The sequence below is a fragment of the Takifugu rubripes genome, chromosome 22 (genome assembly GCF_901000725.2).
Source record: "Takifugu rubripes chromosome 22, fTakRub1.2, whole genome shotgun sequence".
NCBI lineage: Eukaryota > Metazoa > Chordata > Actinopteri > Tetraodontiformes > Tetraodontidae > Takifugu > Takifugu rubripes.
Window position 1 is genome coordinate 4,017,731 of NC_042306.1, and position 72,089 is coordinate 4,089,819.

The window sequence follows — 72,089 nt, forward strand, 5'->3', positions numbered from 1 at the left end:
AACTTACTGTATGCATAAAATCCAAACAAAGGCTATACAATGCTGGAAGGTGGAAAAAAAATTAAATGCTAGCTGGGACCTTGAATTGTCTTGGGGAACAGTCTACGCTCTGCAGACATGCCTGGAATCTCCACAAAACCCTAAATCTACTTTCAGATGCAGTATTTTCATGTCGTAAGGTGGGCCTCATCAACGCTAAAGGAGAGACATTGAAGCTGTAGCAACCCTGAGCATCAGGCCAGGTCGATAATATTTCTCGAAAACCATTACTGTTGTGTACTCCCCTGAGGATGGTCCTCCAGCAGAGAAAATAGAAGCAGCGGAATGACGATATCGAGTGATCTAATCACTTCTGGAGCAAAACCAGATAATGGAAAGTGATTTCTTGTTCTTAATGTGTCAGTATGCCAGATACACGATGGAACAAAGATAGTACTAATGAATTCCTGACATTCAAAAAAAATTGTAATTTCAGTTTCGGAATGCTGCTGGTTACGTGTGGCCCTGGTTTCTTTATCTGTGAACAAAATAATCGGCAAGTGCTTGGGCACATTCAGTACAACCGGAGCGCGGCGTGAAGAAGTAATCAAATGCTACTTATCTTCATCCTCATTATAATAAACAGACATCACACTCGCATATGTTTCTGGTAGACAATAGCCACAGATGGGTGATTAGATGAAGTGTTCTGAAGGCCATGCTGTTCTTCCATCAATTGATGCTGAAGCTCCCAGAATAAAATGAGGACTGTAATCACAGATCCTTCAGAGCCGTAGCTCACAACTGGGGAACAGCCTCTTTGGTTGAAGAAGAAAATGTAATGCATCTAAAATGGAAGATTTGCATCTATCAAAACTTATGTGACTACCCGGGTTTCTTCTATGCTATTAATGAATTCATGTAACTTCAGAGAGGCTCCAAAGATGTCTTTAAGATTGAGAATCCATCACCTTCGATGTAGCAGCTGTGTTCTTAATGAATCACTTTGCTTGATAGCATTCCTTCCATGTTAATATAGAGTGCAAGCTTATCTGTATCAGATATCATAAAATGCAACTTAAGGTTGCTTTCCCATGCTGCGCCTGGAGGGGTATTAATGGTTGTGTGACTTTTGTGATGATTAGGTCTAGGTGGAATGGACAGCAAGCATTAATCATATGTTTTGATGGTGTGGGCTTGAAGAGCCTCTCAGCCCTCTGCTCAGAAAACCCCGCCAAGGGCACTAATTGGAGAAGGTGGGGGGTCGGTGGGACGTGTGATCTGCTAACCTGAATATATGGGATGCGTTGATGAATGCTGAGATATGTGTTGCTTATGAGCACCCCTGCAAAAGACCTCACTCTGACCTTAAACAGTATTCTGAAGTTCAGACTAAAGTTGAAGAATCTAATAAAAATGTATTAAATCCTCAACAGTGTTTGGACTTTTGTCGTATAAAGGATGTACTGGTGAGCGCTCCTTCACATCCATCCATCTGGATTAATGTGGCTCATCTAAAACAAATACAGACTGAATGTGCTGCCATACTGAGATTTACAATTAAGTGTAGGATGGCTGAACTGAGTACCTTCAACTCTGTTGCTGTCTCATCGAGACCATATTTTTGAATAACGTTAAAGAAAAGGCTGACGCTATCAGTATGCAGTTGATGCATCCACAGTACAAATCTGGATATGTCCAATGTAGATATTTGTGCCAGGGAGATGCTTCTGTTCATTCTGCCCAGCCTGAGTGAGGTATTCTGTCTGTTTAACAATTCTAAATAAAGTCAGTGCACTTCCTGCAGTGTCTAATCTATAACTGTCTGCATGGGACAATGATTCATGGGTCTTGTTAAAGCCTGCACCACTTTAATAATAACTCCACTAAATACACCTAATTGCCTAATTGCTTTGACCTCGCTTCTCACACCAAGAAGCGTGTCTGAAGATAGACATGTTTAATGCATACATGTGTAGCATACACCCTAAGCTTTTATATGCTACATATCATCCTGACGTACCACCCTGCAACCCTGTACACATGCAGTGAATTATGATTCAGATTCTTTCCATGAGTTATCTGGCAGTATTTATGATGAGTGGTACTGACATTCAAATTTGCAGACCTGTTCAATCAATCTTTTTACCCACAAGAAACAGGCAGTACACTTGAACGTACAATCATTAAATGTCATATCCATAGAACGACCTCCCACTACACAGCCCCCTGACTCTCCATTTTTAAAACTCCTCTTAAAAAACTCCTCATTTTTATTCCTCGGATTTCATCCCAGCATTAGACTTGTTTTAGTGGTTTATTGTTTTGACATTGTCATTGTGTTTTTGCCTTCTATTCTTTATGTGCAGCACTCTGTTCCAGCGGTGTCATTTTAAAGTACTTTATAAATAAGGGTGTTGATGATGATAATAAAGAGTAAGCAACTCTTGACAGGCACTTTGAGCAGTTGGGTTGTTGATATGTTGCTGAAGGGGACCTCAACAGGGCTCTAAATTAAGTCCAATTCTTTTCCTCCTACCAGGCCAGCTTCAAATTTCTGTTTGGTCTGCAACCTGGATTTCGACTAAAATCCTCTGACCCCCTGCAGAGTGAACTACTGCTGCCCCAAGAAATGCTTGGCGTCCCTGGGTGATCTTGAACCACCAAACTTTCAGTTAACAGCTGAAAGTGCTAACCTATTGCACCATAGAGACATAAAGTTTAAGTACTGCTCTAAATAAACTGTCTACCGGGCCTTGTTGGACTGGGTCGATGACTACTCGTGAAGCGAGGTCTGCTTAGGGCCACCATCTACATCCTAGGTATGGACATAAAAGATCAAGATTACCATCTCTTGTACAAGTGACAATCATAACTCAAAGGTTCATTAAGAGCTAAATCAAACTGTTGTGGAGGCAGGAGGGGTAACCTCTGCTCTTCTGATGTACAAAGTATTATAGCATCATGGCCAACTAATGGACCATTAACCGTCCCTAGACCTGGGGTCTTTTCCAGGACACGACCTTTATGCCACCCTCACTTCCTGGTCAAGGTCACCCTACAGGTCAATTTTCTGTATTACTCGTTTTGAATGTGAGATATAGGCAATGCTCTTTCTGTAGGGTGATGCTCAAACAAGACAAGCACGGAAGTAAATCCTGGTGGCAAATACAGAGTGACAGCAATAAACCAGCAGGAGATGCATACCCAGAGGGAGCTGATGGAATCACATAGGATTAGTACTGCTAACACCAGAAGATGACTTTAAAATCCCAAAAATGGCAAAATCTGAAATCCGCTACAACAAACAGAAAACGTCAGCAAAATATATGTAAAGTACTACATACTAGCTGGCAGTATACTTCTCATAATTCGGAAAAAATTGCCCCGATGACTGCTACACTGTCAATAGAATTAATATAACTCATACATTAATGCACTGAACCAGAAACCTTTGGTCTGTGCTATCCTGCTGAATCGATTTGTCAGCTTTTATCTACATAGTCTGTCATTATTATTGCAAATAAAATAAAAATAAAAACTTTTCCCATAACAACCTTTGAAGGATCAGACAGAAAAATATCTCACATCCCCCCAAAATCCAGTCAACTTTCAGAAAAGTTGCAGGAGAATAGATGCAGTTGAAATCAACCCTTTCTGTTAATAATACTGGCCTGAACAGACAACACTTCCTCATCCCAAAGTCCTCATACCAAATAATTTCTGGATGAAAACAATATTACACATCTTTGAGAGTGGGGATGACTATTTTTGTGCGGCATGTGAGAACATTACAGGAGAATGGACTTTAGGACCTTGGCTCAGGGGCACCTCAACAGTGCAGACTCAGCTAGAGCCAAAAGCACACCATGCATCCCTGGGTGGGCTTGAACCACCAACCTTTCAGTTAACAGCAGGCTGCACTGACCGATTGCGCCACAGAGACATACATAGGAGTGGGCTGAGGGTCAAAATATACACCATAAGTACAGAAGGTGGCTTACTTGCTGCTTAAATCAAAGTTTTCTGGAGGCAGCTGGGGTATCCTCTGCTCCTCCTCAGCCCCGCTAAAGCACAGAAAAAATCCTTCAATGAGTTTGATAGCACATTTCTCTGTAACACAAATAGAATCAATTGACAATGTAGGATGTGACTTTTTGAAGTGCGGCAACTGATCTTGAGAAAAAATATAAAGCAGCTGAATGATCATGACTTTTTTGAGCATGACAGCTAACTGTAATCTAGTATTTATTTAAAATCATAGTGGTTCCACCTTAACTGTGATGGGATGAACCATATCGACTTTTTGTGTCCAAAAAAAGGGCTGTGATCTCACCTCCTGATATGAATGTCTTTGTTTGTATCCTGTATCCTTGCCACTGTTGCTTTTTGGGGGACAGGCCCTGGGATTCGGGAAAGCACCTCGAAACAATCTTGATTGTAACAGACGCGATATAAATAAATAAAGATTTGATTTGATTTGATTGAACCTTGGGTATCTTAGTTTTTAATTGTGTTAGGATCTGTCTGTTGTGACTGCTCATTTTTTCATTTTCTCAGTGTGGTCACCATCTTGTCCTTCCTACCTCCTGCAACCCTCACATGACTCAGTGTGTCTAATTATCCCCACTTTCATCCTGCTTCCAAGCCTTTCCTGGACCAGACAGTCTTTTGTAAGAGCATTCAGGATTGTGTCTTGTTTGAATTATTTCATTTTTTGGCATTATGCTGCTTAGATTTCTGACCTGATTCTGTCGTCTGCCGTGATTTACCACACTAACTTGTATGTAAACATTTGAAGTCCCAGAATTGTCCGTTATTTATTCCTTATCTCTTTGTAGTCCTGGCTAACATGGTCTTTCACAATTTGCCTCTCACCAATGATGGTTTTTACTGCTGTCAAAAATTTCATTTTGATGGTTCTAACATGTCCATATTGGCTTTGTGTGTCCTATGCGACAATTTATGACTGATATTAACGGCCCGCATCATCGTTGAGCACTTTAATCTCCTTTTTTAAAATCCACCATTGCAGAACTGTCCCCAAGGTCCCGGTCTGGCACCTGTCAGAAGAGTGTTGATTAATGTTGTCAGAGATGGACATGAAAGCAAAACCTGATGATCAACATCAATGTCCAATTAGCTCCTCCTCTTCTCTTTCTTATATTTCCAGGTCTGACTCAAAAAAGAGTGCTTGAAATGTTTGAGCACACCTTTTCTGTAGCGCAGCAGATTATTTTCACTGTCAGTTCATAGGAAAAAGAGACATGGTAAGCCTCAGCAGAATGAGGCCAGGTAAGGACAAGTTTTAGAAATAAATAAATGAAATAAGGTATTATGTTATTATGTATTATGTTGTAAAATAAATAAAAGTTGTATTTATTAACTGATTAATAAATCACCTGATCTGGACTTTAAAGTTGTATTACTGAAGACCTACAAAAGTGACCTAATTAATGATAAAGGAATGGAAACTCTGCCACTACTTCTGTCCCTGGGTGAAAAATAATGCATCAACACAGTTTATAAGCTTGGCTCTTTTTTTATCTTTCTTTCACAAAATCGTTTCCATCTTCCATGCACTATTTGTCTCATATCGGAAAGTTTTAGTTGTCTTCTGCAATAAAGCCCTTTCTCTAAAAATAATATCAAAATATCCTCCTTAGTCGGGACTAGTGAGGTATGACTTCATCTCTCAATGCAAAAAACTGCCTCTGAGAAATGGCTCCAAGCAGTGTGAAGCACAGGAGAGAGTTATCTTGGAGAGTTTCTGCAAACACTGTGAGACTGGACCTGGTCTTCAGAGTCCAGAACAGCAGCCTATAAGAAAGAGTGTCGCCATGTCATTTGCACTGCCGTGTCCATCATTACAGCCACTAAAGATGCCAGGGACAGGTTTGTTGTCATGTCTGGCAGCACCTTAGTCAGCAGTTTAGTGGTTTTCTCAGGTGACCACACAGCCAATGGCCTCTTCAGTTCTACTGTCAGCATATAGACTCCCAATAATCTAATCATAAACTGGATGTTGGAGGCTTGTCTGTCTGTAATCTACCTAATCTACTGTGTAGTCAATATGAGACATAGCTACACACTATATAATGTGTTATCATCAAAAGAACCTGCTTTCCCTAACCTTAACTACCCTAACCTTAATCTTAACAGAAGTCTATTTCTACCCTTAACCATAAAACCGGTTCTAAACCCTTAACCTCCCATTTTGGGTGATCTAATGTCACAAAGATCCAAAAATGTCCCCACTTTGGTAATGAAATATATATTGGGGTCCTCACTATGTAAGGACACACAATGCAAACTCTCAGTCTACAGTTACAGTAACATATTTCATTTTCAGTTCATTTTAAAAATCAAACACACGCAAGCGGCAAGATCACTATTAAAATCTCTCAAGAGGATTTTTCTTTATTATTATTATTTTATCATAGTATTTGCCTCAATTGTGCTTTTCAAGTCCAGCCTTATTCCTGCTCGCTGAAGCCAGATTGGGTTGAGCCATTCTGATCTCACCATCAGCTTTAATGAGGGGATTTTAATTGAAAGGGCAGTTAAACCCTTGAAAGCGGTAGGAGGCATGGTACATCCCTGCAAGACGCTGGGCCAGAATTACCTTCAAGTTTCGAAGTAATAAATACTTTAATGTGGATTACATCCTTTCTGTCTAAAACGCCAATTAAATTAGAGTCCGATTTTAGTTTCTTCCTGGGCTGATCCTCTGATTGGACCAGATAGCTTTCCAGCAACAACAATGTGTCTCATCTGGGCAACTATGTAAGGATTAACCCACATGATAGGATAATTACGTTGACAGTGGCAGCCAGATGAAGTCTCAGTTGTGCCTCCATAATGACATTGATTTTGGACAGTATAGAATAAAGGACAGTTTGTCCAATTTTATTATGCAGTTTATTATTGTGTATGGGTGATGGATGTAATGCAAACGTGTGTGTGTGTGTCTGTGTGTGTTACTAAGAGAGTTAAAAAGAGAACATTGAAGAACAGTTGTTAGACTGAAAGCAGGAGTTTGTCTCATATTTCAACTGCAGTTTTAAGCAAAGCCTTGTAACCTTGCTGGAAAGAGAAAGAGAAAAGTGACTAAGTGATGGTGGCAGATAGACAGATTCCATTCTGTTGGACACCCATCCAATTTGGAGTGAGAAAAAGGTTCTAATACAGTGTCTCTTGCCACATTTAACTCTGCCTTTTTATTCATTGTATTATTCTGTGTCTTGCTTCCTTGGTTACTGTAATTAAACGTCATCTTCGTATTTAGCTTCATCATTTTGCACCTTAAGAATTAATTAATACAGTCGTTCATTGAATAAAATTCTGTGATGTCGATTTCAAACTTTCACAGAAGCAGCTGCTCTGCAGGAAAGGTGACCATTTATTTTTCCTGCTACTACATTTACCAGACCATCACCAGTTAGTCTATTCTAAACTGAGAGTGCTGCGTGAGCAAATGGTACCATCATGGATCTAGATGAAGATCAAGAGCTAGCTTGGAACCAGTATCTTCCCAGTATCTATAGCTCCTGAAACAAAACATACAACAGTAAGAGACCAAGACTGCTCAGTTCAGTTCAACTTCCTTTATATAATGTGTCTTACAATCAGGGTTGCTGTAGAGAAGTCCTTAACAGGAGGAGAGGAGAGGAGAGGAGAGGAGAGGAGAGGAGAGGAGAGGAGAGGAGAGGAGAGGAGAGGAGAGGAGAGGAGAGGAGAGGAGAGGAGAGAAGAGGGCCTGTTCTAACTCTGAGCATCAGTCTGACTAGAATGATGATTGTAGAATTACATTTCTTGACTGTAAGCTTTATCAAAGAAGAAGGATTTCATTGTAATCTTAAAAGTGGAGAAGGAGACAGCTTCCCATACCTGGAGCCGGTAGCACAGCAGGGGAGCCTGGCTGCTAAAGACTCAGCTGGCTATTCTACTATTAAAGATTCTGGGAACTGCAAGTGAACCAGCACTTGGAGAGCAGACTGTTAAACATAAACTTTCATTTGGGACACTGTAAAGTTCAAATTCAGCACAAACCTGCAGCAGTTGGGTCATTTCTCAACACCAGGCCTGGTATTCCACGTGAGCTGGTCCAACCTGCAATCTAGTGGCAGTTTACAGTTGGAACAACAAAAATCATTCTGACATTATTCTCTCAATATCTTCTCCAAGTAAGATCTCTACATCGACTGGACTTGTTAGGGTTTTTCAAGTCCAGTCGACGTAGAGATGTTACTTGGAAAACTATTACCTGGATGATTGAGAATCTACACATATATCTCGATATTTTATGTTATAATAGTATATTATTCTTCCTGCTTTAGTAAAAGAATTGTCAGCCATGGATGGAGAGCATCGAGTTAATGAACACAACAATAATCCTGTATAAGAGAGCCTTTGTGTGTCTTTGTGGCTCTAGAGTGTGCCCACAGTAGAGGGCTTAGCACTGGAAGTACAATGGCTATACAAACAGACGTAGGGCTTGACCTGTTGGCCCATCCTTCAGCCAGGAGCCGGATGAAAGTGTCCCGTGACATTGAGAGAGTGTGAACGTCTAAGTGGCGCCGGACACCTCAGTAATACACCACATTGAGGATTTTTCACTTCTAACACAGTGTGATGCTGAAGCGGACTCGGGTCAGTGAGAGGTGAAAGGAAGATGTGTGAGTGTGTGAAAACTGTTGAGGAAGACAACCGTTTTACACTCCGCAACTTGGTGAATGATGAATGAGTGGCAACTGCGTCATTTGCAGCCTGACATTCAGAGTCTGTCGATAAGAGGGAAACTTTTTCTACCTCATCCTTTTAAAACAACAGAAACCTTCTGCTAAGCAGAAGAATGTATTCGCTAGATTTCTCTCCGAGCACTGTCAGTTTCTTTTCTTTATTGCGCCAGACTCAGCTCCTATATTTGACAAAGGCTGCAAAAGTACAAAAATTGCTGATGTCAGTAATCTCAGTGAGTTCTCTCCCTTCAACCGAAGCACCGGCATTAAAGTTAACCCCCCCTCCTTTTCCCTGAAAGATTAATTACCCAGCGAGGGAACCCTTTATGTGTGAGGTTTATCACAGGGCCGAAAGTCCTGCCTGGGATTCTTTTATTTCACCGAGAGGGCATTATTGGAAAAGAGAGATTGTTGTTCATGATTTCCACCACTTATCCAATCAGTGGCCAATCCAGGCAAAGATCTTAGAAGGCCAGAGGAAATTGGTGATAGTTATCAGTCATCTCAGCCAAACAAGACACAGAGGCGCCAAGAGAGATTTTCTGGGCGGTTCTATGAGGGCAAGCAAAATAAAGGACCATTTGTGCACGTTTGGTGGCCATCTACAGTTATGAGACAGGTGTCTGGTTTAAGGTTACGCTCCAGCGCTTCTTCCAGCCTACTTCTCTGGTGTTTATTTCATTAGCGGACAAAAGTGGCAGAGAAGCGCAGCTTCACATCAATGGATTGCATCCATGAGCCACTTTGGGGACATTTTCATTGATGTAATGTGAGTGACACCAGTTATCCGGGAGGTTTTCAGCACACCTCTTAAACTGATACCTGAGAAAATCATTGATGGACAACAGATTTGACTCTAGGAAGACCCAGGACCATCCTGTCATAGAGTTGTGTACACACTTTTTTCAATGAGAGTTAAGGTAACATGTTTCAGTTTTACCCCCCTCCCCCATCAAAATTCCAGGGAAAACAATTCCATTTCAGAATGGAACATTAAAACTTTTTTTTGTCATTCTCATTGATACAATGTGAGATTATTATATCAGAAAAAAAGCAATTAATAATTGCTTTGATCCACAAAGAATTGCTTCTCAACCAACAGGATCAGAGGAAAAAATGATTTGGTAACCATTAGAGTTGCAAAGTTCCTTCCGTTGTTTGCTATCAAAATCCACGCTGAGCTTACGACGTTAAACATTTAACCAGTACAATACAATGATGTTTTCCGAGTCAACTTTAATTTATGAGTTCCACAGTAGTCTGTCCTTGAAGTTCAGCTTTATTTTTTTAATTATTGCTTCAAGGCTTAAAAGTAATAATTAGAGTCTCAAATCCACTAGAGGAAGTGAGTTGTGGTGCTTTTATGACAGGTCAAACAGGGTTTTCTGCTGTCTTTTCCTGACACACTGCAGAACTCAGCAAGAGGCCATTTTCTTTAATATGTTGCAAAGCAAAGAGGTTAACAGCTTTGATTCCAGGCACACTTCTGGGTTGATATTTGTTCAGCATTAGCATATTATGAGATAGATATTGATTCTTCTCCACGGGAGGATTCCACGAGCCCAGGTATCCCACCAATAACTCATAAAAATATGACTCTGCCTGGAGCTGCGTGATATGAAGTCATTTAAAACCTTTCAAAAGTCAAAACTTTGAAATATTCAATTAAAATAATTAATCAGCAGGTGGCCGGTGGCTTCGGAAAAAATGGGAATCTGCGGAACAAATGGTGATGCTGTTCAGTCTCACAAATAAAAGTCTGTCAATTCCCATGAAGAAAGGTCAGGAGCTAAATAAGCTCCATCTGCGTCTTCTAGGTAAGATATCTTTTATTTCAATTACAACATAAAGCGATGGTCAGGTTTGGGGTGTAATTAAGTCAAAATGGGTAAAAAGAAAAAGCCATATATTTCAGTGGTATCTTCATGATAATATTAAAATAATTTTGACGCTTTGACAGACATTCATCTGTACCTGAGTGCAGCAAGAATCTCATTTTATTTCGGCTGCCAGCTTGTTAGATAATTGATGTAGTTTTGCATAATTTGAGATAGATTACTTTTTCTTCAGTAAATGCATATGTGCACCAAGGTGTCATTCAGAGATGAAAATTCAGACTCATTTAAGATCCGACCATAGGATGGATACGATGCTGTGCCATGTTTTTTTTTTCTTTTTTGGGGAATTTTTGGGAAGCGAGAATCACAGCATCTGCTAAAGAATGAGCCCAGCTCTTGTGAAAAAACAAAACTTCTTATTGCGTGTGTACGTACATACATTTATAATGTGTCAGTGAATAAAGAAAGAAAAAAAATAGAATACCCTTGATATTTTCTGCTTTGGCCATGCTTCCCCCACCGAGATTCTCTGCTAAAACCCCTGAAGGTTGTTAAGTCTAATAATGGAAATATATAAAAAAATAAAAATGTGCATAATTGGACATTCGCATTCAGGCAACTAATTACGAGGGTTTGTTTTCACATTTGTTTAATTCATGAAGGATGATTTGTTCAATTAATGCTACAATGAAATGGGGAGTGTTGTCTTTGTTGGTAATCCGGAAACACGAAAGAGTTTATTTGTTCCAATCATGCCACGAGGAATCATGAGGAATCTCAAGCCTAGCGCAAAGCATTTAGGTCACCATTTTAAAAAAAGAAAATAACTAGTCATTTGAAAACAAACACATCCACCCCCTGACCCCCCCCCAAAAAAAAATTTTTACCATGCATGCTGCACTTCAGGCATCAATCACAGCAAAAAAAGGTTCTGGGTTAGGATCTCCTGGGGCAGGGGGCTTTTTGTGTGTGCATGTTCTCCCAATGTGGGTCCTTTCCAGGTCCTGCACTGTCCAGAAACATGCATTTGCAGGTGAATTGACGATTCAGAATTGACCTTTGGTGTGAGTTTAAGTGTGAATGGTTGTCAGTTTCTATATGTTAGCCCTACAACAAGCTGAGGACTCTCGCCCTGAGGCTGATGGGATGGACTCCCACTCTCTCCAAGACCCCACTGAGGGATAAAGCAGTAGATGATGGATGAGCACTGCACTTCTGAGACTAATTCCTCGCAGCACTGCGACAATAAACCCTCTCCATGAGATTAGCATCATCAGCCCTCTGCTCACTTCAGTGTCTCAACAAATTCAAACAACACATATCCTGATGACTATTCATAAGTTTTCTCACCGTAGATTTAGTACAGCTGATGGATTATGGTGTTGAATTTGATTTTAAACATTAATATATTTATGCACTCCCACACATTACACCGAGGCGTTTGCGGGAAGATTGTTTTCCCATTTTTCATTGGACTGTGGCACCACAGTTTACTCTCTCACAGTAATTAATTAACTTTAATGGGCCATCGCTTGTGAATTGTACCTCCCCAACAACAATTAAGAGCAGCGGAAGCAAACACAGGGCGGCCATCACCAGGTAGGTGAGAAATGTTTTCGGCTTTTATTCCGCAGTCAATTATCGTGTGTGCCTGAAGCAGAGCAACAGAGAGAGCGAAAATCGGCACGCGAGGTCATGGAGGTGCCATGCGAAGGAAAATGGGAAGAACAGTACCATTAGCTCACACTTTAATGTTTGCCCTTGTCCTCCCAGGCATCGCTGTCATTTACAGGCTGCTCATTTTCTGCTTTAACCTGAATCGCACACGATTTCCCAACGATTCACTTCCTGTCTGTTCAAAAGACATTCAACGTCTTTTTAAAGATGTATAAAACGTCAGGGAACCAGCCTACGTGGCTTTAAGGAGGTGTCACGTGTTTGTGATTCTTGTGAGATTCTTTAACGTCACCAGACAAAAGGCTGTTGGATCAATCGAAGTTGTTCAGCGGCAAAAAAACGCTTTTGTGATTCCATCGTCTGAAGAATACTCTCTTTGGCTGTTGTGGATAACTACACGGTACATTTGCTAAGCAGCGCAGAACAAACGGAGTGCTCTCTATCGCTCAGCAGCGCGTCCATTTCGAGGTAAGCCCCATGCGGCCAAGCCAATTCCGCTTGCCTGACCTCAGGGACAAGTTGATCCACCAACATTAACAATACGAAGTTCTCCGGCCCGTGCATGTTCCGGCCTTTTGATCCTCACCATGAGGTCCATCTCCGTTTTCGGGAGCATGCACACTCAGATGTGCACTTACAGAAAATGACTTTGCGACTGGGGAGGGTCTCCAGTTCATGGCACTTCCACAGCGGGATCAGTTGACAAGTGAGGGCACGTTTTCCCTCTCAGTATCTCCTAAAATATTTATAAATGCAACCCACCATCCCTTGATCAATTACACACCTGCCATAGGTGCATCATTAATTATTAATGTGTTCCCAATAAGCACCTAACCCATTGATTTTTGTCACTCCAACATGGAATTACTAGATGTGCTTTCTCCCCATTGTCTTTCAATCTCTCTTAAAAAGAAAAAAAAAATCAGCATATGAATACAACAGAAACATTGGGGGGGGGGGGGGGGGGGGGGGGGTGTTGCTGGGTTACATTCAAAGTCACCTAGAAACAAGCTCTGGTTGGATGCACATTAAGTGCTCAACCTGAAAGCAAAAGAGGCAGAAGCAATCTTTGACACCATCTGACAACGTGCTTTTATTAAAATTATGCATTCATGTGTTATGTAATATCCCTTTTGAAGAGTTTAGCATAATTACTGTCAGGTGATAGCTGAGAGGATCTGACACATCTAATTAGACTGTAACCTATAACTGAAGCATGTTTCACATTTGAAATCAGCTGAAATCCTTTAAATGACAACAGTTGACCCAGAGGGTAAATCAATAAAAGTGTTAAAAGCGCAGGGCTTAGCGCCAACTGCAACAGCCAACTGTGTGAGGACGACTGCTATTTAGAGTACACTATAGATTGTACAGTGTACTGCCAAAACAAAGATGTTAACTGGCACCGATTAGACTAAAAGCTGTATTTTATAGTGGCAAGTATGGGGTGTTTTCACAAGAGTTTCTGAATATTTCTAATAATTGAGATATAGTTTATGTCAAAAACCATCAGTTTATTCATGTAAATTAATTTTATTAACCCTTTAAGTCCTTAATTTTTCAAAAGAAAAATAATCCTTTGCTATCCTTTGATTCAGTAGATTCTCAACTGTCATAAGACTACAATCATAACTGAATTAATTTGGTCTTTTTTTCTTCTTTTTGACTTGATTTGTGACCATTGAAGTCTAATTTTCAAGCGTCAGTTAAAAGTAAACACTGCTGTGCTCTTTTATTGTCTTTTTATGGTGAATTATTATGCATGTATTTTTTTTTTTAAATATAGGGGTTAAACTGTGAATATTACAAACATTAATATTTAACTTATTCAATACTGACAGTGAAGGCTGTAGCACCTTTTGACCTTCACTCCATTTGGAAGGAAATGTCACCAGTCAACCCGAGTACAAACAACACATGCACACGCATGTGATGCCCACGGCAACTGCATTTGCACTTGAGGGAAGCCACGGAAGCAAAAGTCTCTTGTGCATCAAGGTGCCAGCCACAAGCACCGGAGGGGACATTAATAGGCCATGAGCTGCTGTGACAAAAGATCCTGCGCTGGGTTCACACTAGGTCCAAATGTAACATTAATGAGCCAGGCCAAGTCACGGCAGTTTATATGTTGTCACTATTGAATATGTTAAGCCCAAGGATCTGCCTAGTCACACCTCTGACACAGATTACAAACAGTCAATGTGGACAAGCCTCGTGCACATTTGTAGTGCTCATCATTTGACTGGATTTGTACACATGGGTCAGTTTCCACAGGAGGTGCCCCCCCCAATCACAGGTAAAGGCTATGAACAGAGATTTGCTGCTCTGCCTAAGGGCTGCAACAAAAGGATGACATAATTTTGTTCTAAAATGACAAGTACTGGTTGTCTAAGGCACATTAAGACATGTAAATGGATAATAATTCATGGAAAGCGAGAGCCTGAATGTTGTGCACACACGAGAGCAGTCAAGCGTGCAGCAGTGGATCGGCCCTACCACGAGTTATGCATTTGAATGCCTCACGAAGTATGAAATGCTACAACAAACTTTGTTCTTGTTCTTACTATCTTAAGAATGCAAACTAACAAATTAGGATGTAAGAGTCTTTAGCCTAGTCCAAGTATGAAGATAGAAAATTGGAATTTTAGTCTCCTAATTGTACCTTCTTTTGACCTATATTGTTTGGCCACCACTATTTATACATAAAGAGACAGAACTAGTGTTTGCATGATCTTATTGTTGTTATGTTATGATCCACGTTGTGTACATTATAACTGCTGTAATTACATGCTAATAGGCTAAGAAGCCTGAGAGTGTCTATGCAAAAATCATAGTATGTTGCCTCAAATGACCTGTTTATTTCTTTTGGTTGGTACTGTGAAACAAGTCAGGAAACTACGTAGTAGTTTTGGCCTAAAATAAATGACAGGCTAGTTTAGACACAAATGTCAATCACCTTTCATCATGAGTCATACTCACACCTTTGCAAATTTCTGGAAAGTATAGGTGGTTAAATTGTGCATCCCTTGAACTGTAGTGAAAGCAAGAGGCCCCAGATTTTAACTTAATTTGCATGTTCACATAATGTACATATTATGGTGGTAAAGCCCATAAATATCCAAAAGGAGAAAATCACTTTCTGTTAAGCCCAAAAACTATAAACCTGTGAGAAATAACATATTTGAAGTCATTTATTCCAACATTAATTTGTCTAAGTGTTGCAGCAAATTGATCGCATACTTTTTTTTACTTTGTGGCACCTGTGACTTTTTCTGGCATTTCCTTTCTCTCTTTCCTCCTTCACAAACACCTCGTCACTTACTTACAATGACCCATACAGTGCCAAGCCTAACATATGCTGGGTGCCACTCAAAGCTGAAGAGAGAAATTGAAATGTTCCCTCCTTCAATGCCAAAGCTTTCAGTCTTCGAAAGACTTCCCTTGCCAACGGAAGATTGATTGCGGGCGAGATTGAGTATGAAAGTCGGTTTTTACTGTGGATAAGGAACTCAAGATTACTTTTCAAAATTGTGTGTAGATGTTTCCAGATGTGGCAGGAGAAAGGTTTGGATGGAGACCAACCTAATTTGTGTGCTGTTCCCTCTTCTCTCAACTGTGAAACACCTCGCAGAAGATCTCAATTTTTGATGAATTCCACGGTCTAATGATTTTGTTTCGTAAATACCATTTCACAGTCAAATGCTGCAGCTCTTTCTGCTGACTTCAAAGAGTTCTAAACATGCCGACCAGTCTTGTGCTTCCTCCCCCACAACATGCACATGATAATTTATTTCCCTCCCATGTCTAATCCATCAACATGGGGAAAAAAAATAAGACGTTGGACTTCCGACCAACTCTAGATGTCAAGGCTTGTCCACAAGGCATACTGAAAAGATCAAAGACTAAGAGATTAATAGATATGCCAGGATGGGAAAAACAGAGTCATTAATGAGGAGCTTAAGTGCAAATTAAATAATCGGCAATGCAATTATACAAGTGAGGTTTGATCAATAACCTTGAGTAGCAGCCTCTGTGAAGCTGCATCATACAATTTTTGGTCCATCAGCAGAGGAACATCCCTGTCCCTGCAAGAAAGCAAGTGGATTAATTGTTTGTGTGAGTTAGCCACACATGTTGCTGTTAATTTCAAAACACACCATATTCCAGGACAAACTGCAGCCAGCAAATCAGTGACATGCGATGAAGTTATTTTTCCTGCATTCATGTGATTAATGCAGATCATTGATTAGCTTTCCCACTGGTATTTATATTCATTATAAGATCAGTGGAGTTGGCCTCATGACCCCATAAAAATGATCATTAAGCTGGTTAATGAGAGTGTGTTTTAAATTTGCATTCCACAGCAGCAGGTGAGCCTAATTGGGTTCAGAAATATCCTTTAACAAAGGCTGTATCAGACTTTTGGGGGTATTTCAAGAACATATTTGAAAGAAGTTTCTCATTCTGGTTATTTTTGCTGTGAAAAACAAATAGTGATTATATACCCAGCTGAGACTAAGAAAAAAAGCACAATATGGGTTTATTTTAATCGTAAAGCTCCCAGTGGCACACACTTCAAAGGGATTTCTTGTTTTATTTTTAAAAAGGTTCCCCACCAACAAACATGAACATTGGAAGCATCTCTCCAACATGGCTTCTACGCATCCTACCGGCTCAGGAAGACACTGTGTCTTTCTGCTGAATAAAACATTTGCAGTGCAGTTTTAATGTGTCGAACACTGACACTAAAGGGCTTCACATTTCCCTCCACTGGCTGAGAACCATTAGAGCAAATTAGCACCACTGGCACTGTAAGTATGTCTATCGTGAATGGATGGGCTGGATTTTAAGATGGTGTTCAGTCATTTGAATGGAAATAGCTTGCTGAGCACATAAGCCAAACAAGACTGCTTGCTCTTTGCTGCCACGTTGGCTGCATCTCATTAGTCACCGCTGGCCTTTGGGGGATTCCCCCACTGCCGCCATCATCACCGCTGCCATTCTAGAATAAAATAATGAAGTAGATGAAACCAACCCACGCACAAGCTGAGCAACCAAATCTACAAGATTTCTAAGGGACAAGGATTTCTAAGACTTCTAGGGAATATTTCACCCATAATGCTGTGCACAAAATGCTTTCTTATTGATTGCTCTGGAAACCCATGTTATCAATATTTTTATCTATCTTTGACCACTTTTTCCCACAGTGAGGTGATCACGGTGAAAATTACCATTTGCACTCACACCTAACTTCAACAGCTGTATTCAATGAAATGGCTTGATTGAAGATTAGAAAGAGGAAAAACTTGTTAGTGGTGGAATTCGCTCCCACATAATTGAAATCACGACTGCTCAGCTGCCAAAGAGAAACATTGGAGCAATTTTGGACCAATCGCAATTGTAGCAACAACAATTGGCAGCCAATCACCATCGGGATCCTTCCTCCAGCTCCACCACTTCCTACATTAGACCAATCACGAATCACATGAAATCATCCATCCATCCTCCACCGCTTATCCGGGGTCGGGTCGCGGGGGCAGCAAAAGAGGAGCAGAGCTCCCGGATCGCAGAGCTTCTCAACCTATCTCTACGGGAGAGCCCAGCCACCCTACGGAGGAAGCTCATTTCGGCCGCTTGTACCCGTGATCTTGTTCTTTCGGTCTTTACCCAAAGCTCATGACCATAGGTGAGGGTAGGAACGAAGATCGACCGATAAATTGAGAGCTTCGCCTTTCGGCTCAGCTCTCTCTTCACCACTACAGACCGGTGCAGAGTCCGCATTACTGCGGACGCCGCACCGATCCGCCTGTCGATCTCCCGCTCCATTCTTCCCTCACTCGTGAACAAGACCCCGAGGTACTTGAACTGCTCCACTTGGGGCAGGATCTCCTCCTTGACCCGGAGAAAGCACTCCACCTTTTTCCGGTTGAGAACCATGGCCTCGGATTTGGAGGTGCTGATTTTCATCCCAGCCGCTTCACATGCGGCGGCAAACTGATCTAGTGATAGTTGGAGGTCACGGGCCGATGACGCCAACAGGACCACATCATCCGCAAAAAGCAGAGACCCGATCCTGAGGTCACCAAACTGGACCCCCTCAACACAATGACTGCACGTAGAAATTCTGTCCATAAAAATTATGAACAGAATCGGTGACCAACCCTCACCGGAAACGAGTTCGACTTACTGCCAGCAATGCGGACCAAACTCTGACACCGATCGTCCAGGGAGCGGACATCCCGTATCAGCGGGCCCGACACCCCATACTCTCGGAGGACCCCCCACGGGACCCCCCGAGGGACACGGTCGAATGCCTTGTCCACACTTGTGGACTGGTTGGGCAAACTCCCATGCACCCTCGAGGACTTTGCTGAGGGTGTAGAGCTGGTCCACTGTTCCACGCCCAGGACGAAAACCACATTGCTCCTCCTGAATCCGAGGTTCGACTATCTGGCGGACCCTCCTCTCCAGTACACCTGAATAGACCTTACCAGGGAGGCTGAGGAGTGTGATCCCCCTTTGGTTGGAACACACCCTCCGGTCCCCCTTCTTAAAAAGAGGGACTACCACCCCGGTCTGCCAATCCAGCGGCACTGCTCCGGATGTCCACGCGATGTTGCAGAGTCGAGTCAACCACGACAGCCCTACAACATCCAAAGCCTTAAGGAACTCTGGGCGGATCTCATCCACCCACGGGGCCTTGCCACCGAGGAGTTTTTTGACTACCTTGGCAACTTCAGCCCCGGAGATATGAGAGCCTATCCCCAGGTCCCCAGGCCCTACTTCCTCACTGGAAGGCGTGTTGGTGGGATTGAGTAGGTCCTCGAAGCATTCCTTCAACCGATCCACAACATCCCGAGTTGAGGTCAGCAGCACACCATCACCACTATACACAGTGTTGACAGTGCACTACTTCCCCTTCCTCAGACGCCTGATGGTGGTCCAGAACCTTTCCGAAGCCGTCCGAAAGTCATTCTCCATGGCCTCACCGAACTCTTCCCATGCCCGGGTCTTTGCCTCGGCAACAGCCATAGCTGCACTCCGCTTGGCCTGCTGGTACCTATCTGCTGCCTCAGGAGTCCCACAGGCCAGTAAGGCCCGATACGACTCCTTCTTCAGCTTGACGGCATCCCTCACCGCTGGTGTCCACCAGCGGGTTCGGGCATTGCAGCCACGACAGGCACCAACCACCTTGCAGCCACAGCACTGGTCAGCCGCCTCAACAATGGAGGCACGGAACATGGTCCACTCGGACTCAATGTCCCCCGCCTCCCCCGGGACATGGTCAAAGCTCTCCCGGAGGTGTGAGTTGAAGCTCCTTCTGACAGGAGAATCTGCCAAGCGTTCCCAGCAGACCCGCACAACACGTTTGGGCCTGCCGGGTCTGTCCGGCATCCTTCCCCACACACATGAAATCAATGTTGGACAAAAGTATCCTGTTTCTTTTAGCCCCCTATAGGGGAATCACTTTGCATTGAACAGTGATGGAATGCTGGCCATTAATGAAGAAAAATGGAGAATTGGAAATATTGAAATGGTGAGAATTTCCCATCACAGCATTCCGAAAAGACGGCTGCAATAGGCTCCAGGACCCCATTGAGAGTTGAAGAATCCGTAAGAATAATAATACCTATACATTTAGTAGTGATGTATATTAACTTTAAAAGATTTACTTACATATCCCATCAGTTATGGGCCCCAGGCTTTGTTCATTGGCCGACAGTTGCGCTATTTGGCACTGCCGCAGGCCCGAAATTAATATTGTGGTCGAGAAATTTCGAAAACAGACGGACAAAATGGAGTGGGTAGTGTGGCCGAGTGGTCTAAGGCGCTGGATTTAGGCTCCAGTCATTTCGATGGCGTGGGTTCAAATCCCACCACTGCCACAGTTTGGCCTTGCCTTACCTTTAGGTCTCCGTTCTTCTTCTAAACCAACATTGCGAAAAAAAGGTTTTCGTTTCAAAGCCCCATATGGCCAGTCAATTCACATTCACAACAACATGAGGCCAAGGTGTCCAGTCATTTCATTCATGTGGTTTACAATCCCATCACAGCATTCCGAAAAGACGGCTGCAATAGACTCCAGGACCCAATTAAGAGTTAATGAATCTGTAGGAATAACAATACCTATACATTTTGTACTGATGTATATTACCTGTCATGTCCACTTGGCTCCGAATGACCATAACATAAAAGGGAAGACCATGCACTTTTAAGGATTTTAACAAAAAGGGATTTATTGAATAAGTAAAGTGGTAAAGGTGAAAGCGTGAGGTGGTACAGGGTATAACAGAATCCAACGGGGGTAATCCCAACGAGGCTTGAGCAATGGGACTGGCACTCTCAAGTGGACGCGTTCGGCAGGGTTTCCAATTTCGCCCGGCTGCAGCTGACCCTCGGCCTGATCAGCCCCATCTCCGTCCCCGAACACGGGTTTTAAACCATCACCTGGCTCATCAGGTTAATGAGCCACACCTGGAGTGGTGGCCACACCTGGAGTGGTGGCCACACCTGGAGTGGTGGCCACACCTGGAGTGGTGGCCACACCTGGAGTGGTGGCCACACCTGGAGTGGTGGCCACACCTGGAGTGGTGGCCACACCTGGAGTGGTGGCCAGCTCCAGACAGTTCCATCTGCAGGCCAAACACAACACCGGACCAAGCGCAGCCAGACACCATTTCCAAACATTAACCCAGACATGAGGCCACCGAGTGGGTCGTCACATACCTTTAAAAGTTTTACTTCCATATCTCTTCAGTTATGGGCCCCAGGCTTTATTCTTTGTCCCACAGTTGTGCTGTTTGAAGTGGCACTGCCACAGGTCTGAAATTAATTTTGTGGTCGAGAAATTTCGAAAACAAAATCAAGATTATAGTTGGTAGTGTGGCCGAGCGGTCTAAGGCGCTTCCTTGCCTTACCTTTAAGTCCCAGTCCTTCTTCTCAACTTATGAAAAAAGGTTTTTGTTTCAATGACATGGGTTCAAATCTCACTAATGCCACAGTTTGGCTCAGCGTTATCTCTCTGTCCCAGTCAATTCTTCTTTACGCACATTCCGAACAGTCTATGCATGGGTGTGTCTTAAAATCCCACCATACTGAGGTTGTGGTTTCAATCAAGTCACCTCCTCTGAACTCACATTCACAACAAGAAGGTTTGGGGTTTGAAACCCCCTCAGACCAAGGGCTCCATTCATCTTGTAAGTGTGGGTTACAATCCCATCACACCATTCCGAAAAGACGGCTCCAGGACCCTATTAAGAGTTAAAGAATCTGTAGGATTAATAATGCCTATACATTTGGTAGTGATGTATATTAACTTTAAAGGTTTTACTTACATATCCCATCAGTTATGGGCCCCAGGCTTTGTTCATTGGCCGACAGTTGTGCTATTTGAAGTGGTACTAACCCAGGTCCGAAATTCTCAATTCTCTGCTTCAAAAATTTTGACACCGGGCAACAGTGGGTAGTAGTTCAAATCCCACTAACGAGATGACAGCTTGGCCTCAGGGGGTTTCAAACTCCTTTCTGTGCAGTGACTGAATGGATTGTAGTCAGTGTCCTCTTGCTCAAGGTATCACCTGCAGAGTACAATGTTACATAAAGACACCAGCAGATCAAAGGTCGAGGTCACAGAGAGCTATTGAATATCATTTCAGACAGCTACCAAATATATGTTAAATATACATGCCAACAAATGTGCAGTGATTGTAGTTCCTAAAGTTTGTTCACCTCTTAATGGGTTCAGAAGCTTCATGCATGACAAAGTCATCCAAGGTCCCTGTTCAAACATCAACGGCACCACAGTGTGAAACCTGCATAGACTAAACTTATTATTTGATGTCTCTATATGTACATGATGCATGTGCTGCTACACATGATTTTCTTTGCTCTGAATCTTTTCGAGCTATCGAGTTCTTTTAGCATTATGCATTTTGACTATAGGACTACTTGTATACATTAATCATGTTTCACACGTGCACTAAAATGAGATGGGTTATCCAAATTGGAATGTTGAGGGGGCCAGTCAATGTTCTTCCATTGGAGGTAGTGCTGGAAGAAATTTTATTTTAATGGGCAAGAAAGACAGACTGAAACCTCTTAAATATGCAAAGTGTTCTAATCACTTTTGCTACCACTGTATGATCACCTAGAGTGCTTTTAAAGCTATGCAGTATGATATGATGTTTGAGGGTTTTTAATACTGTATATGTATGATGTTTCACACTGTGAAAATCAGCAAGTCTATGCCTCTAATGATCCAGTTTGATTAGCACATTATGATTTAGCTGACAAGCATAAGAGTGGATTTTGGAAATGAAACCTTTCAGCTCAGAATTCTGCCTCCTCAGGGGGTTTTCCCTGAGTCTGTGATGCACAAAATCCAAGTGCATGGGGAGATAAAGGGAAGGGGAGAAGAAAGAAACAGAGTGTGGCATGGGGAGAAGGGGAGGAGAGCCGAGTGTGACACAGGAGCGCGTTTCAGCTCCGCTGCCTCTCATCCTGTGCGTGTGACTGTGGAGGATCTGAAAACCTCAGCTTTGCCCCACAGCAACTGCAAGCAGAGGAATGTTCTTGGGGAGACTAAATTTAGACCCAATGTGCTGTACCATCAATCCCGATTAAGCTAACTGTGGAGCCGCACTCGTCGTGGGAAGAATATGGCTGCATGTTGAATCCAGGTTACATAAGTCTTACTTTCCATTGGGCCCACAGCTGCTTGGAAATAAAGGAACATAATGGTGTCTGAGAGGCCTGCGTTATGCTGTCTTTGTGTCTGCAGGGCTTTATCATCACTTCCAGCTCTATCTTAATATCTGCATGAAGAATGGCCCCAAGCTGCTTAAATTCCTTTGTTGTTTTATAGCAAATGGCAGATGCTTTATGATTCAGAGGGACGTCTATATTGAGCAAGTGACTTCATTATAAAATTTTGTTACCGGGCATCTTCATAAGAATTCTGCCTTTTATTGATAACAAATAAGCAACATACTTTGGAGGTCTATCTTGGGCTTTACCCACAAACATATTTCAAAGCAGTCAATTTCAGCTCTCTCTAATTAATGTTTAGATTTTCTTTCTCCCCTTAAATTAGATCTTTAAAAACAGGGCTGTATACCAGACCTGTCCAAAGTGGCCCTAGATGCTACCAACACCACACACATTTCTGACCATTTCAACACTAAACTACCGTGACAAAGATGGTAGGAGGAATCGATGTTGCAGGAAATTGGACATTACTTTTCTGTGGGTCCTTTTGCATGTTATGAATATTTTAGTTCTGTTTACGTCATTCCCACACTCACCAGCCTATGTGGTGCATGTATTCGTGTGCAATTAATGACCAGAATCCATTTTTTTTTACCCGTGTCTGCAACCGTTCCAGTTTCAGTCATGGCTCGGTAGGACAAGGTCTTCTGGTGTTGCGTTTCCTCCTCCGAAAGCACAAACATGGGTGGGTGCACAACTTTAACGTGAAATCTAATTGGTGCGGCCATTCATGAACAGCATTTAACAAAACAAAGGTGGAGGGGGTAATTTGAATACCACAGAGTCTTACAAAGGTTAGCAGTGCTGTCGTGTACTGCGCTGAGTAAGGGACCTCGCTTCAGGATGACGTAAAATCATTGAGCATCTGGTATTACAAGTGGTAACCCTGCATGGGCGCTGTTGCGCCTGGAGCAATGTGGTTGCAGTCCAGCCAGCGGGGGGACTGCAGGAGGGACAGTCGTGCCTTGTGTTGTACAGAGGAACAGGGCTCGGCAAGAGTGTTACCCAGGGGAACCAAGCAAGGTGGCCAGGTTACGTCTGGTTCGGTGACCGCATGACGATCTTGATCGCCCTCTTGAGGCAGGCTGCAACAAAGTCTTCTGTCAAGGTGTAAATTTGACAGAGGGAGAGCACAATGTGCCGTGTCTGGGCACAAAACACACGCACACACGTCGAGGAGCAACAGAGCAATATGAAATGCCATTATCCCCCTTGTTGTCTCTCATTTAGATGGGCATATTTGTTTACATTACCTACTCGACTGCGGCATTCAGTGGCCATTTAGGGGATAAAGTGTTGAGACGTGTGCACACATGCGTAGATGTGCGGACATATTTCAGCCAACGATGACGTGTCGTTGGTTCTGTAGTACCTTTTCACAGACCAGTGTCGCAGGCTGACATTTTCCCTTTCATCACCTTATGCATAATGAATGACTCACATTATAAATCACAAATGCCTGGCATGTATCGCAGGTAAGTAAAAACGAGCTTTTGAAACCAGCTGCAATATTTGCTGCTTTTAATTGTATTTATGTCCAGGATGCTTTGATTTTTTTTAGCAGATCCTGGTTCCAGTGTACTCACCAAACCTTAACAAAAACGAAACAACAGCCAAAGAACACTCAATAAATCAAAAATTGATGCTTAACCAGAGAAACATGTCCTCTAAATCCTAAAGATAAGGAATAATACGTATATTTTGAGTAAAAGCACTTCAGTTTGGAGTCCATAGCCACTTCATTGACATTACCCTTGATCTGCTTTGTCGGTTAATTCACTATAAATGCATGAGTCGCTCAGGTGCTTGCAGAACAAACTCATTTAACATTTAACCATTCTCCTTCATCTTTTTGTTAAACGCAATTATGAAAATGGTATTTTACATTTTATTGATAAAGTTGTGGCAGTACGAGCTTGCCATTATCAAAATGGTCTAAAGTGAATCAGTCTGAAGGCTTCATCCCGTTTCTCCTGCATCAGCGTCCTGTGTCCTTTAATGACATATTGAGCACCCTGAAGTCCCTGCATCTCTCATGTTTTCACAACTGTCAGGCAGCTATTTTTTAATGAGTCACAGATTTTCTTTTGGTGTATATAGGAGCGCGAACTCAGTCAGACTGGAATAAAGATTGTTTGATTGAAGCAAAATACTGTAATGGGTTTTTCTTGTCAAACACATATGTGCTCTGTGCTAGCCATCAAACATTTATTGAGACGCCATTTCCCTGTAATAGCGCGAGTCCCGGTGCCATGCTTAGTGAGGGATTCATCAATACTCCTTTTATTTTGAGTGCAGTGCTCATGCATTCTTGACTTGACAGATGTAATTTTCCTGAACTCGCTGTGTTGAACGCGATGACTCATCATATATAAATGCAACGTTACCACATACAGGATACCCCCCCCCACCCCCGCCACCCGTGTCATACCTGTCTGCACGACTTATCAGATACTTGTCGGCCGTTTGGCATAAACAAGATCAGCTCAAAGTTTTGACAGCATTCAAATCTGCAATGAGAATCCTGCTGCTCTCGGCTCAGTGGGATGGCCCTCAGCCCCCTGCGGAGACGCAAATGTCTTTGAGCAGCAGTGAGGACACAGAACATTCCTTCTCCTCGACTGGGCTGTGGAAGCAGCCTTGTCACAATCTGCCTGATGGATGAAGAGGTCAGAACAATCATTCAAACTGAGACCTGCATCTGCCAAAGTCCTCAGACCTACCAGATCACTATCCATTAGTCACATCATCCTCTTGCCCCTCGCTTGTACGGGCCAGAGTTTGAACGACCATAACTCTTCCTGTCAACCAGCAAGTGTTAGCGTACCTAACTGGAATAGCAACATACAGATTTAGCAGTAAGTGACTGAGCAGTGTTTACCACCAGTTAATCGGAACACTGCAACAAAGGACTCTTTATTATCATAGTTTCAGATTTTGTTGCACATTTATCAAAACCTCAGTGTGGTGATCCTAACGGTACAGGAAGAGGAAGTGCTTGCCGTTAGCTTGACATTCATAAATAAGGAGCCCGTTCAGGGACCTCCTCGACTGCTCACATTGCCCAGGGACAGCCAGACACCCAAGAGTGATGAGAGGAGCCCGACGGCTCAAGGACACATATAATGGTCGACTGCAACTGGTTCTACTGTCACGTATCTCAATCATGCCACCCACACATAAACCAGGGGATTAAATATCCTGTCAAGAACATTTTAAAGTTGAAAATCAAACACTGGAAATATAGATGGGTCACCACCGCCTTCGCATTTGCAGATGTAAAGGTTACATATCAAAGTAGAAAAATTCCTGATTGAAAGGCTTGGATAAATAGAGACACTGGTCAGCATTCTGGAAATGGGGTCTGGGACCTTGAGAGGAAATCCTGTTCTCTGATCATTAAAAAGTCTGTGTGGTGAGTCCAGATGGAGCTGTCACATAGAAGCATGCATACACATGTCTGCGGTGTCTGTGGGATCCTTTGCTCTGGGCTAAAGCTGTCTAGGAAAAAAAAAACAACAACAACCGTGTGTCAGAAGATTTGCTCAAATTCCAAGATGGATGACTTAGTGCAAGAACTGTCCTTGAGGAGTTATAAACAAATGCAGAAATATTCCAGCAAATCCCAAGGTTTGGTGCGAGCGGCTGGTCTGTGGAAGGTCTCTGGAGCTCTCAAAAATGACTCCTCGGTGAACCGCAATCAGAATGTTATATAGAAGCTGTGGCAATCGTTTACTTTACTCCTGTCCTTGTCCTCGTGTATACTGTAGGTATGAGATAAAATCCATTTAAATAGCCAAAATATATCCAGCTCGGCTACTATAGCTGGCAATATTTCCCATTTCAAATCATTAGTAGTAAAACTAGCTGGGTGCCCTGATACAGCCATGTTAGCAAGCCGCAAACTGTTAGCATGTCCTTTAAATGATTTAACTGCTACTGCGGACAGAGTGGTGTTCTTTAATCAGTCCAAAGATGTGTGGGTCTTTCTCTCTCTCGTGCACTTGCTTCCATTCTGCTCCTTTTTTCCAGCTTCCTCTACTGTTACTCATTTATGCTGGACATGCTCTGGGTCAAATCCCAGGATAGTGAATTGTAGCGCTAACAGAGGTTTCCGCAAGGTCCAATCTCCCAGTCGCATTGAGACTGACATTTTGAATTTAGTGGATTGTAATCACAATAAGGCCCATTTACTTTACTACTTTATTTCTTTTAAAAGTTATTGTTTTCTATATAATTGACTATGAAGTATATCCAGCAGGTACGCTGCCGTAAAACCAGTCATCGACGGGAAAATCAAACAGCAAAATCAGGAAAGTCTGTACATGCATAAGCTTCAATACACTTTCGTGAAACGTTTTAAGAAGTTATTTTTTGCGGAATGTATAACAAACCAGTGTTAACTGTTTGTGCAGTAAATTGGCCAATGGTGAATTTCATTTTGAACATTGAGTGATGTGAGGCCTTCTGTATGTACTCCTGGGGTCAAGGAAAAGCTTAATTATATAAAAGGAAAACAGCAGAATCGGATTAAATTGTCCTGAAACATGCTTTCCCACCTCTTTGTTGATCGGCTATGTGCTGCGTAATAGGTCGAAATATTTCATCTGTGACTTTGACCTCATCTTTCTGTCAGAGTGGATGAACGAGGCTGAGTTCCCGCACGAGGGCGAGCCATGTGGGTTTTTTACATTTCAGATTTTTCTCTCTTTGTGTTGCAATTACCGCATTCATCATGTGTTGATTTGGCTATGATGAGGCCTCGCTGATGCTCATGTGCGCCCGATTTTAGACGAGAACCCAGGTGTGGAGACGATTCAAAGCTCTACCGATGCCCCTTTCAACAATGCAATCTGAGGGAATCACAGCCCAGTTTGACATTTTCATCCAAACTATATCCTGTCCAGCCAGAATATGCTGTCATGGTATTTTATTTCAAGTCTTTCTGTCAGCTTTAGCTTCTTAAAAGCACACTTTGTCCACTGCTTGTGCATTCATACAATCCTCTCTTCTTTCATATACTTGGGATCCCTATCTTAAGAACCACATGTCATACCTTATTACTTTTATGCAACGTGATAATGAATTATAAACATTTAGGATGCATAATGGATACACTGCATTACCAGGACAAACACAATTCATTATGCATCTTACCAAAGGCAGCGCAGGCAGTCACGCTGAACCACAGAGCAGCCTGCCTAACAAGACTGACAGATGTTGAACAAAAAGATGCATTAGCTTTGCCGCTAAAGTCTCGGGAATTTCACATGGATTCTGCACAAATAGTACATGGCTCAGATGCACTACAATAAACAGAGTGTCAAACCAGCCGCCATCTGCCTGGTTTACTTACTTTGTCTGGAGTTTCGCACACATAAGTGTGCACTCTCAACCCGCTGGTTGCTGTCAATCAAACACCGACAGTCTCGTCTAGGTGAGTCAGATGGCCGATTCTCCGAGAGCAGGACTTTTTTATGCTGTTTTCCCCAGATTGACAGCATGTCACACTGTGGAAACGACGGCTAAATGGGAATTTGTTTGCAGGTTCATCGACCTTGTTTGGTAAAATTGAGATAAAACCTTCATCAGTTGAGTCTCAGAACTTGCAGCTATAGTGCCAGACCACATTACCAATCTCAATGCAAATTAGCAAGAGCCAAACAGAAATCCTCTAACAATAAAATATCTGCCTCCTTAGCGGTTTAATGGTCGGCAGCTCTGCTTTAACTTTGTTTTTCTGTCATCAGTATATTTTCTCGGAAAACAGCTGCTTGTTGTGACAGGAAATGAGGTTGATGACGGTAAAACCCCGGGTTGAAAGGCAGCAGCATGGAAAATTAAATTATTGTGGGTTCGTCATTACCAGTGACCCCTGGTTTGTGCCATTGTTAATTTTATAATAGCTTGGACTTTGACTTGAGACACAGGCCACAGCACAAGAGAAAATGCGTATAGAAGCATTTGATTAATGTCAAGACAGGATATCCAAATTCTAGGTCACACATCCGAGCGGTAGCGCGGGTCCATTGGCCTCTTAAACAACACCGTGAAGCATGGTTCAGTTTCAAGCTAATAGCTCTGCGTGGATAAGAGTGAAATGTATCCCATTTGTTTAACCCCTTTTTAATGCATTAAGCATTCTTCTTCAGATCTTTCCTTTCCAAATGCAAGTTACAGGATGGTACATTTGTTCGAAGGGAATGAATTAGAGCTCTATTCTTTTCAGCCAGCCAGCTCACCTGCATCCTGATATCTTAAGTGATTCACGGCATGAATCTTTTATGGCTGAAAATGCAACGCGTCAGATATGGCTTGACTCTTTTGGAGTTACAGTACTGTGCTCTTCTCCCGCAATTTGGAAGTTTTTTAAAATTGCCTTCGGCCATTAGCCCGGCAGTGTTCTAGCATATTGCCGAGGACAGGCTAGTATGACAGCAGGGACATGAGTGCTTAATGTGCCTTCAAATCCATTTTAAATTTTTCAAAAAATCTTCTTGTAAGGGAGCACAATAGGCCTGTAAAATATGTCTCTGCACCCACCATTATTGTACATTGAACTCTAAACCGTCTAGCCCCTGTCTGGTCATCTTAGTCCCCATCACAGGCACATTCATGCATGTGTAAACAGATGCAAGATGGGAACATTGTAGAGTAGAGCTGCATGTATGATTAGATCACCAGATCTTCTGGGTCTGCATTCACTGTAATGCTCTGGGAACTATGTAAAATAGGCTGCATATTAAAGTGGAACATTAGGAAGGTAATGGCGTTCACAAAATGCTGCATTTTAGGTTATTGCTTGCAGTATTTATTAAATTTCCTTCTAAATGAACGTACTCAAAAGACCTTAAAGGCTTATAAAAGAGCAGGAGTAAGTAATTCAAGAATCTGGTGGCATATAAGCCTCTGGCCTTCAAGTGTTTTCGTGTTTGAGAGATGTTAATATGAGATATGACACACAGAGATGTTCACAGTCGGAGATTCACACAGGGATCTTTCCTTGTGGATGCAGTAATGACACCATAAATCACAGCATCATTGGACGTCTTCCCGGGTCCTGATATTTCCCCAGACAGGTTCATACCAACCATTTCAGTCAGCTTACACCGTTAAATAGATTGACCATGGAAAATAAAGTTAAATTCTTTCAGTGCTGGCGTAAAGAGGGAAAGACGAGTGTACCCTCCCGCACAAGTCTACATCTACTCAGGAGCAAAGATGGCATTCGGGAAACATTTCCAGCATTTTGTACAGTGATACAGGTGGGATGATATTTAAATGTCACTGTCGGACCTTTTTAAAGCAGAACATATTATCGGTCTAAGTGGCGTCACACTGAGTCTGCGTGAAAATTATTTTTACCTCGCACTTCTCCCCTGACGAGAAAGGAGCCAGCTCGTGGCTTGATTTCCGTCTGGGGATAACAACAATAAGAAACAGGCAACGTATGACATTCAACATGGCTGGAATTGTGGATCACCCCCTCCTCCCACTGTAACAGAGAAAACATTACACTCCATCATACCCCCCCATATCTGAGAGCTTTGTGGGTAATAGCCATTTCACGAGTGAGGAACAAAGAGCGAGCCGGGCCCGTGCAGAAACACGGCCCGGGATGAATACAGAAGCTGCCAGTCAAGTAATTAGTTTGGGCTGCGCTTGACTGTAGCTGTGATGGAGGCCGTTCATCACCCTCAAGACAATGAGCGCATGAGAGACGCCAAATCAGGGCAGCGCAGGGCTTTTCATTTTAGAGACGTCCAGGGAGTTTTCCCGCCAGGGTTGCGCTGGTGTTCCTGCTACTGCATCTTCTTTACTGATGACAGATGAATGACATTATAGCAAAGACACGAGGTCAGTGGTGGCACACGCACTGGCATCATTTGCAGGAAAAAAAAAGAAAAAGGAATTGCTTATGTATTATGTGATTGAGGCAGACAGCTGCAACAAATGGCCTTGGATATATTTCATACAACAGACCTCGCGATGCATCGGTGTTTCTTTAAAGAAATGGACCCATGTCACCAAGACGACAAGGTATAATTATACAAAGCTGTTCAAGTTTTATTTTTTATTTTTTTCAAGACGCGTCAACAGTCCCAGAGTTTCGGAGCCACTGGATCTAAAGACGGAAATGTTGTTTTTATATGGATTTCTCATCGACCTACTTTCTCACAGGTCTATTTATGTAAAAAATGGCAATTCAGTTCACAGAAAAGGGACGAGTTATACTGCTCATGCAGTAGATGTGTAAAAACACCTCTATGTTTGTGTATATCTGTTTCTGACCTTGCAGAAGAAAAAACTCTGGACTCACGTGTTTACATATGTAAAACTAATCTTTTGACCCTTTGAGAGAAAACACCCTGTGAACACAAATCTGACATTTTTAAAAATTATTATTATTGCTTTCGTCAAAATATCAGAGTTACATAAACAACATTAGCATTCATTCACAGTTGTGTTTGTGTCCACCTGATGAATATAAATGTAATCTCAGCTCTCTAATTTGCTTTGTTTTTCTCTCCAGCAAATCCTCAGAGAAATATGCCTGGCTTTTTAGCTGCTAAATAGACCACTTTGTTCATCAGCCGGGTGCTATTCTTGTGCGCGTGCAATTTGGAGTGGAGCAGGTAGTAAAACTGAGAGGTTTGTTTTTTTCAAATACTTCAGGCTGCCACATGCAACACATCATTTGAAAGTCATAAAAAGCTCCATAACAATGAAGAGCATTTTGCAAAGGTGGGTAAAAAATTCACCGTGGGCTGTGCACCAGAATTATTAGCATATATCCTTTAGAAATTTGAAAAGAAAGATAATAATATTACACACTTTATTCTGCAGTGGTGTAAATATAGTAAGCATCAGGAAAAGTCAGCCAATTCCATATCCCGAGGAGCTGTAATAACATATTTTGGAGATAAATCCTTCAATCCCATTTTGACTTATGCTAAAAGGATCCGCAACACTGACAACTGCAGTCAGTCATACTTTTCAGCCCATTTGACTAAAATCCCTTTTGCACTCTGTTCATAAACAACATGGAGGGAAAAAAAACAACTGCCATGTCCATGGAGAGTTTCCATTGTATTGACTATTTTGGATTATGTACAGCATAAAATTGCGATAATGAAGTCGTGGTTGTGTGACTGCTGGGTCAGAATACTACAGACAATAGGAGCTACAGGTCTGTTTCTGCTGCTCTTTTATGTTTCTGCTGCTCTTTTATGTCTTTTATGTATATATTGCCAGTAACAAAGCATGATGAGCGCTTTTGTTAGCATGAGCGTTATTTATTTTTGAAACTTGCAATAAGATGGAATATGCTTTTTCACCTGCAGCTGCAATTGGTGTGTGAAGTGACGCTGTGATTGTAGCTCAGTGGTGTGTGATTTTTAAGTGCCGTCCTGTGACCCACACAGTCAAGGCTAAACGTTCTGAAGCCCTTCCGTACAAGATGGTTAACCTCCCACCTCGGAGGTGCAGCGAGCACCTTATATCTTGGCAATTCGCCACAGCTGTCTCTTCAGCTTTTTTCTTTTTTCCAATCAAGCGATTTAATCCAGTTGCAGAGGACAGCCTTGGCCTTCACACTCTAATCCAGGGAAATCCACGCTCTTTTCCGAAGCCTGGGCATCGAGTATTGTCAATTACAGAATGAAAAAGCTTAAAGTAAGCTTCCCGCGTCGGTCTGAGCCCACACCCCAAAAGAGCAAAAATAGGCTATTGTTTATCCATGGCTGACAATGGAAAAGAACGTCAACTGCATTGTGCTATGACAACAATTTAATTATGGGGTTCGGCCAGCTGCTACTAATCTTTCAGTGTTTACCTATATAGAAGGATTCTTTTAATAGACCCGCGTGCTGCATATTTGAGCATTAGCTTTGTGAAGACCCTCAGCTATTCCAAGAGGAATTACAACACATCAAGGAATAATGTGTTCACATTGGATCGTTTCAGACGACAATGGTTCTTTTTCCAGTTCTTCTAATGAGGAAACAGTGAAGCGCACTGACCTTCACATAAAAACAATACAGCCAGCATCTTTTTCTCAGTCAGTTTACTTTTACTCTCAAGTCTGTGGAATCATAAATAATATATTATCGTTGCCATTCTGGCCCTTTTCAGGCAAGGATTGGCAGGCGAAGAACTGGATAGGTTTAGAAACTGGCTGTAACTCTGTCAGTCCCAGACAATTGGATGATCTTCCCTATACGGGTCTCCTATTTGCATCCCGATCGTTCTTTTCCTCCAGCTGTCAGACACATGGAGCCATCAGCAATATTCATCTCGGCTGTGCAATTGATGACAGCCAGCATCTTTTGAGTCGTGCTGTTAGTAAATAAACAATACCTCAGGAAAATGGTCAGAGGCAAATGGGTCACCCCGGCCTGTCAAACAGCGGTGGTCAAGGTTCTGAAATGTTGTCATGGAAACAAAAGGATAAAAGAACTGCAGCTTTTTCGAAACTTGGTAAAAGTGCCTCGTGTTTTTTTGTCAAAAAACAAAACTGTGATTTCTTGTTGTAAAAATGACTGGAGTGGAGTGGAATTACTGTTTTTGGTGCAATTACTGAGACTTGGCTGAATTTAATTTTTTTTGTTTATAGCAAGGACTTTCTAGGAACGTGTCCAATTATGCATCAAGGAAGACAGCACTTATTGTCATTTATTAAACGACACCACGTCTTTGTATGACAAACATGTCCCAAAGTGCCCAATGCTGCACTGCATTTAGCTCGCTGCAGTCAGAAACATTTCAGTTGTTTGTTGACTGCTGTATTTAGGGCAACAGTCTAGACAAGAGTACCCAGAACTCAAAGCTAAGATGTGAGTTATAACAAATGATGCTCACAGACATTATGGAACTTGTCAATAAGATTAATCACTGTTGCAAGGTAAAAAGCAGCAAACAGCTGGCATGTTTTGCACATGGACTGGCTTTGTCAGCAAGCCGAAACAGTCTGAGGTGATAGTGTGACCTCCACTTTAAAACTCCTAAACAAGCTGTCCTTCTGTTCAACAACAGTGCCTCTTAAAATGCACAGATGTTCACTTTCAACAAGATTTAATCATCGGGTGATGTTCAAACTTGGCTGCTTTGACCGAAGTCACTCGGATTTATCTTTATCTGCCCACTATTTGAATGCACAGCATGTGTAAATGCCTCAGCACTGTGAATGACCACATTTGCAGAGTTACAGTGAGTAGAATGCATCACGTAGGGTCCTCGCATCTGCGTCTCTGTAATAAAGAAGTAAAGCTGCCACTGGAATGTCGCAGCACCTTTGCTGTCAATCAATGAGCCTATATATTGATGGTGGGGGAAATTATTATTGCTACACACCATCCTTTCTGGCCTGAGCGGTATCTGCAGTCCACAGAGACAGGAAATGCACTCGGCCAGCTCCTGCAGATAGCATCCTCATATTTACCATGTATAGAAGGCTTCTTGTGTGCCAGCATAGTGTCAAGAGCATAGAGAAGATACCAGGAGACAGGTCAATATACCAGGAGAGGTGGAGGGGGCCATAGAAGGGCAACAAAACAGCAGTAGGAGCGTTACCTGCTCCTTCAGCAAGGAGGTACGGGAGTACTGTCAGAGCACTACGAAATGAGCTATAGATGGACACGCCTGTGCATGTTTCTGCCCAAACTGTCATATACAGGCTCCATGGGGAAGAAGGAAGGCGTGACATTCCCAACATTCCCAGAGAACACCCGAATTGAAAGATTTTTCCCAAGACTCCCTGCTCTTTTCACAGATGTTCACAGGCTCCCTGAGCATATGTGACGGACGTATGAGAGTCCGGAGTTGCTGTGGAGAGGGTTTCCCTTCCTGCAACATCTTCCAGCATTACCGATTTGGTGATGAGTCAGTGATAATATGGGGAGGCATCTCCTTGGAGTAGTGCACAGACCTCTGCGTACTAGCCACCGGTAACTGTCTGGATGAGATCCAGCATCAGCCCATATTGTGCAGTGGGCTAGGGGTTCTTCCCAGCGTAAGAAATTGCCCAGCATAATGTGGCTGGAGTGCTTCAGCAAATTCTGACACTATTATTGACACTATTGTGTCTCGCACAGATTTGCCAGTTATATCGATATCCTGCACCATTGCATTCACCACCACCACATTGCACCACAGCGTGGTGTCTTCGGGGAGCATGCCTGAGGCCATATCCAGTACTGAATCACGTGATGAGTGTTGATCACCGATGGACAACCCCAGTCCTCAAGGAATGGATTATTGCTTTCACCAAAGGATGTGGAACTCCAGGTACCTGCAGGATAAACAATGCTCTTAAATTGGTCTTACATTATTTTGTTCTCTGTTAATTAGAGTTTGGAATGATCAAAGATTTTCAGCTGGAATATTGCAGTTATAGTGACCATGGATGTGTGATTTAGATCTTTAGTTTCATAATAAAATGATCAAAAAACATTTCTAACTCTTTTGCTAAGAATCTGCTCTTTATTCATGCCCGGCAATGTTGATGACAACAGCTGACTGACTGAATCAGTTTATCTGGGAATTTATGGAATCACACACGTTTTAGTCAGCAATGACTGTCCTTTTTGAGATGCTAAATCCAATTATTGAAACACCCTGCTCTCTTTTCCATATTTATTGACAGAATGACAGGCTATTGAACCTGACAGCAGGTAGAGTTTAACGCAAATACAGTGCTGATTATCTATACGCAACTGCATATTTGTTTGATGCCAAACCACTGCCTTTCTATCAACCTGCCAGAATTGGATGCAAATGAAGCAAATTTCTGGCTCACTGCACTCCGCAAATTAATAACTCTGCACACCCCGCATTACACTACAATTAGATTGTCCATTATTTTGTAAATGCCAGCAGAATCATTCCATCCGCTCAGGCATATTGTCCTGTGGCTGCATTTGCCTAATAAACACGAGATCAAAGGTGTAGCTTTGAATCCTGATCAAATCTGTTTCAAGTCCCCTGCGCTGGCTCAGGATGGCAGGCTTCGGTCTGCACCCGGCACCATTTTGGGCTCCATCTGAATACGTGCAACAGTAAATAGATGGGCGGGCAGGGTGATTTGCATATAAAAAGGAGGAGTGATAAAAGAAAGTACTTAACCTGGAGTTTCTCACCATCCAACATTCTGGCACCTCTAACAGAATGACAGAGGACTGCCTTTTATCAGAGAGGGGATCCTATTATAAGATAAATGTATTTATTCACAATGGTGAAACAGAGAGAAATACAGAACTTGGTGGGACGGACCAAGAACATTTAACTGTATGAATGCGAAGAGCCACTTACACTGATACCAAAGAGCAGGTGAGCAGAAGGCTGTGCTGAATTGGTGTGTGTGTTGTGACTCCTACTCTGGCCCCACCTCCTCCTGGGCAATCAGCTCAACCACCACCACCTGGGCCCTCTCCTGCAGCTGCACCCAATCCGCCCAAACGACTCTGCACCCATAAAAGGCCCCTATGCACTCAGGCCAGTGCTTGATCTTACTGATGTTTTTGGCAACACGTCCCGTGGACCCAGCATCTCTCCAGGCTCCCCAGCGACTCCCTGCGTCTCCCTGCGTCTTCCAGAGACTCCTCTGCAACCTTCCTAGCCCCTCTTCCTCTGACCTCTTCCTCTTCCCCTTCCTCGGACGGATTTCTCCTATCCTCTGGACACTTGGACTCTCCCACAGACTCTCGCCCCTGGATCTCGAACTTGGTTCGTCTGCCGCATCACGCACCTATAGTTTGTCTCGGCCTCTCTCATTTTGTTTCTTCCCTCCTGGTTTTTTTGCTTCATTAAACCTTCAGAGTTTACTTTTTTAATTCCCGTGTCTGTCTGCCTTCTTTGGGGTTCCGCCACACTTGACCGCCAGTCCTCTCGAGCGTAACAGAAAGATCAAGCCAAGATGAGTCAAGGTGGAACCCCGGGGCAGCCGGGCGACCCTAGGACCCCCACGTTACCCTCCCCCCTCGAAAGAAGAGTGGAGGCCCACTCTGCCCAGCTCTCCTCCCTTCAGTCGGAGCTAACCAAGGCCTTCCCCACAATCCAGGGGGAGATTTCCGAGCTCCAGAGCTCCTCCCAGACCACCTCCAGTACCCTGTCCGCCCTCTCCAACCAGATGTCCGCCATGGCAACCGTTTTGGCTTCCATTATTCAGAAGCTAGGCAGCGACCCCGGTGGGGCTGCTCCATCTGAACCATCTCTCCCTCTTTCTCCCCGAGCCGAGCCCAACCTTGCCAGCCCCCGTGTGTTCGGCGGGGATTTCGACCTGGGCAAGGGGTTCCTCCACCAATGTGAGCTGCTCTTCCGCCATCAGCCCTCCAGATTTGTTTCCGACGAGGCCAAGGTTGGATTTATAACCTCCCTCCTGGCCGACAAGGCATTGAGCTGGGCCATAGCTGCCGTCGACCTGGACCCCCGCCTCTCCTCAGACTACAGCGCCTTTCGACGGGAGTTCAAGGCTGTGTTCGAGCACCCCACCTACGGTGAAGACGCCGCGAGTCGTCTGCTCGCTCTCCAGCAGGGGTCACGGTCAGTTGCGGAGTACACCCTTGAGTTCCGCATCCTGGCTGCAGAGAGCCGCTGGGGCGAGACCGCGCTCCGTAGCGTCTATCGACGGGGCCTGAGTGAGGCAATCAAGGACCTGATTGTGAGAGACCGCCCCTCGTCACTCAACGAGCTGATCACCCTCTCGCTCCAGATGGATGAACGACTACGGGAGCGCCGCCAGGAGCGCGCCCAACGTGCGGGCGGTTCTACCCGCCAACTCTCCCACCGCACTTCCTCTGTCCCTGACTTCTCCCTTACCAGCACTGCCGCCCCGCCTCCTCACATCCTCTTGCAATCCCCAGCTCACTCCTCCCTCAGAGTCGGAGAGGAACCCATGCAGATCGGCCGGTCCCGTCTCTCACGGCAGGAGCGGGAGCAAAGACTCCGAGACCAGTTGTGCCTGTACTGCGGAAACAACGGCCACTTCATCCAAGCCTGCCCCGTCCGACCAAAAGGGCCTGCTCACCAGTAGGGGGAGTACTGGTGAGCCGAGCTGTGATTCCCCAACCCACCGAGCAACACAACCGCCTCTTCCCCGCAACCCTCTCCTGGGATAAGGAGTCTATTCCGGTGAGTGTTCTCATTGACTCTGGGGCTGATGAGTCCCTGATGGACTTTTCTCTCGCGCGTCAAGCTGGCATTCCCCTGGTTCCTCTCGATCGCTCCCTGTCCTCCCAGGCGATCGATGGCCGCTCTCTGGGTAACATCACGCATCGCACCATCCCACTCACCCTAACACTCTCGGGTAATCACATAGAGAGTACACCTTTCCTGGTTTTGCACGCCCCCACCGCTCCACTCGTGTTAGGAAGACCGTGGTTGGAAAGGCACGACCCCCACATCTCATGGACTTCGGGTCGGATCCTGGGGTGGAGCGTGGCCTGTCACGCCAACTGCCTTCGCTCCGCCCCCTCTCCATCCAGTAATCCCAGGCCCGCGCTCACTCCCCCGGATCTCACTGGTGTTCCCCCTATCTACAATGATTCAGCCCCAGTGTTCAGTAAGGACAATGCTCTGTCCCTTCCCCCTCACCGGCCCTATGATTGCCCCATCGACCTCCTCCCCGGGGCTCCCTACCCCACGGGTCGACTTTACAATCTCTCCATCCCAGAGAAGGAGGTGATGCGCAACTACATCACTGAATCCCTTGCCTCTGGGATCATAAGACCATCGTCATCCCCCTTAGCTGCAGGTTTCTTCTTTGTAGCCAAGAAGGATGGCGGCCTGAGGCCCTGCATTGACTTCCGCAAACTTAACAACATCACCGTTAAGAACAAGTACCCTCTTCCCCTTATGAGTTCCACGTTCGAGCCTCTCACTCATGCCCGGGTGTTCACTAAGTTAGACCTCCGCAACGCTTACCACTTGGTGCGGATCAGGAAAGGGGACGAATGGAAGACCGCCTTCAACACACACCTCGGGCACTTCGAATACCTGGTCATGCCCTTCGGCCTCTCCAACGCCCCCGCCGTCTTCCAGGAGTTGGTCAACGATGTGCTCCGGGACATGATCAACGTCTTTGTGGTGGTCTACTTGGACGACATCTTGATCTTCTCCCGCACCATGGAGGAGCACCACCAGCATGTTCGCCTGGTCCTACAACGGCTTTTGGAGAACCGACTATTCATCAAAGCCGAGAAGTGCGTCTTCCACTCCGCCTCAGTGGGGTACCTCGGCTACATCGTGGAGGAGGGGCGGGTGCGCGCAGATCCGGCCAAGATCCAGGCTGTGGTGGAGTGGCCACGCCCCACCGACCGCACTCAGCTTCGCCGGTTCCTTGGGTTCGCCGGGTTCATCCGGCGGTTCATCAAAGGGTTCAGTCAAGTGGCTGCCCCTCTCTCCGCTCTCACCTCCACCTCGCGCCCTTTCGCCTGGACACCGGAGGCTGAGACCGCCTTCTCGGCCCTCAAGGACAGGTTCACGACGGCTCCGGTGCTCGCCCATCCAGACCCCGCTCGGCAGTTCATCGTCGAGGTCGATGCTTCGGACGCGGGCATCGGGGCAGTCCTCTCCCAGCGGTCCGAGGCAGACCAGAAGATTCACCCATGTGCCTACTTTTCCCGCCGTTTTGATCCGGCTGAACGAAATTACGATGTGGGCAACAGGGAACTTCTGGCGGTCTATGGAGCCTTGGTGGAGTGGAGACACTGGCTGGAGGGAGCAAAGCACCCGTTCCTTGTGTGGTCGGACCATAAGAACTTGACCTATGTGAGAACGGCCAAGAGACTCAATCCCAGACAGGGCCGCTGGGCTCTCTTCTTCAGTCGGTTTGATTTCACCCTCACTTTCCGTCCTGGTTCCAAGAATATCCGGGCTGATGCCCTCTCCCGCCAGTTTCCGGAGGAATTCCCCGGCGCCCCCAGGGACCCTGACACCATCGTTCCCCCGGCCCAGGTCATAGGGGTCATCTCCTGGCCGATCGAGACGGCCGTCGAGCAAGCCCAGAGAGACGAGCCAGATCCTGGGAACGGGCCTCGGGGCCGAATGTTCGTGCCTTCCTCCGTCCGGCCGCAGGTGCTAGAGTGGGGCCACTCCAGTTGTTTCGCCTGCCATCCGGGCGTGCGTCGGACGGCGGAGTTTGTGCAGCGGCGCTTCTGGTGGCCCAACCTCCAAGAGGATGTTCGGGAGTTTGTGGGCGCCTGCACGGTCTGTGCCCGCAGCAAGGCCTCCCATCGCTCGCCAGCAGGCCTTCTGCACCCCCTTCCCGTCCCCAGTCGACCCTGGTCTCACGTAGCCCTGGATTTTGTGACGGGCCTCCCCGTCTCGCAGGGGAACGACACCATCCTGACCATTGTGGACCGCTTCTCCAAGGGGGTCCACTTTGTCGCCCTCCCCAAACTCCCTTCTGCTGCAGAAACAGCTGAACTCCTGGTCTCCCACGTGGTACGTCTCCATGGGATCCCCCTTGACGTGGTCTCTGACCGTGGCCCCCAATTCACTTCTAGGGTGTGGCAGGCCTTCTGCAAGGGGATTGGGGCCACGGTCAGCCTGTCCTCTGGGTACCACCCCCAGTCCAACGGACAAGCCGAACGGGCCAACCAGGCTTTGGAGGCGGCCCTGCGCTGCGTGACCACCAGCAATCCTGCCTCCTGGTCCAAGTTCCTGCCGTGGGTGGAATACTCCCTCAACGCCATGGAGAGCTCTGCTACTGGTATGTCCCCCTTTCAATGTTTCCTGGGCTACCAACCCCCTCTGTTCCCCCAGCAGGAGCTGGAGATCGCAGTGCCGTCTACCAGGGCCCATCTCCGCCGATGTAGGCGCATCTGGAAGACTGCCCGCAAAGCCATCTTGCGGGCCACTGAGCAGTCCCGGCGTTCGGCCAACCGGCGAAGGAGGCCGGCCCCTGCTTACCGGCCTGGCCAGAAGGTCTGGCTGTTGGCCCGGGACCTGCCCCTCCAGACCTCGCAGACTTCCTCCAGAAAGCTGAACCCCCGCTACATTGGTCCATACACCATCTGCAGCATCGTCAACCCCTCTGCAGTCCGTTTGGATCTCCCTGCCGCCCTCAAGGTCCACCCGGTCTTCCACGTCTCGCTCATTAAACCCTTCTCCACCAGCCCCCTGTCCCCTCCTGCTCCGACTCCACCTCCCCCACAGGTCCTGTCGGACGGAGAGCCGGTGTGGAGCGTTAACAAGCTGCTGGCGGTCCGCCGACGGGGAAGGGGCTTCCAGTACCTGGTGGATTGGGTGGGTTACGGCCCCGAAGACCGGAGCTGGGTGCCCCCATCCTATCTCGCTGACCCCTCCCTCCTCGAAGACTTCTACCGGGAGCACCCGGATGCTCCTGGGCGGTCGTCCGGTGCCTCCCGTAAGGGGGGGGGTACTGTTGTGACTCCTACTCTGGCCCCACCTCCTCCTGGGCAATCAGCTCAACCACCACCACCTGGGCCCTCTCCTGCAGCTGCACCCAATCCGCCCAAACGACTCTGCACCCATAAAAGGCCCCTATGCACTCAGGCCAGTGCTTGATCTTACTGATGTTTTTGGCAACACGTCCCGTGGACCCAGCATCTCTCCAGGCTCCCCAGCGACTCCCTGCGTCTCCCTGCGTCTTCCAGAGACTCCTCTGCAACCTTCCTAGCCCCTCTTCCTCTGACCTCTTCCTCTTCCCCTTCCTCGGACGGATTTCTCCTATCCTCTGGACACTTGGACTCTCCCACAGACTCTCGCCCCTGGATCTCGAACTTGGTTCGTCTGCCGCATCACGCACCTATAGTTTGTCTCGGCCTCTCATTTTGTTTCTTCCCTCCTGGTTTTTTTGCTTCATTAAACCTTCAGAGTTTACTTTTTTAATTCCCGTGTCTGTCTGCCTTCTTTGGGGTTCCGCCACACTTGACCGCCAGTCCTCTCGAGCGTAACAGTGTGTTTGTGACAGATCCTGCATTTTTTACCAAGAATGGAGCTTTGAAGAAACCTATTAAACATAAATTACGTCACGGACAGCAGTGGTTCCACCCAAGACAACCTGAACTGCACGTTATGTTCTAGCCTTCATAAAACAGCTCTCAGTATGATTTTAGATTGTTCCGTTCCAGCAGACATGGAGAATTACTTTCCTCAGTGCAGTTTTGCAGAGGTTTTATTCCCAACAGTATTAGAACACATTAAAACTTATCAAGTTCTAATCCCAAAACATAGTGAAATTAAAACTAGCAGGCTCAAATCCCCCTTGTCATCTTATTACACTATTACAATTAAATCAGTCCCAAATGTCACAGCAATGAGAATTACATCACTGGGAGGTCTGGGCCGGACTAGAGCTGTTGAGAAAAATTACTTTTGTTGTTTATTGAAAATTATTTCAGAAGTTCAACCGTATATCTGAATCCGATCTTATAGACAACACTGTACAAATGGACTTGGCAAGAAACACAAATTGAAATAATGCTCATGCGCTCATTTAGAACATGTGAGCTGTGTCCAACACCACACCCTTGTTAACTTTACTCTACTTGCCACATAGGGAGGGTTGAATGCACTACTTAGTGTAATAATTAATAATTAAGATGAAAATGCCCTTTCCAACAGTATGCTTTTAACAGCATCAGAGTGTGGCATAGGGAATCATAACAGATCGATGTTGGTTCCAATCGAGTGGTAATAATCTTTTAATGATTAATAAATACAAGTCTCTCAATGGTAATTTTTTTCATGCACGACCACACCCATAATAATTAATGTCCTTTCCTTGTTTGTGACTGTAAAGTATGATGGTATGTATTGCTTTCTCACGGAGCATTGGTTGTACAATAATTTTCACAATGCATTATGGGACACATAGAGTGTACAAAATAGTGTACACACTCCTCACTTAACATTAGGACAACCCTATAAAATGGTGTACCATATTTTCGTGACCATAAGGTGCACTTAAAAGACTTAAATTTTCTTCAAAATGGACGGGGCGCCTTTTAAAGCAGTGCGCCTTATGTGTGCACCAAGTTCCAAAATCTGTAAATGCTCTTCAGCTTTTCAGCTTGCCGGCTTTTGCAAAAGCATTTTGGATTCATTTTGTTCAATGCTAATACATGCTAGAATGCATGTTTTAAGCTAACGTACCGGTAGGTTTTACCATGCCCGCGCCCTATAATCCAGTGCACCTTATTTATGTATTAAATACAGAAATAGCACCCCCTAACCGAGACTGCGCTTTTTAATAAGATGCGCCTTATGGTCTCGGAAATATGGTACTCCCTTCTTTTTGATCTCAGACTGAATTAAACAGTGACTGAGAAGTGCAGGATAAAATAACATTCACGAAATACTTTTACAAAGTCAAGTCAATTTTAAAACTTTTTTACATTTGACGAAGCAAAATTGCAAAAGACCAAACAATTTTACATTTATAAACAAAGGACATTACCATTTACAAAAAATTGGATAAACTATTACCAATGATACAAATTTACAAATCGCTGAACAATTTTACCAATTTTAAAACAAATGAACATATAGGACAAATGCAACAGTGGATAACTAGAAAATAACCATGAACCATGTATTTGTGCTGTTGCGAGAAAGTTTGTCATCAAAAAAATTTAAGCCCTTATTTTTTCTTTATAAACAGACTTTTCTTACGCAACATCGGGTGTGTGTTTATTACAACAATGTATCATTTACATGTGGCTAGTCTGTAACAACCCTCATTGGAAAATAATAATGTAAAATAATAAAAGTAAACAAAACAAAAGGTAAAAAATATCTAGGAAATAGTAAAAATATTTTGTCCTTTTGTGGAGAGACCAATAATAAGATATCTTGGTATCTCATCTATCTTTGTTAGTATCTTCTCAAGTGTGTCTGTTTTCTTCCAGGCTGGGTGGAGCTGTGTCCTGATTTCTCCCACTACCTTACCTGCACAGCTGCTGCTCATCATCTTGATTTCTGCTGTTAAAAGCCATCTTCCTCCCATGTTTGGTGCCAGATTGTAGTGGTTATAGCAGCCTGGCCCGACCATGTGATTGACTGGCAATTTTTGTGAGCCTTCACTCACCTGTGCTCTCTCTTGTCCGCAGCTTTGCCAGCGTCATCCGCGCCTGCTGTTCTATTCATGACTCGATCTGTGCCGACCCTGTCCACTGGTATAATCATTTGCAGCTGTAGTCAGCCACTCTTTTCATAAAATCACTCTCTTCAGTAATGTGGTCAAGATTCTTATTCCATCTCCCAAGTCTGCATTTTGGGATTCAGTCTGTGCCCACTTGCCATCACTGTAGCGGAACAAACTGGCCTAAATAAATGGATCCCGCAGACTAGCAGCGCGCTCTGTCTGGTCAGGGGGCTCTTCTTGGCCAGCACAAACAGCTATTTAGGGGCTTAATGGATAACAGATCTTCAGTGGCACAGGTGGTTTCTGATCTGGTGCAGAAGGTCTTGAGGTTGCATGGTTCGGTTCTTCCTAACCCAGCATCTGCCATTTGGGCTGGGGCTGCTCCACTCCCAGATGCTCATGTCTGCGAGCCCAAGCCGTTCTGGTGCCCTAGACAAGTGTCATGGCCCCTCTCATTTGGGACCACATTCAAACTATAGATTCCTTAATTTGGGAAGGGACGTTACAAATCTCCCGTCACAAATTACTTCAGGAAGACCATTAAGTTAACCAACTACCGTAGTGAGGAGATGACAATGGGTCATGCAGAGTACATCGCTCGCCGCCATCACCATCACCACCAGAATGGCAATGGGCACCCTACAACCATTATTACTGACAGGGACCTGCAATGGAGGGCCAATTGGACCTCTCTGTGGACCTTTACCTGGTAGAACCCACCCCTTCTGGTCTAGCCATTTCTATGACTGTACTCCTTTATGTTATGTTGCCATGCAGGCCATCTCCTCAAGACATTGATATGGCAACAGTTGGCAATGAAGAATTATTTGATAATGGCAAAAATGTCATGATTCTTTTTCTTTGCCAGTGATTAAGTTTGTTTTGCAACATTTGTATTATCTTTATCTATAACCCCATCCCCTGTAGACTGTGGTCCCACATTGATTTTGACTTTGTTAATGGCCTTCCTTTCTCCAGTGGTAACATGGTTATTTTGACTATTGTGAATTTTTTTCCAAGACTGCCCATGTTTTAGCCCTGCCGAATCTTCTCTCAGTGCTGGAAACTGCTAGCCTCTTGATCAATAACGTTTTACAAATCCATGGCAGTCCTGCTGATCTGGTGTCCAACAGGTGTCCTAGATAACTTCCCAAATCTGGAGGAAACTTGCTAAGGCCGTTGGGTCCAGGGACAGTTTGTCCTCATGCCATCACCCTAAATTCAACAGCCAGGCCGAGAGGGCTAGTCAGTTCTTGGAATTGGCCCTCCTGGAATTGGTCCGTCTGCTGTCCAATTGACCCATTGATTGACTCGATGAGGATCGTCCCACCTCCCACATATCTCAACTTAAGCCTGTTTCCAGCAGTCCTCTCATGGTTTTCCTTGTTCTTATATACTGTATTGGACCATGAATTAATTGAAAATTTCCAAACGGGACAATCCTGACAAGCCGGGTGGGTCATCAGGAGGCTTTTGTTAAGGGGGTGGTACTGTTAGGGCTCCTTATTGGTGCCTGCCATTGTGTGTCTTGTTTGTATCAACTTGTGTGTGTCTATTTTCCTCCAGGCTGGGTGGAGCTGTGTCCTGATTTCTCCCACTACCTTACCTGCACAGCTGCTGCTCATCATCTTGATTTCTGCCTGTTAAAAGCCATCTTCTTCACCATGTTTGGTGCCAGATCGTTGAGAAATCTAAGTGGTGGTATCAGTCTAGTCCTACCATGTGTCTGACTAGCGATTTTTATAAGCCTTCACTCACCTGTGCTCTCTTGTCCGCAGCTTTTCCAGCATCACCTGCTCCTGCTTTTCCATTTGTGACTCCTTCTGTGTCACCCATGTCCAGTAGTATAATTGTTTGCAGCTGTAGTTAGCTACCCTTTTTGTAAAACCAATCTCTTCAGTAAAGTTTTCAAGAACCTTATTCATGTCCTGTGTCTGCATTTTGGGATTTAATCTGTGCCCGCTTGCCATCAGTGTACCACATAGTTGGGTTTCCATAATGGTACATCTTTGATGTGGGTGGGGTCTTCATAGAGTCCAAAACTGTTGTGATACCGTTACCATGTAAACACAACTCTTTGTTCATCTCTGATCATTTTTTGCTTTGTACTGTTGTAACAAATACATAAAAAACATAAAACACTCTCATGTAATATAAAACACAAAAATCATGATACAATAAGTTCTTTATTACAGTTTTTGCTTTGATACATTCTTTGCGGATCCTCAAACAAAAGCAATCATAGCGTGATTATATTCACTTCACAAAAAAGACAAAACATATTCACTTCATCATTTGGCACAATACAATCTTCTTTAGTGGAAAACACTTGCAACAGCGCCAATACGTTACTTCCGTGTCAATTGTGGTCATCCATTTCTGTCAGATTTGTTCCATTTTTAAATTCATTTTAGAGTTGGTGAAATTGTTTCATCATGTGTGAAATAAATGTGTAAAAGTGTTTCATGAATATTATTTTGTAATACACTTCTCAATGACGTCCAAATTTACCATATTGGAATGGTAACACTTACTTTTAAGTAGAAGAAAAAAATTTTACAGTGTAATTTTGACAGTAAATCCTGTTTTTTTTCCCCCCCTCAGTACTTTATGTAACAAGTTTGACAGGCTCCTATAGAGTACATACTCACAACACTCGACTATAAATATTAGCATATGAATCACCAACGGGGGTCATGTGACCTCTGCTCAACAGATGACCAGCTTTATTATTGTACCAACCAAATATCTTTAGGCTGTATTCAGTGTCAAAATCTCTACATATCTACTTCTTACTCTGATGAGAGACAGCCTGCTGCAGCAGCTGGAGGGGATCACAGTGAGCTGGCTCTTCCCGAAGCCTTCAAGAGGATCCTTCGAGAAAAACGATGAGGGCATTCGCCCGATCTCCCATGAGTCTCTTTAATGAACCACAGCCATTGCATGCTATGCGTCCGCCTTGAACCATTCCACACGCATAAAAAAGTCTGTAAAAGGGAAAAATCATGCTTGAATCCTATTTTGCATAAAACCCTTAGATTACGGTCAGATCCATATGATCCCCGCCGCGATGGTCTGATGCATTGCGTCACTGCTGTGGCCGCGAGGTGACCTTGACAGTCATCCACAGTTGCACACCCCCCCTCCCTGTCTCTGTGGCAGCAGTACGGCAGAGCGAGCGTCCCTCGAGGGGGGCGTTCATCTAGATAGGAGACCCATCAGTCAAGCGTCCATTGATCAGCGTGTCAGATGGCTTGATTTCCTTGTGTAATAATCGGCTCAGTTTTGACACCCTCCCTAATGTGTAAACGGGAAGAAGGGAACAGGGCAAATGGATTGTGAAGGGCAGGTCTATCTGTTGTCGATATTGTCACGTGCGTTAATATGTAGTTTTATGTCATTAAAGCCCCTCTGCTATTGCATATGAAGCAGTGTGCGTGCCCTGATTTATAATATGTGCACTGTACGTTTCATTTTCCTGTGCAGTGGCCCATGGCTCCTCCTGACATATTAAATAGGATCATAAAATTGATCCATCGTGTGTCTACAACGAAATAAATACATTGTCGTCGCTGTTATTTTTGAACACAGAATAAGACATAGGCTAAGTAGCCTCATGTGAGCACTGCAAATGCCAGGCAATTGTTCGGGATGCATTTTGAGGCCATAATGGATTAGCCTGCCTGGTTCCCTGTTGTGGTCAGTGGGCTACTAGGACAGTTAGAGGCAGGCCAACATGTGTCGGGCATTGATAATGACTGCTGAATCACAACAGACCCACTGGAGAGCTGGGTAAAATAAAGCAGTACAACCATATCAGTCCCAAGCATGGCAGCAATCACCCCCACAACAAAGAACACTGCCTTGCATGCTGAGCTAAGCTGATGGGTTTTTATATTTAAATAATAAGTACGGGGAGGAATAACAGCAGCATGGGACCTGGAGCTCGCACGCATTTGGTTGCGGGCTGATGGATTCATAATTTCTCCACGATCCTCTGTGAAAGAAAAGACCATGAAGCCAACGACTTGAAGATGCATTCAGCTACAGCAGGCAATTTGAGTTTAAATCCTTTAAGCCAACTGTTTGGCAATGTGTAGTTGGTCCCCCATCAATACATTGTTGATTTTCAATGGACTCTCAGTATCTAATGAGGGAGACATGTGCAACATTGTGTTTTCTTTGCCAGATGTTTTCTTTCAACTTGGTCAATAGGTTCAACTTGATTCCGACTGTGGGTGGGAATATTAATTGGAATCGTAATGGGGTCATGTAGGACAAGACTCGGTTGGTTTGGGGGTACTTATCACTTTCAATGAGCTAATGTGGACATGTCAAATACTAATACAGCACTAGAGATTTTTTAATCATTATCAAATATACACACGGTATTACACCGTGGAATCCAGCATTTGACCTTGTCATCTGAGTTTTATAGTGATCAAAAGCCTTTCTGTGGGATTTCATTGAAAAAAAGCAAATGCAGAGCCAAAAATGGCAGCATTGAATTAATTGTAGACGTTGCCATCTGAAAACAATCGGCAGAAAATGGCCCCAGCTCCGAATGTCATCTTGTGGAAGAGCACGTTGAATCCTGGAAAAAGCTACGGCACTCTGACTTACTCTGCTTTCTGTTGCTATTGTTCGCCATGATTCCTTTACTTTAGGTCTGACAGCCAGACACAATGAATTTGAGGCTGCACAAAAGAGACTTTTACGCTACATTAGCCTAGGGGTCCCACGTGTTTCTCTGACTCAAAAATACGACTTATTGAGACAGTGCTATTCATCTGGTCAGATTTTCTTCTGATATTCTTTTCTCTGGCCAGACTACTTTATTAAAGATGATATTAACAGCTATTACTTGAACAAATACGCTATATGGGCTTATCAGGGGAAAATGACAGCTCCACATAGACTGTTATGGAAATGTAATTTGTTTTAGGGTACCTGTGCCATTATGTAACAGGAATATAAATGTAAAAGGGGCTTGATTGCAGATTGGTGAGTGCAGTCGGAGCTACTTTCTGTCGGACATTGTTGCTTGTGTGAAAGCAGGTTTTCCTCTAGGTTGTTCGGTGATGTTTGTCAAATTATCTGAAGCCTCTGATTAATCATAGTTGTAGAAGTGACCCAAACGTCACCGGTGGGCTTTCAGGTCATCACGTCAATGAATCAATTTGCTGTGTGCTCACACATGAAATGAGGCTTAATAAGATGGGCCTCAACCTCAAACACAGGGCGCCAAAGGAAATCACGGCCCTCGTACTGATGCCAGTTGTTCCCTAATGCAGGGTGGGCAGTGCAGGTGCAAAATCATAATTTTATTCCCTGACCTTTCCACCTCTTCTTAATGTCCCGATTCTGTTGGAACCATTTTCAGGTCGGTCTGTGCGACAGAAATGTGATGCAGCCAGCCTAAAGTCTGCCTGCTTTACAAACTTCTCATGTTCCCACGCCACCCTCTTCTGCAATCAACAGATTTCCAGCAGCCCCAGCACACAATCTGTAAATAAAATTGCAGTCCTCAACCTTTCCCTGGCAGCAGGGATATAATGTATATTGACTTGTTTTGATTGAAGCTGTTTGAGGCCCACCTGAGAAAGTTCATCGCTGTATTTTTGTCTATGAGAGACACCTTTGATATTGACATGCTGGTGGGTAGAGGGCAATAAATAGATGGAGACTATTACCTCTGCTCGAGAATACTTCAGGTATCCACTTAAATCCGAAAATATGTTGACATAAATGGGAAAATGCTCATTGGGCTCAGTGTAGCCGATGGAGACCTGAACAATAACAGGGTGCCGTATGTCTTATAAATGTATCTTTGGCATGTTTATGTTTATGCTATTTGCTGGGAGGAAAAAGCTGTCAATAAGCAACAAATAGGCTGTGGTTTCTGGAATAAGAAACATTTTTATTCTTACTAGTCAACAGTTATCTTTAGTTTGCAGTTAATTAAGGATGGACAATTTAAAAACATTGACACAATAGAGATATACTAATAGAAAATAATTTGTCTTTCAAAATGTCGAGCTGTGTATAGCTTTGAAAAGTAGATGCAATTCTCTTTCGAAAGGGTGTTGTTGTAATCTAATGTTAATAATTACAGAAGATAAATACAATAAAAGGGTCTATTAGCCACAATAGCATTTTTGGTTTTCCTCCTGCCAGCTCTCATGAATTTACTCTGTCGCTATGGGAGTGAGCTTGGCCTCCAGGCCTGCCGCTACCTTCCACATGGTCCACCTGTTCCTGATCTCATTGTCAAAGCACTTGCCGAGGATTCGGCTCATCGACCCACCGTGCAAAGGTCCCAGATCTCACTTCATTCTTTGCCAGATCATTCCTCAGTGTTGAGCTGTGTATCAGCTGCTGCAGAAGAACCATCTGTAACCTTATTATCAGATTATTAAGATATAGTCTTACTATAACTGACTGTTTATCTGTCTCTCTTTTTCAGGTATTGACTTTTGCGATAATTTGACATCTAATCAGTGAAAAGAAACTAAATCACAGTCCAATTTATGGATATTTTCTTGAGTTTTACATGTTCACGAGTAGTCATGGTTAAGATACAGAGTAAACTATTATACACAAGAGGTGGGTGTATTAATAGTTACTAGAATTAAAGAAACTGCAAAGCTTAATGACCTAAACATGCAGTCATGAAATAGCGTGACTTTCCATCGACACCTAAAGGATGAGGGTTATCCATTTGACAAAAGCAATCTTCATGTCTTGGTGAAGAAGCTTTCCAGCGGAGAAATGTGGTTTTTGAAAGAGGAGTAAAAGACTCGCAATCATTTTCACAATCCAACATCACACGATGATCCACACCCCTTTAATAATGTAAATGCCCAACCACTGCTAACGACATTTAAAAAAAAAGGTGCAGTATATTGAACTGAGATTCCTGCTGAAGAAACTGAAGAAAACTGAAAATCCAGCTGAATTTTCTCAAGCCAAGAATTATTTTCTACCTGGTTAACTAAAAAGAGTCATCAACAACAGCATAAATGCTAAACAAAGCTACTGTATATATAGATCCACACAGTTGTTATGCGGTCGGCTGCAAAAATCGGCACAGAGGAAAGTCGCCGTTGGGTTTTTATCTCATTCTGTCCAATTAAGACGACCCAGACAGGAGAAACCTATTGATTAGTACTATTAAAAGCAACTCAGTCCTTGGGGATAATCGCTGTTCTAGACTCGGGTCAGACTACCACATCCCTGTACCAAACAGCTCAGGAATTCAGTGTTAGCTACATTAGTAGTCAGTGTTGCTTTAAAATTAAGAACTTCTTGTTCTGTACTTCCCAAATGGCAGCATTGTTTATCCCTCCTGAAATATTTTTACCTGTGATGAATACCTCCAACCTGTTTAGATATCTTTCCTTCATGTATGTTAGGAGTTCATATAAACAACTACTCGGTTGTGTGTTGACAGCAAGTCCACATCTTGAAATGTTGTTTTTGCCCCCCAGGTCGCCACATAGGGGGCTGAAAACTATGAATATGGTAATCTGTTAAGATGTAACACAGCAATGAACAAGATCTTGACAAGTGTTTTAAGCACACACACGTTGTCTTATAAAGGATAATTCCGAGATCGGTTTTTCGTGGTGCTTCAGTGAAATTTGAGCTCAGACGTGGTTTCTGATGGGGATCTAATTCAGACGGAAACTCCCTGGGAGGCTCTTGGCTTCCTCTGAAACATGGAATAAAGCACTTAACAAATCTAGTTCCACAAATGCAAAACAGAGAGCCTGGCAGGTCAAAATAAGGACAAAAGTTTATACCCAACTCATAACTCCGAATTAAGTCAGTCCAGCAGTGCTCTCATTTTCTCGTTGTCATCCATTTAAGTTTTCAATTTTTCAAGATTTCAAACATAAATAGCAACAAGCAACAGACTCAAACTGTAATAACAATCCTCTAATTGCAGAAATGTTTGTTAGAATGTAGAATAATGTGGCAAAGGACTCAAAATCATCGGCCAAATGCTGACAAACTGCTTCACTAAGTCAGCTGAAAGTCAGAAGTGCTGACACAGAATGGTGCCAAAACAAGTGGAAAAACATGACCTCAAAAATATATATATAAATAAGAAAGACGTGAATTAAATCTCACCCAAAACTGCTTCCTCAGCTTCAGAATCCTGGTAGAGTTGCAATTTGAAAAGTGACCCAGAAGCTTTCTCGTGATGTATAAAAGGCAGACTCCTGAGCGCTGAAACTAAACATTGCACATTTCTAAAGATTCATTTAAACTATTCACAGTTTGTGTGCAAAGAGCCAAAGGATACGAGCATCTCGGTGGAGAAGGAGGGTCTGTCCTCAGCTGTTAAACATGGTGCCGAACTGGCAGTGATATAACCAGTGATGGGAAACATTAGGTGAGATGATTGCTGTGCACAGTCATATAGCAGCTAAGGAATATGATGCCATTTACCTGCAGCACCCCACCATGCGCCAAACGTCTCGCTAATAACGTCCCTCAATTCCGAGGATACGGTGCCTCGGTACGTACAGCGGAATGTAAAGAGATGCTATTTCTTACAAATGAATAGAGCAAATTCTCTCCACAGGTCTGGCTTGTAAAGTAAGATTAAATGTGAAGCACAAGTATTTCTGCCGGTGGCTTCAGAGGGAGTCCCGTGCTTACAGGTAGGCTCTATCCGAAATCATGGCTAGGAACCATCTGTTGTACGCTAGTTTTCACAATGCATTATGGGATACACTGTGCACTAAATAGGTTACAGCCTCACTTAGTTTTCTGACAGCACAGACAACAGCGAACCTCTTAATTAGTGCACTATTGAGGTAGTAGAGTGATTTTGGAAACGGCTGTAGTGTTTTGTGACCCAACACTCTTGAGCAGCATCATTTTATCTCCAAAAAAAGTGAATTCAGACAGTGATAATTAAAGATAACAGCTGTGTTTATTGACCTGAAATCTCCGAGTCGAATTCTATGATGTCTGTGAGAACACGAAAACAAACCAAGTACAATGGTCTGAAGGAACTTTTTAATTAGGGCGGAAGTCCATTAAGCAGACCAGGCTGAATCCATTTTGGCCTTTTCCTAATCTACCTAATGCAAATGTGCATGTTAAATGCAGTCACCTTTTGGGTACTCACAGAACACACAGAAACAGAACATTTAGAGGACATACGATGCTGTAGAGTGTGCTTTTTTTTACTCCTTAAATGTTTTGTTGGTGACTTCCATTTATACCTCGAGCTGTTTCATAATTAATATCACCTAATTACAGAATGTTCCAACAGCCTCTGATCCTACTCCGTCTTTTTCTATGTATTTTGGCACATAATAGAACTACTTGCTTGTTGGTACAATCCACTGCTACTGGAGATAAACATGCTAGAGTGTGGGACTGGAATATGAAAAATAGATGTTTTTTTTTTCTTTTTTTTCAATTTTTGCATCAGGTCAGTTTAACTCATTTTGACTCTGCGTCGAGTTTTCCGGCTTGGATTGTTGCTTTTTGCATAATATTAATCATCTACAACACTGAAGGGTCCCATTTATGGAGGTCCAATCAACAGGAGCAACCAACACATGAATGGTAAAGAGCATCTCTAATCAGACATTTAACAGTCTCAATGGTGCACTTTAAGTGCACAACACATCTTAATGGCCTGAGCAGAGAGGTCTGAGGGCTGCCACGATTGAGAAGCAGAGATGGCCCTCAAACGGGGGGTTATACATGGCCTGATACAGACCTTTGACACGGTGGTGGCGGTTCTAGTGGGGCTGATGTGAGTGAGAACAAAACTCTCCAAACTGAGATAGAAATGCCATTAGAAGAGGGAAGATAGGTGTTGGGGGGCAGAGGGCTACATTCACACAGTATTGATTTTGTTCTTTGAGTTTGAAAGAGCAGGAGCTTGTCACCGAGGCCGATGAATGGTGCCCTTTTGTATTGCACTCTACTTGCTTGTTCTGACAATGAAGACAGCACAAAGCATTTTTTTCCCCCTTCTTCTTCAATCTCTCGCCTTTTGTCGGTGGCACACTCGCTCATCAGTTTGGACAGAAAAAGACTACAGCGCGATTATGTCGAGGGCCAACATGTGACCTCGATCAAAGAGTTAGGGCCATTATCCAGACACAGAGCATCTAAACACAGGTTTAAAAAGGGAATCTTCATCAAGGATTTCAAGTAAGTCCAAATTGTTTTACATTTGAGACGCGCCCGAGTTCATTAGTTTGAAATATTGACCAAGTGAAAGTGATAAAGGGGTCCATGCAGAAATGAACACAGCCTACTGGGGTCTCAGGTGGGACTCGGTTGCGCACAGTCATCAGTTGTGTCAACAGCTGGTAAAATTAAGCGGTTCAAACCCCAATGGAACATTTCTGGCTCACAGATGCTGAGGAGGGAACTTAAAGAAGCCGAGGAATTTCAGCTGTAGTTACAGTAAAACAATTGCATTTTCTCCTTTCCGTGATTTTGTAGATCTAGATTCAACGCGTCAGCATTTCCATTAATATTGAATGCTTCCTTCACTGCCGCAAGCTGATTTCCTGTCTCCATACATCATTTTATGAGCCACACAAAAAAGAATATGAAATTTTGTAATGTGATTTGTCAGTGATAAATACTCACGCAGGATGAATAATCTGGTTATCACATCATCCTTGTTTAAAATCTGGCTCGTCTGTTTAAAATCTGGCTCGTTTATGTCATTTTGTCAGGTTGTCCTTCCACAGTCTTTCCATGCATGATGCCAGATTCCATATACATTGTCCTGAAGCTTCACTTCATTAAATCTTATGGTTGAACCCGAGGCTTTGTTCCTAATTCACCCATGTCCTGCTAAATCATGCTTATCGAACCCTGAGACCAGGCCAAACAGTTTGTCATGATGTCAGCATGTTCACAACTGCAGCTGTTCTGCTAACTTTTGACAGAAATCTATTTTCTTACATTTTCTCCTCCTCTGGCATGGCCGACTGACTCCCCACCATTTTGACCTCATCAAGAGGTGTGAGAGTCCCCTTCTTGGAGCAGCACAGTTCCAGTTTTTCTGATCAGGATTTAATTAACCTCCGCCTGTCTGTCCACTTAGCAGTACCTCCGCTAGACACGAGAGATTTCAGCTAGTACTCTAATCACATCTGTCCATTAGTTGTACAGGTATTACATCCAGTTTCGCTCCTGCCTGATATTAACACACAATAAACTACAATCTGTTCGAAACATCCGAACTGGTAGCTGTTTAGGTGAGTCACAACAAACCCGCTGACAGCACCACAGTGACGAGTGACGGGTGTCATTTACCTCATGTTCACATCAGTTCTCAGAGTATCAGACACCAAACCATCAGGTGGATGGAGGTGTTTTAAGGTGGTGGGTGATATCTTTGTTAAACCACCTGCAGCTTGAGGCACCAACAAAAAGAATTCAGAGCCCTGTGCAGAGAACTGAAGGTTGCCACCGTGAACTTACTACTTCATCTGAGTCTGCAGGGAGATGCACTGAACAACTAACTGCCATTTCATAGCACAATTTTGAGCCATCTTCTTTTTATTTAGAGTCCAATTTGAGGGAAAGTCCTAAAAGTCTTGTGTCATTCAAAAAAACCAAACTTGAGCTCTTTTTTTTCCTCCATCTGTTCTCGCGAAGATGCATGTGCCAAGGTTCAGGATGTGCCTGCTGATACTGATTGATAATACCATGGTGGAAGAACGGCCGTTCACATCGAACCCATGTTCGCGAAATATGCCACAAAGACCCATCAAGCCCATGAGTGTTGCACCTCGACAAAACAACAAAGAGAAAATGTCTGACTCGGAGCTGGACACAGAACAATGGTGCAGGGGGGGGGGCACTCCAGAACGCAACGTACTATATCAAACACAAATCTATCGATTTGTTCATTCAGCAGCCGCGCCGGGTCATAAATCTCACCCTAGAGTCGCAACAAGCACAAGGACAATCTGTAATCACACCCCCAACAGCCATTAATGGGATATTCACAATGATGTCACTCATTGAAGGCGCTGACAGCGTTTTGCGGCAGTTTGAACAAGCCCCCACAAAGTGCTCAAGCTGGAACAGAATCAGTGAAAATTAGATTTTTACACGCTCCCATCTCAGATGCAAAACAACAACTTGTGTGAAGGAAAGTCAGTTTGGATCTCCACTGTGGGCACATCCAAACAAGGACTAATGGCGTTTAACTGTCCCTCGAAGTCTAAAAGCATTTAAACGTCTGAAGTTACGGGCTAATAACACGTCCTCTTTTCAAGTCAGTTGTCAACAAGATTACAGAGGATATTAGGAATTGATGTTTAGGCGTCAGCAACACATTAAGCCAAATGTGCTGGAATTACTGCTCTGAATTAGTAGCTGCACCCCATGCTATCCATTTATGGCCTGCTGAATGCCAAAGCTCGACAAATTAGGGGAAACTTTATATTGGATTTAGAAGAGCAAATAAATAAACAGCAACGGGAGAATAAGAGTTTGCACAGATTTGAATGTAATTAGATGCGACCTCAGGGGGGCCCTGATGGAAAAGAGTATTTTATTTTGGTGGAGGATGGTGAGGGAGCTGTCACTGCGCAGGCCTGGGAAATACAAATCAGAATTTGATCTATTTCATCTCTGAGCACCGGGGCTTGTAGTCCCTGTTGACGGTGTCAGAGCTGCCATTTTATACACCGCTCACTTCGGCTGACATCAGTCGGACCGCTCGGTTCAGGGGCAGGCGTTGGGGGCTGGAGCGCACACAGACTGCAGTGTCGCAGCTCTTCAGTGAAGGACAGAGGTGGGTCGGCGCCGCCCCCCTCTCTCACCACCACTCCACCCCTCTTCTCCTGGGTTAAAAAAGGAGGGGGGGGGGGGGGGTTGAGAAAAGACCCTTCTTTTAAACTCCAACCTAAAAGGCGTGAGAACAGCTAGCGTGGAGCTTCTGGAACATTGTATCCATTTGCAGGATGAAAAGGCTGGCAGAAGAGGGAGAAAGAGGGAGAGTGAGAGAGGGGCCTTTTTGTCAGAGCCCACCCAGCTCACCAAGAGAAAGGGAAGGAGATGGAGCAAAAGAAAGAGTTCTCTACTTTCCATTAAATTAGATTAAGGTGAGTATTGATTGGGTAATAAATGCCAGTAGCCCTACACTACAACACCATCCAAACAGACGCTGTTTCAGCGTTTCTTGCAGATAATGAAAGTGGTAATGAAAGTATAAGATTGCTTTTTTACTGCACATTTACGCCTCCATGCTACGCACCAGTACATCCAAAATAATAATAAAAAAAGGCACCAAATGGGACTGAAGTAAACACACCAAAACAAGATGTTGCAGCTTGGAGAACACCACCGAGCTTAGTCAAAATACTTTGCTTCCTCTACTTTCCACATTTCAGATATGCTCGAGATGATGGAGACTCGCCGGATGCCCCAAGACTTCTGTTTAGTGCCCCTGTAGCACCGTTTTCACAAACCGATGCTTGAAGGGAATGAGGTGTCTCAGCAGGAGAGAAGGCACCTAAGCCTTGGTTGGATAAGGGAGAAAAAAGTGACAGATTTACAGGGTGGCGTATCTGCTAGATTGGACATCACAGGAAATTGTATTCTGTCCCCAAGCCCCTGTGTCACTCAGGGTTTCAGCACTATTAAATGTGAACTGAAAGGTGCTGCAGTATTTCATAATCATCGGTGCTAAATGTAAATAGAGGTGACAAAATTTATTAAAGCATTTAGCCTATTTAAACCGTTTTCTCTGTGGAATACACAATAGCAAAGACTCCCTTTCATGTGATTTTTATGCAGCAGTTAGCTTGTTGTGCAGCCCTAAGCTCACATTTCTGCGACATTTCTGTTCTGCAGGTAGAAGTATTTCAATTGCATCTAATTGTGTATTGTTCCACCTCAGATTGCCCTTCCATGTGGAAAGGTTGGGGAGCAGAGGAGCTGGGGGAGGAGATGAGCAGGTGTGAAAGACAACAGAAATATCATCAATCAAATCAGGCGTGGCGTTAAGATAATGGCAGGGAAAGACCATTGAATAGTTGAGAATGTTTATGGAAATCAATTACGTGTTGAATCGAATAAGTTATAAAGCTAAAAATTTCAAGAAGTTGAAAAGCTAAGACAAATTAGATGGGACTTATTGGGACTTATATGGGACTACATTTAATAACTAACTTTAATTTCTGTATATACTGTATAACGTACATAGCAATGTACATAATATAAGAGTCTTTTTATTTTTATTTTTTTCTTTTAGTACTTTTCTGTATTGTACACCATGGGCTACCAGTGTAACGTGTAATTTTCCCAGTGTGGGATCAATAAAGTTTTTTATCCTTATCCTTTATTATTTTGCTCAGGCGAAGAAGCAGCTAGCCCATCGGCTGACGTGGCCTCTTTCCCCCTTGGGATGGCGGATTTAATGATAATGTGAACCAGGCTGGATTATATCAGCCTTCTTTAACCAACATTGTGTTTCATTTGCAAAACATTGCACCGCCCCTGTTCGGAAGAGGAGGTAAAACTGTATTTACTCTTCTGTAAGAGGACTTTTGGGGCTTCGTTTCAAAGCAAAAGACCACAAAACCTTTGATTTACAATTGAAAGTGTAACCAGGCACATCTGTTTCCATGGAAATTGCAGGTTTTTCCCTCCAGAGTCATGTCCAGGATGGATCATGAAAATAGTTCTCACTTGCTGAGTTTTATTTCATGAAAATGCAATTATCCAATCTTATAATTCAAATCTACCTGATGAAAATAAAACCCTCATAAAGGCATGACGATTAAATAAGGCTAGGATAAATAAGATAATCTGCTGATTTTGTGTGTGATGGTGTTGGTGCTTCTTCGGCTGCAGCATGGTCAAGGTCAAGGTCAGGGGAACCTGATAAACACTGAGGATCATGTCATCAATCGATTAACACATTTTTCACTCTGGATGAAATAGTTGTGAGCAACGAGGGTAAGGCAATCCGTGCCGCTCATGTGATAATCCAGGGGGGTCATGTGACAAATTTAAGATGCCTAATCGATCGATGTCCTCATACCTTTTTCTATAAGTGCATCATTTATAATTCAGCAGTTTTACAGCAGCACGTTGTGTCGATGTGTTGTCTAACTTGAATGAAAATGAGGGGAAGCGTTTTTTTTTCCTTTTCTCACGTGTTACGTTGTTTGCCGCCGCTGACGCGAGGGTGCAACATGGCCTTGCACCTCTGTCATCGCAGACATTTGCATATTTATGTTTCTGCTTAATGGTCTGAGACAGTTAAGTCAACAGATCCCGTGACAAACAGCCTATTTTGGCCCTGTCGCTAGATTACGGGGGGGGGTTCCTTCTGCGAGCAGCGCATCAGCATTTAACAATATGTTATTTCTGCCTGGGTGGAATTGCACGGGCGACTCTGCGCATTTAATAAAACCTCAATAAGAAGCGACGCTGGTCACAGCACACAAGGCAGCGCTGCTAAATCTCTGCTATTCAGATGCGTCCCCATGCTCGCCCGTCTACTTATCATGAAAACATGATTATATTGAGTCACTGAGTTTTATGATTAGGCTCAACTCGCCAGATAAGAGGTAACAACAGATGGCAAAACCAATTACTGTTGCCCAACACCTATGTTTATTTTAATTTATATACTGGCTGAACTGATGACTGTAAAGCATGAAAGCACACCAGCTGATTTATGCAGAATTATAGTCAAATAAGTGTGTGTCTCCCACCACCTTCACCCCAAACATTTGTATTTATGTGGTATGAATTGTCGTCAGACCTAAGATAGTGGATGTGTCAGGTAATGTGTAGCGATGTTGTCCAGTTAAAGCCAGTAGCCAAGGGCTTTTACATCCATGTGGAAATAATTTTACCTTTTGACTTTCAGATAAGAGCTCCAATTAGGTTATTTTGCTCGCAGCAATTTGGTTTTTAGTACAGCTGGCTAATCTTGTCTCTTGTCAAAGAAAGTAGAAGTTGAGCCTCAGGGATAGAGGGGCTTTAACCTCAAGGCCGACGGCTCCCTTTTTGGGCTAGGGTTGCATATCACAGCGGATTATAATTGTGTCCGATATCATTTCAGAATTTTGTATCACACTTAAATTAGATGTTCCCGATTACGGTCCCAACACATTTCAGGTACTTTCCCGGGGGCACCTTGCGAGCCATTTGCACTCCCAAAACGGTCAGCGGTGATACGTGATGAGCAAGAAGGGGGGTGGACTGTGGAATTCAGCACTTCCCTCAATACTCCATCAGGATTCAAAACATTTTGCACATCAAATCGCAGCAGTCGCACATGCACACATGCAACGCTAACACTCCCACGGAGGCTCCCAGTGGAATGTCTGACCCTTAACCCTGATACTTTCAGACAGTAATTAAAGGCAGACGGTGTATTATGTGACAGTGCGCAGTTGGTCAAACGGAGACAGAGGGACACGGTTTAAGGGACCGTAGGGACCGATGCGCGTCCGAAATAGACCTCGGAGATTAGGGGCCGTGCGGAAAAGCACCAACACGTGTGCGGGAATGTCACAGCTTCGCGTGATTTTTATATCGTGGCCTCTTTTTTCATAATGACTAAATTCCTGTGATGGTAAAGGTTAACAGACATTTTGCACGAGCCAACAAACAGCATTCCATCGCTTGGGATTCCTCTCTATTTAGGGACAACTTACAGCACAACAGACACATACTGTATAGCACACACATACAGCATTTAAAACCAAACCTCAAGGGTTTAATATTTCAGTATCAGTGAGTAATGTCTCACTAATGTCCCATGCAAATAAAAGTGTCCATTATTGCTTGGAAAAGTTCTGCCGTTCAGCGGTGTCCCAGTTCTGTCTGAGCACAATAGAAATGGGTGCCGCACACGGGCCTTTTCAGTTTCAGGTCACCCACTGCTGTGTGAGAAAATGAGCTTAATTATAACAGGGTGTGTCAGAGCAGCTTTCACCGCTCCTTTGACTGGCTTCCACGAGCGTGATTTAAACTCACAGCTGGGTATTTTTAACATCCATTTGGAAAGCAAGGGGTTTGGGGTTTGTTTTTTAATTCCCACAGAGGAAAATAGTGACATGTGGCTCCTGTTTGGGGATAATGGAGAAGTGTACTGGCACAAGACACTATGGTTAACTTCTGAGTCACTCTGCAGATTTGCAGGATTAGTGGTAGAACAATGAGAGTCATTCAGGCAATGAGATAAGCATATTATGGAAATAGATGGGCAGGGAGGATGCCAAGAACCTTTTTTTCTTTAGGACTGGCAGATAAGAGGCCTGGGTGTGTGTCTCACAATTTGTGTGATGTGTGTTTGTGTGTGTGCGGGGGGGGGGGGGGGGGGGGGGGGGGGGGGGGGGCAAAATTAATTAAGCAAAGGATGAGTAAAATTATTCAAGTGGGGAAGCAGCTGTTCTACAACAACAATCGGGACATTCTTATGTTATATTATACTATTGTTGCGCTCCAAACAGAAGTTACTCTGTATTCTCAATTCACTGCATTAATTATTGTTATAACAGCTTCATAACAATGATCATAAAGTTTGGTTGAGGGGGGGCACGGTGGTGCAGATTGTGTGGTTGCATAATAGCGAGCATATTGAGGGGTGATATTAAGGAGCTCAGGTACACTGGTGGTGGTCCAGAGGATCCAAAGGTATCTGAGGTGTGTGTTTGTGCATGTTCGGGGATGTCCAGAGTGTATTCCTGCCATGTGACCAATTCAGAGAGGGGTGTCGATGGATGGAGGAAGAGGAAGTTGGTCATGCTTTACCGAGTAGTTCTGATGAAACTGCCTGCTGCATTTATTTTAAAATTCCAGCTACTTCATGCTGTGCTGTAATGTTAGAAATTCTACCCTTGAGTAGTTTGTCATTTTGATAAAACTAAACATCTTCTTGTTTGGTAATCTCTTATTAACTCAAGGAGAAGCAAATAATGCCAGTACCTTCCAACATTCATCATATGGAGGAAGTTCAGAGGCTGCATTGTTCGGGTTTGTCTGTCTGACTTTCTTCCAGGAAGATCCATCATCTGCATCTTGTTACCTGGGAAATGATATTCATTACATGTGATCTCTTCCTGGCACCAAGTATGCGTCTGCGTATGAGAAATTAGCCGAGCACCGTGTAGCCTACAGACTTGTTTTGATGCAATTTGTCATGCCAGCTTCATTTGCCCTGTTTAAGGCAGCAATTAGACACTGGCTTCACTGGCGAGGCCCTGGGGTAAGTCAGACAGATCCAGTTCTCGACCTTCTTACCCACTGGTATTCTGTTGCCACTGGCCTCTTTGATGATCGAGAGCATTACATTTTTACACCCTGAAGGACGCTCAACATGCTAGTCCCTTTAGCGTAATCCAGCAATGTATTCTGCTTCATTACCATTTCAAAATGCAGAATTACCTGTCAGAGCTCCGTTGGGAGTCTGCATTGCCAGCACTACCACACCCACAGTAACAAAGGCTACTGCCTCTTAACACATAGATTGTCATTAAATGAAACTGGAGCTATTTGTGGGTTCATTAATTACACCCTTTCACACACCACTTCCCTTTCTGCGGAACAAAGGGAAGGTGAACGAGGACTTCCATTTTTTTTTTGCTGTACGTCAATGTCAGATTACAGTCGTCTGGGCTCCGTCCCGTTTCTGTTGCTCCCTCCATGCTCCCCGGAGATGTGTGATTAAATATAATGGAGTGCGGAGGTTGGGTGGGGGGGCTGAAGTGTCATTGATGTCACTGTGTACCTTAAACTTTATGCAAGACCCGTGGCCGTGAAATTGGAGGAAATGCATCCAAATTTTTTTCACAGCAGTCACAAGGTCGCGCCTCCGTCTTTATGGAGGTTTGAGCCGTCTTTCTGAAACATCATCACTTTCCTCCAGACGTTCTTATTGGCTGCTGCAATTAGGTCATGGGGTGATTTTATAGTCTGGAGTCATTGTCCCGGTATTGGTGAGCTCTAATGAGTAACTGGAAAATACTGGTTTGTCATGTAAGGTGATCCTCTTTCAGTGTGCTATAGGCACTCTAGAAGATAAAACATTGAAGGGGGGGGGGGGTGTATGGGTGAGGGCGTGGGGTGTAGGATTTCCCACATTCTCCAAATATAAGCTAATGAGCCAGAGAGCAAATATTAACCTCTCTGCTTTATGTCTGTGCTTAAAATCTTCCGTGTACATTAGAGTGGGAGAGCTTTCTTTTGCTTTGCCAGTAAGGTGCGTCCCAACTCCTCACACAGTGCAGCCTAAACTACACCCGTGTAGACCAATCTATCGTCTTTACACATGTTCTGATCAGCGTGTAATTACCACGACTAATCTGTCACATTTAACATCTTAATTAAAGAATAAATCACAATCCCCTCCATGTGTCACGCTGCCCGTTATCGCTCGCAGCTGTCCTCCTCTGCGAGCAATCGCCAACAAACACTAATGAAAGTATATCAAAACTCCATCCCATCCCTGGACGAGACGAATTTGTCCGAGGCGTCTCCGCGGCAGCTGTCTCAATGCATTCCCGACGTGCTGTAGCATCTACGGGGAATAAGCTAACATCTGTATAATATCTGCACGCGTCATAATTGATCATAAACTGGGAGTTTCAGAGGCTGTCGCATTCTGTTGGATTAATGAACTTCACTTTGTCTGTATCAGATAAGAACATTGGTTTTACACTCAATTATGGGTGTATTTATCTGTAAGACTCTTTTTTTTTCCCCTGACCCTGTTAAATTTGATGGAGTTATCTCCCAGGTGCAGGTGTGCTTTTAGAAGATTCTTGATCATTTTTATAATTTTTTTCTCGAGCTTAAGATGGAGATGAAAATTAGCAGCTATCTGTCTGTCATCTTCAAGGCCTGCAGCAAAACAATGAGCTGTTTTCCTTTTTCCCCCACTTCCATGAAGTTTGTAACTAAACATTTACTGAAACTGCCACTTTGTGGATAATAAATGGCCACAGAGAGCATATTTACTATGTTTGCTTTAATTAACTGATAGTTTATCGGGACCGTGTTTATGCTCTGATGTGAAAATTGAAAACGTCCTGTGAAAAACTGAAGTGCTATTGTCTCTCCCACCACGGCAGCTCAAAAGGCTCCCAAGACGGCAAAATCCAAATCTTTCTTTAAAGACTGCGGGAAGCAATGAATGTGTTTAATGGTTTTGGACGTTTTCCGCCAGAGATTAAGAATTTCACCGTAAACAAAGACAAAATTAATGAAGGGGAGCAACAAAAACAATCAAGGGAATCAACCATATAATATCCATGAAATATATGTTGAACGCTATGTTGCTTCTCTTTAGTCATAGAAAATCAGCTCAGTCTACTGCCGTGGCCTGGTGGCGTTGATCCCAGGGCACCCTCAGAGTACTACCGCGGTACCTTTGAGCAAGGTACCAAACCCCTAAAACGCCCACACAGCAATGCGTTGTGATCTTCTTGATTTTTTGAAAGCAACGAACCAGGCACAGAAGAACCAGTGAGGAAGGTGGGGAAGGACATTAACCCAGTGATTAGTTGAGGGAGATGGCTGACTGGCTAATTGATGGAGTCCGTCATGAACACATTTTTTAGCCGTGGGAATGAAAATGCTCCATTTCCACTCACAGAAGATCCACATACAGCTGAGGACAACGTCCACTAACCCCAGTTCCAATCAGTGGGGTCAGTCCGGACAGAGAACATTCCTTTTGTTGATTAATACATCGGAAGAAAGACCAGCATTATCTGACTGTGTATATTAAAACCCAATAGCTAAACAGGCATCCAGGTCAGGAGCCATTGGGACATTGGGCTGCCCCGAGATGCCTCTTGATAGTCTGTTAAAGTGGATGTGATCTCAGCCGTGTGTGATTAGGCTCAAGGCTGCAGTGGGCCACATATAGACAGTCTTAAATGTAATCAACACTGTAAATAAGGTTGAACTGAAGTGGAAGAACATAGAAACAGGTCAGTTGAACCATAATATGGTGTGTTTTCTTTATGATGATGCCAGCCTCCTGCTTCTTTAAGGTGGAACTGAAAAGGCGGTTTCATCTTCTCATTACTCTGGTAGCAAGAGCAAGGTCACTTTCATCTTTGGACCCTGGTTGTTGGAAGGACTGGAGGGACCCCCGTTCAAGGGTCTCTGAATGTGAAGAACATATGAGTTCAATGTTCAGTCATGCGGCTTCAGGATTAAAAAAAAAAAAAAACAGCCACTTGTGCAGAGACTCTGCAGTAAAACAGCCGAGACGAGAAGAACTTCAAATTTAATCACATTGGATCGGAATCCCCTAGTTGGAGATCATTTATACCAATAGGAAGTGCAAAACCATTTCGATATTTTTCTACGTGTCAACTATATGGATAAGAATAATTTTATAGATAATTCACTTTTAAAGCTGATCCTTTAGGTCAAACCAGAGTAAAATGTAGCCACTGCCATGGAAGGGTCAAATCCCAGAGGCAGCATTCAGGACTCAGTTATTCCAGTAGGAATCATCCATGTGAATCTTGCAGTTGAATGTTTGAGTTCCATGAGAGAAAATGTGGTGCAAAATTCAGCAGAGCCACCTCTATTAACTTTATCCAAAACAAGCGGGAGCTTGTTTTCATCCCAATTTAACGTTATCTGTCTTGACACCTGACGTAAATGTCAATGTCGAGCGTCTGAGGGTGTCTGGCCGCTCTCTACTCCCCTGATCGACCTGCACTTTTCCTTTTCCTGTTTCCCCCCTCGTGACGCGTCTTCCACCAGCAATTTTCTCAACTTTGATCTCCGCTGTCTGGCCGTCATCTGATGAGGAGCGTCTGAGGTGGCGATTGAAGGTGATTGGGTGAATATCAGACACTGACATTTCTCTGTCATCTGACATCACAGAGGCCACATCCAAAGCCGCCGGTATAGGTGGCGTTCACCCATATCCTCAGCAGCAGCTTTCCCAGACACTGCAAGATAGAGAGTCCCATCTGAAATGCAAAATGAGACTTCCTGAATTTTTAAAACAAGTTTTACTTTCAAAGTTTTGTTTTTATCCATTTAATGAAAAAACACATTTTTTCCAGCTGGATGCTGGCTGCATGCTGTGTAAATGGCTTCACGCGTGTCGGTCCATCTCTCTTGGAATTTCTCCGCTTTGTTCTGTGATTATCATGTACTAATATTGCATATGAAAATGATTCAGAGTGAAGGCGGCATGAACGCGAAGAAAGCCTTTATGAAAACATAACAGAAAACAAACACAAGTGCTCTCTTCCTTCTGGGCTGGTCTCAGGGTCGTCATTCAGCGTCAACACTGTGGATCCGGTAAAGAAACCGGGATTTAATTAAACTACAAGAATGGAGCCGTTATTGCCACTTTGACAGATCCCATTCGGGCTCTTGACGTTGTTATTCTCATTACTCATTGATTATTACAACCAATTATTTCAAGAACATTTACAAACGTATGCATTATTTGCTATATATTCTTGGGATTCATGCATTTATGCATGAATGTGTGCAACTTGTCTCCCTAAAGCTGGAGCCCAGCAGAAGTAATATGAAGAATAAATAACAAAAGGAACCCACTGGCCTTGATATGTTTAAGTTAAAAAAAAGGATGTGAAATAGGCATTTTACTGGCATCTCTTTACTCCAGGGCACTGTTCTTAAAGTGGAACCTGGACTCCTGGACACCTGGACCACCAGTCCCTCTTCGCCATCCTGTCCATGCACCAACTCAGGGATCCTTGGTCCATTCACGATCTTGTGAACTCTCGGAGTTCGTACTCTCAAGTACGAACTTTCCGTCAATGCCTGAGTTGAAATGCATTGTGGGATACCTAGCTGTTCCAAGTCCCCACAGGTCACATTTGATGCATATTTGACAGAATAGGCGGAGCAAGTACACTAAGAAGTTTACAGTATGCAAACTTTGAATTGGAAACACTTTCGGTGACGATTTCCAAGGAATGACTTGTAAAGATACAAACAGGAGTTCTGATAGCCTGCAGATATTTGACGGGCCCTTGATCTTCCTACCGTCATTATTTGATTAACAAATTTAATTCCAAATTTAATTGATGACGCTTTATATTAATACTTATATAACTCTTACGTGTACATAGAATGCTTCATCTCCGCTGGGAGATTTTCTTTAATAGTGCTTTTAAAAAAAACCTCTGCACATCTTAAAGAAAGCCCTGCTTTTGTATTTTGTCCCCCTGACATTTGAAGTTCGGCGGATTTAAACCGATCTTAATCCTCTTGAAGCTAAACCCTGGCAGAAGATCATCGCTCCCAGAAATAGGACCTGGGCTTTAGTCAGCCTTTAGCCTGCCTTAATGAGGTCCAAATCAAGAGCATTTCTGTCACCTTTATCTAGGGAAACATACACATTACATTGGTGTTGACCACCTCCGCCTTCTCTTTTTCCTCTTCCTTTTAGTCCTAAGCCACAGCTGGCTCCTCCAGCCTGTCTTCTGCCTGAGGAGTCGGATCTGCGTCTTGTCATCTAAAATGGAGATGTATGGGCTCGCGCCACGAGCCTCGATTGAGCCTTGACATGTGGCAGGGTCTCAGGTGTCAGGAGCCATTTCCCGGCCAGGGTCCCAACCAGAACAAGATTAGGTCCATTTATCTGATTCCAGATTGCTCTAAACCCATTTCAACTGTCATTTACTGTGAGAGTGGGTCATTAGTCCTACATCTGTTTTGTTTTGCGCCGGGTCTGCGGATCTGTGTGCGTCTGTGGCTCTGTGTGTGCGTGTGTTTGATCAGATTACTCTGGGATGACCAGTGCTGGATGAACATATTCAATACAGCTAATTTGCCTGTCATGTTCTCACCCAGATGAAGCCAGGAATGCTGTTAATTGCACTGGCTAACTTCTTGCATTAACAATAGCTTTTAGGTCTACTTGTGAGGTACCATGCCAGTGGCTGTGTCTCTGCTAGAGTTTTTGATTCTGTTTCATGAGGTGTCTGCCTTGTGTACGTTGTCAGTTGTTCCACGCAGGTGAATCCAAAACAGGAAATGAAAAAGGAAAAGGGAGAAGCGTCAATAGTTGGCCAAATTTATTCAAACAGCGAATATTTTAGTGTCTCAATTTGCGTCTAAAATAACACCATTTGTCGAAAATCACCCCAACTTCTGTTTATTCATTAAAATAAGTACTGCAGGTAATGAAGCATTGGGTCATTCCGTCATTCTGAATTAGCCATATTTTCCATGATTGGTTGCAGCCTGGCTCTGACCCAAATGCTAATGATAAACAACCATTGTCGTCAGGCTGTTTGCCTCCCTCTCAGCCACTGTTGACGGGTAACATTTTGATTCATCTGACAGGACTTTCCCAGTGGGATAACAGCAGGTTTCCTCCATACAGATTATAGAATGATCCCGAAACCGATAATTTCCTCTTCTCGCAGATGGCACAAACGCAGCAAGTCTCCCAAATATCATCATCTATTCAGGCCGAGCCACACACAGTGTTGGCAATCAACTTGATAATGTGCAAGAGAGAAGGAGATGTAAACAAACGCACCTCAAGGGAGCGACTGCAATAAATGTGAACGAAGCCGGCGGATGAATGCAGGTCAGCGGGAGCAGACCAGGTGGGAACAGGGAGGGACAGGGTGGTGGGGTCGCATGTAGCGGTGGGCGGATCAAAGAGAAAGTCACTATGATGTGTTCCAGCTGCCACAAAATAAAATGCACTCAGAATTGACAGGTTGTTTTTTGTTACATGTCCAAGTCAGCCAGAGATTGGCTATTTCTGCCTGGATTTGCATAACATTACAATGAGTGTCCTTGTCTACTCTGTATTCACACAGGTGTGCGTGGCGTAGGTGGCCCTGCAGCTCTATCTCCCCCTCTGGAAGTCTGGTGATTGCACAAAAGGGTGTTTTTTGGAATTTTTTTGCTTCAGTACTAATTCTTTATCTACAAGTGGAGGGAAAAAACTCCTCTGCTTCGGTCGAGTTGCTGTCAATACACAGAGAGAGTAGCAGCAGAGCATTGCAGGTGCTTGTACTTGACATTTATGCGGTTTAACCTGATTTGTCATTATTTCTGTGAGGCACCCTGTGAGGCACCTGCATTCATACACCAGCACCGAATCAAATTCACCACAGACCCTCGTTTATATTCTCAACTTTCATATCTTTATCCACGAATTAGGCGAGGTTATCTGAAAGGTTCTGTTTGTGTCCAGCGTGTTTGTGTCCAGCCTCCAGCATGGACACATGGTTTCTCTACTCACTGAGAGGATTGTGGTTTGCTGAATGTGTAAATATCTTTACTATTTATCCCAGCCTGCAAGTGAGTAGAATGAACTCATAGATATACAACAAAAAAGATAAAGTCCTGCGAGGATGACCTAAGTTGGCCTAAGATACGGCAGTGAAATCGTTAGGTCATTGTGCGCTCCCATAAAGCCAGTTGCATTTTTATCTGATTATTCCATTTCCATACGGTCCTATAGGCTCTGCCACTAATGTGCTTGCTTTTAATGGGCCTACATTTGAAAGGTAAATGAAAAAAACACCGCAATATGCTTGGAGACGGTATTCACCACAGCTCTATTATGACCCCCCCCCCTAAGCATAAGAGTAGCAGCACTGCTATAAATCTCATAGTGGCTCTGTGCTTTTGCATAATGCGAACGTCTAACGTTAATGTTTTGTCCCGTTTTAGCCAATGTGGTTGCCTAGCAATCTAGTGCTTTGGCAAGAATACTGTGATGTGCAATTTCTGCAAAATCAGTCAGCTTCTCTTATGTTATTATTACAACTCTACTTTGCTCCTATTGATGACAATCAATCAAATACGCTGATAATTGTTCAGTATGTCCATCAATCCATCTGCTGACATCCCAAGAAGCTCATAAGTGCAGTATTTCTCTTGAGGGTTTTATCAACTGGGAACCCATAATTTATGATGTGCTTTCGTGTACCTCCGTTGTTGTCCTGCCTATGCTCTAACCCCCTCCACCCCACCCCTCCCACCTCCAGAAGCCTCCAGTCTTTCCCAGTAATGAGGACATCTTTCCTGCTGGAAGGTTAATGGTAGACACAGAGAGGTACCTGACGATTCCAAAACCTTGTGCTTCCTCAGGCAATTTCACACAGAATCTCTCCTTTTTTTAGCTGGAAGGGGACTCCATTCACTGTGTGAATGAGTCAGGTAAATCCAATTCCAACAGGCAATGGGATTTGAGATGAGGAGCAAATTGCACCAAGGTGATGCTGGACTGGTCAAGAGACCCTTGGGGGGGGGGGAAGTTAGCTGGTTCCAACACAATAGAGGACACCACTGTTATCTTTGCTGTTAGTCGTGTTTTTATAATTGATTTCCCCCTCCAGCACAATGGCTGGGCAATAATGAAAAACCTGTCATTCCTGTTCTTTTGTGTTGTGCGTTGATGAGGTCATTGGCTGAAGGTGGCGAGCGCTATGGGCTGCATGGTCTGATCAGAAAGGGGTCAGGGGGTTGTGGACATAGAGGAAATCTATATTTATAGCATCTGACAAAAGCAGAAGTAGAGAACGGTGCCACGCAGCAACACTTTTTTATCTGACAGATGATCGCGGCTGCGTTCCGTGCATGTATAGTTTAACAGCTGAACATCCACAATGCACAAGGAAAAACCACCACCGCAAAAATAAACATATAAATCAAAGGAAGCATGATAACCCGGGCATTGAATGAGGTCACAATTGTTCGTTAAAGGTCTAAGTGCTAATAGTGGTTCCGCTTAATGCCAAAGGAATGCAATGAAATCAACCCTTATCCGACAATCTGATCAATCAGGATCTAATAACTGTGTCCATGTGAAAGGGAAATACTGCTCAAACGTTCCATCATACTGAAAGTTTGTCATTCTTTTGACTTTTGTTTTACCAAAACTAATAAAATACAGCAGTGGTGGTAGCTGTTGGGGGACTGGGCTGAGAAGCAGAAGGTTCCTGGTTCAGCAGTGTGAACAAAAATGTGTTCTAGTGGTAAGAGAGGTGCCAGAACACCTACAGTGCACAGGAAGGTACCAAACTCACAAATTTTTATGATCTGCAATGAACTTGCAAGCAATTCTTAGCCCATATGTGTCCCCTCCCTGTGACCCCTGGTTAGGAAGACTAAATAAATAAATAAAGTTATAATTCCTTGTTGTTGTAAGGCAAGTCTCCCCATTCTAGTCATCAAAATCTTGTCTTGAACCACAGAATTTTATTGCTGTACTCTTTTTTTTACAAGTGTAAATTGCTGAGAACAAAATATAATGACATAAATAAGCACACACACACACAAACACACACACACTGACTGGATATATTAGTTCAGCATTCTGGCAACATGAAGAAATTCTGGGTTTATTGTGCGAATGTGGGACTTCAGGTAATTCATGAATTGATTTCCATCCTTCTGGCTGCAACAGAGTCTGTGTGTGTGTCTGTGTGTGTGTGTTCGTGTGTGTGTGTGTGTGTGTGTGCGTGCGTGCGTGCGTGTGTGTGTGTGTGGGCCAGGTACCTATCAAGACACCTGCATTCAAAGGCAGAAAATCGCTGTGCACTAGCATGTGCTTGTCACTGAGATAATCAGCGGCGAGGACCGATTGCTGCACAACTCAATACAATGTAGCACAAGCAGATATTGTGTACTTTCTCGCTTCAAATGACGCCAGTCCATCCCGGCACACTCGGTGATTGAGAATCGTGGATGGAATGAGGCTGGAATCTCAGCACGGATGTGTGGGACCGTGTACCTTGCTAGTTCCATTCAGAGTCACAATAAGGAGCGAGACAGGCTAGTCTGATAAAATACGAAATTTCATAGCTGGGCTGTTTTGTTCCGCAGCCCCCGCTTGGGACGCACCTGATGATGGCAAATGATAGATTTTTTTGAGGGTCATAATTTTCCCCACACTCAAATATTAGTGTGTACTGACTCCCCCGTTGAGCACGGTTCGTTCAATAGAATTGCACGTGAAAAATAAGGCATTAA

The 72,089-nt window shown here is 43.8% G+C and overlaps 1 non-coding gene across 1 annotated transcript; it reads left to right on the plus strand.

Annotated features, from left to right (window-relative positions):
• Positions 1-20,039: 20,039 nt before the first annotated feature.
• Positions 20,040-20,121, plus strand: trnal-uag (transfer RNA leucine (anticodon UAG)). The gene has a single exon. It is a non-coding gene; the product is annotated as a tRNA-Leu (tRNA).
• The last annotated feature ends 51,968 nt before the right edge of the window (positions 20,122-72,089 follow it).